The 72,089-nt window shown below is 46.3% G+C and overlaps 2 protein-coding genes across 4 annotated transcripts in view; one reads left to right on the forward strand and one right to left on the reverse strand.

Moving 5' to 3' along the window:
* The first annotated feature begins 621 nt into the window (after window positions 1-621).
* tmem86a (transmembrane protein 86A) lies at window positions 622-38,860 on the forward strand. The gene is made up of 3 exons (XM_038807662.1): window positions 622-775; window positions 20,450-20,714; window positions 34,892-38,860. Exons 1-3 carry the CDS (start codon window positions 755-757, stop codon window positions 35,323-35,325), a joined length of 720 nt encoding a protein of 239 aa, XP_038663590.1. The 5' UTR covers window positions 622-754; the 3' UTR covers window positions 35,326-38,860.
* A 19,732-nt stretch (window positions 38,861-58,592) lies between these two features.
* The window catches only part of si:dkey-9k7.3 (circularly permutated Ras protein 1), a 79,875-nt gene continuing 66,378 nt past the window's right edge, over window positions 58,593-72,089 (reverse strand). Inside the window, exons 16-20 of one of the 3 annotated variants that reach the window (XM_038807663.1) lie at window positions 66,580-66,691; window positions 62,581-62,721; window positions 61,997-62,090; window positions 61,457-61,512; window positions 58,593-58,826 (exon numbers count right to left, since the gene is read on the reverse strand). In XM_038807663.1, coding sequence (XP_038663591.1) covers window positions 58,787-58,826; window positions 61,457-61,512; window positions 61,997-62,090; window positions 62,581-62,721; window positions 66,580-66,691 — 443 coding nt within the window. In that variant the 3' untranslated portion in view covers window positions 58,593-58,786. Of the gene's footprint in view, window positions 58,827-61,456; window positions 61,513-61,983; window positions 62,091-62,580; window positions 62,722-66,579; window positions 66,692-72,089 lie in introns of those variants that run through there. The other 2 variants (XM_038807664.1, XR_005461899.1) reach the window with 2 other exon arrangements.

The following is a 72,089-nucleotide window of genomic DNA, read 5'->3' on the forward strand; positions in this document are numbered from 1 at the left end:
TGGTCATGTGTCACAGTTCACTCAGAGATTGCTGTGGCAACATGCACTCTTTACACGCATTTGCAGTCTGGAACTAATGGATATTGATGTTAGAGGCTCCAAGTTCTTTATGTCACATATGACTGAAATGAATCTCTGCCTCCTGCCAACGTGTGCGTTGGAAGGATTTGCAGATTGATAAGCCGTCAATTTGACCACGCCAAGAACGCATCTTCCTTGACCATCAAGTCCTGGGGTTGAAGTGGGACTTGAAACCAGAGCTTCTGGCTCAGAGAGCAGGGGCTGCCCCACAAAAGATCCCCTAAATATATGTGGCAGACGGTTGCAAATGAGAATGTTTTGGTGAGAACAGTTAAGGGGAGGAGAGGGGGCGATGGATACTGCTTGCTTCTAGAGTGTTTCTGAAAATAGCTGGTTTCTGAGGTTAGTGTTGGGGGGGGGGGTCGCAGGGCCTCGCCCCGCCCCTGCGGGGTTATGAGCAGTCAAACCTCCGCCACGTGACTTCTTCAGTTTCCCGCCCCCAGCCGCTAGTGACGTCAGGCGTTCTGAGCGGGCGGGGCGAGGGGGGGGGGGAACAGGAGGGGAGGGAAGGGAAGGGGAGGGCAGGAGAGGGGGAATCAAAACAAAAACAGACACCAACCGGCTCCGGGAGCGGGGTCGGGGGGGGGAAGCAGAACCGGAGCGGGATCCGGATCTACATCCAGGGAGGAGGAATTAAAAGCAACAGAGGAAGAGAAGCCGAGCTGGCAGGAGGATGGTGTCGCCCGTTACCGTGGTGAGTGCATATGGATGTTGCTCTTGTTTTTATTTACCTGCAGGCCGAGTGTGGAGGGTTTGTTTTTAACCCCCCCCCCTCCCCCCCCCAATCAAACCCCCACAACTTTCTATTGAAGCTTCAGTCTGTCAGGATCCCCCTCTCCAAACAAACACACAGCCTTGTGTGGCTCCCCCCTTTTTTTGCAGATGCTGTCAGGGCTTCTCACTGGTCTTGGCTCCAATATCTATCTGTATAAATATATGCTAATATAATATTATTTAGCTGCAGATTCTCCTTGTTAGGTGTTCCTGGAGCTGTTGTGGACTCAGCGTCAGATTCAATGACAAGTTTCTTGTAGACTGCCTCTGCTGTGGAGATAGGTGATGGATGCCCCCCCCCCCCCCCCCCCCGCACCTCTTTTACTGGCCCCTGTATTTTTCTCTGGTATTTTGTGGATCATTTTATTCAGATAAAAGGTTGTCAAATTGATGTGCCATCAATCAACACAAGACAAGTAGTGAAGGAAACTGAGGCTTTAATAAGCTAAACAGAGCCTCCTGGCCTCGGATCCTGAACTGGGGCAGCGAGGGAGACCAGCCACTTTTATACCGAGGGGAGGCGGAGCCATCAGGCAGTTGTTTACCGCAATACATGTAATACAGTAACACAGTTTGCCACAGTACATATAATATACTAACAGTGGTTTACCACATTCACCCCCTGTTTTAAAAAAAAGAGTCCAGCGGGCGTGAAGTGGACTTAAAAGTCGAGTCTGTCGGGGGCTTTGACCTTCCGCCGTGATCGCCTCAGTCCCGGCTGTGGTGTGGGCACTGGTGTCGAGACCTGTACGTTCGGGAGCATGTTGTCCTCTTCTTCACCCAGTAGTTGAGTCGGGGGGGGGGGGGGGTGGTGATGTCGCTGGTGGGCCTGCGGGTACCAAATCTTGAATTAGCTGAGTAGTGGTGGAGGGAGACGGAGTAGGGTCGGGGGTGGTGGTGATGGTCGCTGGGGAACCTGCGGGTGCCAAATCCCGGAGGGAGACTGTGTCCTGCTGCCCATCATGATGTGCCATGTAGGCATATTGTGGGTTTGCATGGAGGAGCAGGATCTTCTCGACAAGGGGATCCGATTTATGACTTCTCGCATGCTTCCGGAGGAGGACGGGCCCTGGGACTGTCAGCCAGGACGGGAGCGAGACTCCTGAGGTGGACTTCCTAGGGTAGGCGAACATACGTTCATGAAGGGTCTCATTGGTGGCAGTGCACTGGAGCTACCGGATGGAGTGGAGTGCATCAGGAAGGAAGTTCTCCCAGTGGGACACTGGGAGACTTCTAGACCATAGGGCCAGAAGGATGGCCTTCTAGACCGTCGCATTCTCCCTCTCTACCTGTCCGTTTCCCCGGGGGTTGTAGCTGGTCGTCCTGCTTGAGGCAATGCCCTTGCTAAGCAGGAACTGACGAAACTCGTTGCTCATGAAGGAGGAACCCCGATCGCAATGGATGTAGGTGGGAAACTGAACAAGGTGAAGAGACTGTGCAGGGCCTTGATGACGGTGGCAGAGGTCATGTCAGGGCATGGGATGGCAAAGGGGAATCGTAAGTACTCATCAACAAAGTTGAGGAAGTACACGTTACAGTCAGTGGGGGGGGATGGCCTCTTTGAAGTCAATGCTGAGACACTCAAAAGGGGCAGGAGGCTTTACCAGGTGCACTCTGTTGGGCTGATAGAAGTGCGGTTTGCACTTTGCACAGACCTGTCAGTCCCTGGTCATGGCCAAGACCTTCTCTATGGAGTAAGGCAGGTTGTGAGCCTTGATAAAATGAAAGAAACGGGTGACAGAGGTCATTGTGGAGGGCTCGAAGTTTGTCTATTTGTGCACTGGCACATGTACCGCGGGATAGGGCATCTGGGGGCTCATTGAGCTTCCCCGGTCGGTACAAGATCTCATAGTTGTAGGTGGAGAGTTCGATCCTCCACCTCAGAATCTTGTCGTTCTTGATTTTGCCCCGCTGTGTATTATTAAACATGAAGGCAACTGACCGTTGGTCAATGAGGAGAGTGAATCGCCTGCCGGCCAGGTAATGCCTCCAATGTCGCACAGCTTTTACAATGGCTTGGCCTTCAGGAGTGTCGAATTTCGGTAGCATGGAGGGTACGGAAGAAAAAAGCCACGGGCCTGCCCGCCTGGTTGAGGGTAGCGGCCAGGGCAAAGTCTGACGCATCGCTCTCCACCTGGAACGAATGGACTCGTCCACAGCGTGCATTGCGGCTTTGGCAATATCTGCCTTGATGCGGTTAAAGGCCAGGTGGGCCTCAGCCGTCAGGGGAAATATGGTATATTTAATAAGCCTTGCCTGCATAATTGGGGACCCACTGTGCATAATAAGAGAAGAATCCCAGGCATCTCTTCAGGGGCTTGGGGCAGTGGGGGAGGGGAAGTTCCAGGAGGGGGCGCATGTGGTCGGGGTCGGGCCCGAGGATTCAGTGTTCCACAATGTAGCCAAGGATGGCTAGGCGGGTTGTACGGAAAACACATTTCTCCTTATTGTATGTGAGGTTAAGGAGCTTGGCGCCATGGAGGAATTTTTGGAGGTTGGTGTCATGGCCGCAGGTGGTGACATTATCTAGGTATGGGAATGTGGCCTGCAGCCCGTACTGGTCAAGCATTCGGTCCATTTCTCGCTGGAAGACCGAGACTCTATTGGTGATGCTGAAGGGGACCCTGAGGAAGTGGTAGAGGCGGCCATCTGCCTCGAAGGCAGTGTATTGGTGGTCCTCTGGGCGGATAGGGAGCTGGTGGTACACATACTTCAAGTCGACTGTGGAGAAAACTCGATACTGCGCAATCTGATTGACCATATCAGATATGCGGGGGAGGGGATACGCATCGAGCTGCGTGTACTGGTTGATTGTCCGACTGTAGTCGATGACCATCCGGTGCTTCTCCCCAGTCTTGACAACCACTACTTGGGCGCTCCAGGGGCTGGTACTAGCCTCAGTGCTCCCCTCTCGCAGGAGTCGCTGGACCGCCGACCTGATAAAAGCCCTGTCCCGGGCACCGTATCGTCTGCTCCTAGTGGCTACGGGCTTACAGTCCGGGATGAGGTTAGCGAAGAGCGAGGGTGGGGTGACCTTAAGGGTCGCGAGGCTACAGACGGTGAGGGGGGTGGGGTGGCAGAGGTTCACCGAACTTTAAGATAAGGCTTTGGAGGTGGCACTGGAAGTCGAGGCCCAGTAATAGGGCAGCACAGAGATAGAGCTTAAAGTTAGTGAACTCTACGCCTTGTACCGAAAGGGTCGCGACAGTACCCCCGGTTTGCTATGAAATGCGATCCGGAAGCCAGGGAGATTTTCTGGGTCGTGGATAAAATTGGGAGGGAGCATCGCCTTACCATATCTGGGTGGATAAAGCTGTCTGTGCTCCCGGAGTCCAAGAGGCAGGCCGCCTCGTGCCTGTTGATCTGGACGGTCATCGTGGATTTCGTGAGTCGATGGGTCGAGACTGGTCGAGTGTGATGGAGGCGAGCTCGGAATGTGGTGGGTGGGCCGGTCAGAGGTAGCGGTGGTCAGCGTACGACTGGGTAAGCAGGGGTCCCGGGAGGCAGCGGAGCGGTTCCAAGATGGCGGCTCCCATGGGTCGCGGGTGGCATCGGAGGTGGTGTCAGAGATGGCGGCCGCGGATGGAGTACAAGATGGTGGCGAAGATGGCAGCCCCCATGGGTCGCACATGGCGGGTGGCGCGGCAGATGGGGGAGGTCCCGACAGGCAGCGCTGCTAGGCCTAGGAGCTTCAGGGACCGGTTGGGCCTGGCAGACTTTGGCGAAGTGGCCCTTCCTCCCACACCAGTTGCAAATCGCATTCCGTGCAGGGCAGCGTTGTCTGGAGTGCTTACCCTGGCCGCAAAAGTATCATTTGGGGTTTCCGGCATTGGCAAGCTGCTGCGCGGCACAGGCTTACGTTGCACTCTAATCGGGTGATGGCGACGTGCACTAGGGTGTCGCGTGGTCGGAGGTGTAGGCCTCCATGTTCTTGAAAGCCACTTCCAGTGAGTTTGAGAGCTGCACTGAGTGTACCCCATTCTAGCAAGCACTGGCGAATGTATTTGGATTTAATACCCGCGACAAAGGTGTCCCTGATCAGCAGCTCCATGTGTTGGACAGCCGATACCGCCTGGCAAGCACAGTTCCGGCCGAGTAACCGCAAGGCATGCAGGAATTCGGCTTGTGATTCTTCGGGGCGTTGTCGCCTCGTGGCAAGGAGGTACCTGGCATACACCTCATTTACTGTATTTACGTATTGTCCCTTCAGCAGCATTATCACCTCCGTAAACGTGGGGGCATCTCTGATAAGAAGGAAAACCTGCGGGCTCACCCATGCGTTGAGTATTTGCTGCTTTTGGAGGTCGGTGACGTCTTCGGTGGAGGATCCGAGGTAAGCTTCGAAGCAGCTTAGGCAGTGCTCGGATGTTGCAGTGGCGTCGGCTGTTTGTGGGTCCAGCTCCAAGCGATCAGGCTTGATTGATGAATTCATCTTAAAAGTTTAGCTTATTAAATTTATGTGCCATCAATCAACACAAGACGAGTAGTGAATGAAACTGAGGCTTTAATAAACTAAACAGAAAGCCTCCTCGCCTCTGATCCCGAACTGGAACAGGGCCGGAGGTCGGCCACCTTTATACCGAGCCCGAGGGGAGGCAAAGCCATCAGGCAGTGGTTTACCGCAATACATTTAATATAGTAACAGTTTACCACAATACATATACTATACTAACAGTGGTTTACCACACAGGTGACTAAGTGAAGGACAGACATGCGTCTGTATTGATGCTGCGGGAGTTACTGTAGAAGAATTACTAAGGAAACCAGGAGAGATAGAGAAAAAGAGGAAGGAAAAGATAGAGTGAGTTAAGTCAGTGCATTTGTAGAATGCTGGTATTTTTGCCTTCTGTTCAGAAATAATCATGTACTCCTGAACTGCCTTCCTGCTTCTCTGCACTGTAGACGGCCATCATGTTTTGTCGATGATTGTATGCTCATCAAGGTGTGGGATGTTAGCGCTGGAGAAGGGACACATTCAACTTTAGGGATCCGTGTCAGGTCAATCACCGTGAAGTTAGTTATAGGAAGAGGGTCTTGAATATTGTGGTGCCTCAAGGTCAATTTATGTGGCCAACAACTAAAATCTGTAACATGAGAAAGTATTTTTGCATGAGAAAGCAACGTTGCCCAGACTTGAGAAAAAAAATCACTCATAAAAGTGCTACATAAAACAGTACATTGATGTTTTTTGTTGAACAAATCAGTTATTTTAATCTGTTCCAGTGCTGTTTGCTGTTTAGTCTCAAAATGTCCCATGCACTTGTAAGATCTAACCCTTGATGAACACCAAGCGCTCTCACCTGATTTTTCACCTACCCTAGTGAGGCAGCTGGGTGTGAACCAAAGCATAATACTACAGATACTGGAAATCTAAAATGAAAACAGAAAATGCTGGAAACATTCAGGAATTCAAGCAGCAACTATATAGAGAGAAAAACAGAGTTAACATTAAAACAACCTCTGTTTCTCTCCACAGAAACTACATAATACATAACCTGCTGAGCTGAACATTTTCTGTTTTACTTCAGCTGTGCTAATTTGTAGTTGGGTAATGCAATATCATTTTTATTTAATATTAGCATTTACAACAGTGTATGGCCTGTACAGTCTTTTAAAGTATAATTGTCAGAAGAAATCTTTAAATATGTTTTCATTTTAAATTAAATTTAAAATGACAGCATTGTAAGGTGCCAGTCACCCCAGTTTTTGTTGCTGACAGACAGTAACCAGCAATATTACATTCAGCAACTTGTACTCGGGTTATTAACACATTAATAAACTAGGAGCTGCATTGCTGCAATTTCAAATTGGGGGGTATTATTAATAACAATCTTTATTAATATTGCAAGTAGGCTTACACAATACTGCTGTAAAATGGGTTCACCATATCACTTGGTACAATTTATAGATAGTTAAGCGTTTAAAATATAAAGCTCAGCAGATCATCAAGGCCCCCAAACCGTGTCACCTATTCTTTGGTAACCTACTTGCTGAAGACTTATTTGTCCAAAATGGCATTGGAGTGGCCATTAGTAGTGTCACCAATAACCAAGGTAACTGACATTCAGGTCGGATTGTTCCACAATCACTTTGCTTCTCATCTCGTCATAACCTTCTTGACCCAGTCGTTAACATGAGCTGAATGCTAGAGAAATTGATTTTCAGTCAAGCGACATGGGCATCACTGACAAGACAAGCATTGATTGCTCATCCCTAACTGTCCTTGAGAAGGTGGTGGTGAGCAACCTTCTTGAATTGTGGCAGTCTTTGTGGTAAAGTTAAATCCACAGTGTTGCAGATATGAAATCTAGAATTTTGGTCTCAGCGATGATGAAGGAATGGTGGTAGGTTTCCAAGTCATCAGGATGGTCTGTGACTGAGACGGCAATTTAGTGGTGCCAACTTGGAGAATTCCCAAACACCTACAACCCTTATCCTTTTAGGTTGTTAGAGGCTGCAGTTTGGGAGCAGCTGTTGAAGAAGCCATAATTAATTTCTATAGATGAACACATCCAGCTATGGCATGGCAGTAGTAGAGGGGACAGTAGACAGTACCAATCAAGTAGAATGTTTTTTTCCTTGGTGGTGTCAGGATTTTTGATCACTTAAAGCATTGGAAGGTAGTTTCACCTAGAATGCAACCCTGCCAAACTCAGGCAGCAATATCCTGGGGTTGAAGTGATTGACCTCCAACAAGCGCAACCATATTCCTTTGTGCCAGGGCATGTCTCCTGAAACTGGAGTGTTTTCCTCCCTTTTTGGTTTCATTTTCGAACATAGAACAGTACAGCACAGTACAGGCCCTTCGGCCCGTGATAGTGTGCCGACCATTTATCCGAATGTAAGATCAACCTAACCTACACCCCTTCAATTTACTGCTGTCCATGTGCTTGTCGAAGAGTCGCTTAAATGTCCCTAACGACTCTGACTCCACCACCTCTGCTGGCAGTGCATTCCACACACCCACCACTCTCTGTGGAAAGAACCTACCTCTGACATCTCCCCTATACCTTCCTCCAATCACCTTAAAATTATGTCCCCTCGTGGCAGCCATTTCCACCCTGGGGAAATGTCTCTGGCTATCCACTATATCCATGCCTCTCATCACCTTGTACACCTCTATCAAGTCACCTCTCTGCCTTCTTTGCTCTAGTGAGAAAAGCCCTCGCTCCCTCAACCTTTCTTCATAAGACATGCCCTCCAGTCCAGGCAGCATCCTGGTAAATCTCCTCTGTACCCTCTCCAAAGCATCCACATCCTTACTAAAATGAGGCGACCAGAATTGGACACAATATTACAAGTGTGGTCTAACTAGGGTTTTATAAAGCTGCAGCAAAACCTCGCGGCTCTTAAACTCAATCCCCCTGTTAATGAAAGCCAACACACCATATGCCTTCTTAACAACCCTTTCAACCTGGGTGGCAATTTTGAGGGATCTCTGTACGTGGACCCCAAGATCTCTCTGTTCCTCCACACTTCCAAGACTCCTGCCTTTAACCCTGTATTCAGCATTCAAATTCGACCTTCCAAAATGAATCACTTCATATTTATCAAGGTTGAACTCCATCTGCCACTTCTTAGCCCAGCTCTGCATCCTGTCAATGCCCTGTTGTAACCTGCAACAACCCTCAACACTATTTACAACTCCCCCAACCTTCGTGTCATTGGCAAACTTACTAATCCACCCTTCCACTTCCTCATTCAAGTCATTTATAAAAACCACAAAGAGCAAGGTCCCAGAACAGATCCTTGCGGGACAACACTGGTCACCGACCTCCAGGCGGAATACTTTCCAGCCATTACCACTCGCTGTCTTCTTTCGGCCAGCCAATTCCGTATTCAGACAGCCAAATTTCCCTGTATCCCATGCCCCCTAACTTTCTGAATGAGCCTACCATGAGGAACCTTATCAAATGCCGAACTGAAATCCATATACACCACATCCACTGCCCGACCTTCATCAATGTGTCTCATCACATCCTCAAAGAATTCAATGAGGCTTGTGAGGCATGGCCTGCCCCTCATAAAGCCATGCTGACTATCTTTAATCAAACTATGCCTTTAAATAATCATAAATCCTATCTCTCAGAATCCTTTCAAATATTTTGCTCACCCTAGACGTAAGACTCATGGGTCTGTAATTCCCAGGTGTTTTCCCTATTCCCTTTCTTGAACAGGGGACCACCATTCACCTCTCTCCAATCATCCGGTACTACTCCAGTGGAGAGTGGGGACGCAAAGATCATCGCCAACAGCGCAGCAATCTCCTCCCTCGCTTCCCGTAGAACCTTGGGTATTTCCCGTCAGGCCCAGGGGACTTGTCTATCTTGATGCTTTTCAAAATTTCCAGCACATCCTCCTTGATATCAACCTGTTCGAGTCTATTAACCTGGTTCACTCTGTTCTCATGAGCAACAGGGTCCCCCTCTCTTTAGTGAATACTGAAGCAAAATATTCATTTAGGGCCTCCCCTACTTCCTCAGACTCGAGACACAAGTTCCCTCCACTATCCCTGATCGGCCCTACTCTCACTCTGATCATCCTCTTATTTCTCACATCCGTGTAGAACGCCTTGGGGTTTTCCGTAATCCTTCCCGCCAGGGATTTTTCATGCCCCCTTCTAGCTCTCCTCAGTCCATTTTTGAGTTCCTTCCTGGTGACCTTTTGGGCCGTTGTAGGAGAAACTAGAACCTCTAGAGCCGTGCCAGATCGTTGCTTCCTCAACCTTACAAAAGCTTCCTTCTTCCTCTTGACTGGAAGCTCCACTTCTCTTGTCATCCAAGGCTCCTTCACCTTACCATTCCTTCCTTGTCTCAGTGAGACAAAACTATCCAGCACTCGCAGCAAGTGCTCCTTAAACAACCCCCACATTACTGTTGTGCATTTCCCCAAGAACAATTGTTCCCATTTTATGCTCCTCAGCTCCTGTGTAATGGTAGTATAATATCCCCTCCCCCAATTAAATACCTTCCCATTTTTGCTAGGGTTTCTTGCTGCCACATTGGTTTTATTACTTTCTTGATATCAAGCGCAGTCACTTACACTTCACGAGAAATTGGCTGGTAAGCTGGTAATTGACCAGGTTGGATTGATCCTGCTTTTGTAGAATTGTCTGTCGAGGAAAGTTTGGTAAGCTGGTGAGTACATGCTGTGGACAGTACATGCAGTGATTGAGGGGTAAATACTGAGCCACCAATGTTCTGGATTAAGTTTTTGAGCATTGTTGTGGCTGTACCCCTCCACATTATTGATGAGGATTTCATCTTGGCAGTGCCTTACAAATGCATTGATCTCCACTACCTAGAAGGACAAAGCCAGCCGGAGAATGGGAATGCTACCACTTTCACGATCCTGTCCAAGTTACACATCATCCTTACTTGAGGACATATCTGTCATTGACACTGCCAAATTCCTGAACCTCCCAGCCTGACAGCAATATTGAATACCACACAGATCGCTTCAATGCAAGAAGAATGCCCATCACCACCTTCTCGAGGGCAATTCAAGATGGGCAATACTTGCTGACCTTTCTAGTTGAGACACATTCTGACAATTAACAAAGAACCTCCCAGTTCTGCAATATCTGCCCGTTTGTCTTTAATTCCCAATTTTTAGGGCTGATTTCCATGTTGTGGGGAGCTCCAATATTGTATAGTTTGGTTAGAGAAGAACTGCTACTGTTGCTGCTTGTGAAAACTGTGCTCTCTTGTCAACTATGTATGTTCTCATGCTTACACGCAGTGTCTGCGTTACAATTATAACTTGAGAAATATCACCTTTTGAAATTGCAGGGTAGGATTTTTCTACCTAATATTCTTTCCTCTGCTCCTAGTGGTGCTGGCCAGCCCTGGAGTACAAGGCCAGCATCAACTCTTTGTATTTAAGCCAGTGCCCATTCTTCCTGTGAGTGTCTGGGTGCAAACCAGAGAACCTTGGCTAATATCTGCCCTCACTTGGTACTGAGGCTAATGGAGCATTTTGGGCAAGTTAATTCACTGCAGACCGGGAGTTGAACTTGATGTATTTCTAGCCTGTCTGAGGCGGTGTCATATTCGTGCAGTTTAAACTGAGTGGCAATATTTCAGTTCGTTTTTCAGTTCTTAAGCAAGATTGGTTTTGTCATCTACCAAACAGCGTTAGCCTAATAACTGGAATGAAGAATTATTCAGATTCTTTTGTAGTCATTGTACTCGCTGTAGAGTGAGTCATTCTTGAGTTGCTGTTGTATTCCCCTCAGCAATAGATCCAAACCAGCATTCAGCTGGTTGGTAGCATGCCAGTCCTTTTGGATATAAAAGGGGAAGCCTACCCAGTTCTTATAGTTTGAGTTCTGGTAGCTTTGTGCTGCTAGAACACCTTCTTGATTAGTATCCTTTGACTTTAGATATAATAACAACAAACCAGGAACCTCCGCTCCCATGAGAGGAAATCTGTCAGCTCCCATGAGACTGCTTACAGTCAAAACAATAAACATTTGAGTATATCCATTAATGCTGTTACTGCCTGTATTAATTGATTAGACGCAGGCTATTATGGTACATTCACTGAGAGGAGGCTGTTAACTCAATGGCATGACCTATATAGTACCAATGCTAATACACCAGGGATCGGGGCAGTAAGGATCACATGGTACTGTGTTTCAAAATGCAGCAACACTGGTTGATGTGAAGTTACACTGTTCATCTTTGTTGGGGGGGGGGGGCACTTGAGTTACTGGCTGCATCTTTGCTGATTTTTGTACTTACTCAGTTATTACACTTCAAAAGTTTATTGTCTGAAACTATTTGAGATATTTCAAGGTAAGTGATATATGATTGTGATTTTAAAAAAAAAAGTAATGTAGGAAGTAAGACACCGTAAGGCTAACTTTTTCTCAATATGTTTTTCTGTTGTTGGGGATTAAGCCTTTTGTGGTGAATTTTGTGTTTATCAAAATGAGAGATGCCTATGTTAGAGAATGGAAAACCTTCCACTCGAGCACAGCGTGAGCATCGAGCTCTCGCAGCCACAGTTAAATGCAGAGCAAAGCTCCATCCACTTTGTACAACAGTATGTCTTGGCCCCATTCTCAGGAGAATCATTCCTATTATTGTTCCATTTCAATTCTTCACACCAGTCACCTCCTAGCAGCTCCAAGTGAAACCAGACATTAGAAGATGCTGAAGAGGGCTATGGATGGGGATCTCTTTATAAAACCCTGTCCCTCTTTTCAACTGATGTGCCCTCCACAGCAGTGTGGTGAATCGTAGCATTTAAAACTCTCTCCCAACACCCTGTAACATTTAAGTCAACAACATGCACATCCCATGGATCAGAGGTATTGTCAAGAGAAAAGAGATCTGAGAACTTTAACTCCATTTTGGAAGGATTGTTGCTAAATTATCAGATTGCTTGTCTGATAGTACTGGATGAACAGAAATTCATTCTAATTAATCATTGGGAAGACAGAGGCCATTGTCTTTGGACCTTGCTCTAAACTCCATTCCCTAAACTACATTCCCTATCTACTGGCTCCATCCTTTTCCTCAGCAATGGTGTGAGTTTAAAAAAATTATTTCACGGGACATGGGTGTCGCTGACTCGACCAACATATTATTGGCTGAATCTTGATGTCACATTTAGTTCTGCGATGAGCTTTTGACCACAAATCCACTGTCATTAAGACTTGTTCTTTCATGGGATGTGGGCATCATTGGCGAGGCCAGCATTTATTGCCCATCCGTAAGTGCCCTTGAGATTGTGGTGTGTTGCCTTCTTGAATTGCTGCAATGTGTTTGATGTTGGTACTCCCACTGCTATTAGGAAGGGAGTTCCAGGATTTTGACCCAGCAACAGTGAAGGAAAGATGAGATGGTTCCAAGACAGAATGGTGCCTGGCTTGATGGGGTTCTTGCAGGCGGTGGTTTCCCATGCAGATGCTGCCCTTGTCCTGCTAGATGGTAGAGGTTGTGGCTTTGGAAGGTGCTGTGGACTGAGCCTTGACTAGTTGATGTAGTGCATCTTGTAGTTGACTCACACTGCTGCTACTGAGTGTTGATGGTGGAGGGAGTGAATGTTTATTTTGGTAGATTGGTTGCCAATCAAGTGAGCTGCTTTGACCTGGATGGTTTTGAGCGTCTTGAGTGTTGTTGGAGCTGCGCTCGTGGAAGCAAGTGGAGAGTATTACATCAGACTCCTGGGCTTGAGTCTTGTAGATGGTGGACAGACCTTGGAGTTAGAAGGTGAGTTACTCTGCAGAATTGCCAGCATCTGACCTGCTCTTGTGTAGCCACTGTATTTATATGGCTAGTTCAGTTCAGCTTCTGGTTACTGGTAACTTCCAGGAATTTGATAATGGGAGATTTAGCGATTGTATTGGCATTGAATGTCAAGGGACGATGCTTAGATTATCTCTTGTTGGAAACAGCACTTGCATGGGTGAGTGTTACTTGTCAGCCCGAGCCTCAATATTGTCAAGGTATTGCTGCATCTGCGCATGGACTACTGCAGTTTGCCGATTTTGCCTCCACAACATTGCCTGATTCTACACCTGCTTTAGCTCAGCTGCTTATAAATCGCGCAATTGTTACCACCGAGACATGACTGTTTGAGTACACCTCTGAGCAGCCTCCCACTTTACATCCTCTGTAAACTTGAAGTCATCCCAGGGGCTGGTTTAGCACACTGGGTTAAATAGCTGGCTTTTAAAGCAGACCAAGGCAGGCCAGCAGCACGGTTCTATTCCCGTACCAGCCTCCCCGAACAGGCGCCGGAATGTGGCGAACAAAGAACAAAGAAAAATTACAGCACAGGAACAGTTCTTTCGGCCCTGCAAGCCTGCGCCGATCCAGATCCTCTATCTAAAACTGTCGCCTATTTTCTAAGGATCTGTCCATTCATGTATCTGTCTTGATACATCTTAAATGATGCTATCGTGCCTACCTCTACCACCTCCGGCGGCACTACGTTCCAGGCACCCACCACCCTCTGCGTAAAGAACTTTCCACGCATATCTCCCTTAAACTTTTCCCCTCTCACCTTGAACTCGTGATGCATAGTAATTGAGTCCCCCACTCCGGGGGGGAAAAAGCATCTTGCTATCCATCCTGTCTATACCTCTCGTGATTTTGTAGCCTTCAATGAGGTCCCCCCTCCACCTCCGTATTTCTAATGAAAATAATCCTAATCTACTCAACCTCTCTTCTTAGCTAGCGCCCTCCATACCAGGCAACATCCTGGTGAACCTCCTCTGCACCTTCTCCAAAACATCCACACCCTTTTGGTAATGTGGCTGTCATAATATACATCTATGTATATCATGGAGTGCAGACAGGCAGTGATTGACACACAGGATGACCAGTAAGCACACAGAACAGAGCAGCCAATCACCAGACAGGACACGACCACTATAAAGCCAGAGGGCACCAGTTTTCCCGCTCTCTCGGGAACCAGCCTCTGAGACAGTCAGAGTTCGTGAGCTAGCCAGTGCAAACACCATGCAGTAGCTAGTAAGTCTGGTCAGGCTAGTATCAGGTCTCCAGTCAAGTCAGCATAGTGTCAACCCACAGTTGAACATGTATAATAGTTTAGATGTTAAATAAAATCGTGTTGCATCTCATCAAGTGTTGGAAGTCTGTCTCTCGCTACACTGCATGAAGTGCAGTCCACATCGACCCAGACTGCCCAACACATCAGTGGCGACCAGAACTTAATGCAGTATTCCAAATGTGGCCGAACCAAAGTCTTATACAACTGTAACATGACCTGCCAACTCTTGTACTCAATACCCCTTCTGATGAAGGAAAGCATGTTGTATGCCTTCTTGACCACTCTTATCGACCTGCTCAGCCACCTTCAGGGTACAATGGACCTGAACACCCAGATCTCGCTGTACATCAATTTTCCTTGGGCTTTTAGGGCGACTAGGGGCTTTTCACAGTATCTTCATTGAAACCTACTTGTGACAATAAGCGATTTTCATTTTCATTTACATTTGAGTCAATACTTTGCTTGTGCCCTTACTTGTACTTTGTCCATTCACCTCACTGGCCTACATTAGCCCGTATTCAAGCAAAGCTTTGATTTAAAAAAAAAAAAAAAAAAATTCTCATCCTTGTTTTCAAGTCCCTCCTTGCCCTTGATCCTCCCTGTCTCTGTAATATGCTCCAGTCCCAGAACTCACCCGGGTACCTGAGCTCATCTCTTGTCTCTTGAGCGCCCCTGATTTTAATTGCTTCACCATTGGTGGTTGTGCCTTAAGCTCCGTAGGTCCTAAGCTGTGGAATTTCCACCCTGAACGCTGTCTCTCTAACTCTCTTTTCTCTTTTTAGATCCTCCTTAAAGACTACGACTTTGTCCAAGCTTTTGGCCATCATGCCCTCGTATCGCCTTATGTAGCTTGGTGCCACATTTTGTTTTATAACACTCCTGTGAAGTGCCTTGGGATGTTTCACTACTTTAAATTCAATTTTGTTATTGTAAGGAAGAAACAGCAGTCCCACTTATGCGCCAAAGTATATCATGGAGTTCACCTGATCTCCAACTGTTTATAGATTTTGGTTATGAGGAGCACAAGGGCCTACCTTTTAGGTGTTATTCAACACAGGCCTTAAGCACTTTTAATAAAAAAAACAAAGTTTATTCTATGAATTCAGTTAACATTTCTATAAACACACAGTAAGCATTTTTTTATCAACGACAAACGTAAATACCCCACACAGCTACAGTACCCTATATATAAGCCTTAATAAATTTCCCTTTAAGTTGTCCCAATTTAGTAACAAGATCCCATAAACCAGAAACCCCTTTTCAAAGGTGTGGCCCAGAACACAGCACTAAAGACCTGGTATAGACACTTCTCGTTTCCTGTCCAAAACAGCAGATTTGAATTCCTTCCAGAAAACAGTTCTCACTTTTAAGTTATCACATAATCTGGAGACAGCTTTTAAACTGAAGGTAAAGAGAGACACTTCAAGATCCTTGTCTATCTGAATACAACAGCCAAATGTGAAAACAAAAGCAGAAAAACTCAGATCCACACAACAGCTCCCAGCTCAAAACAAAAGTAATACCCAAAACCACAGCCCAGCTCCACCCACACAATGACATCACTGAAGCCATTTGATACGACAAAACATTTCTTAAAGGGACACTCCCATGATACCACCTAATGCCAAATCTCCAACCTCTGCTTGGAACATTGTAGTCTAAGCTCCCATTGAGCAGTTTCCCTCGGGGAATGCAGGATAATGAATGTGATAGTGGACTGAATGGTGCATTAGATTATACTACACTGATTTTTAATTTATTGGACGAAGATTCAAAATCAGCTTCGACTGACCTGGATGTGTGTCTTCTTTCCGGCTATAGGGGCTATGGCAGATGCATATAGGCAGTCCTCAAGTCCATTCATTATGGACACTAAACATTGACATAAGTTGGCATTAAGATACTGATTTTATTGAAAGAAGCTATAGCAATCGCTGTTATTGAAGATGGAATGCTGTCTGAATTTGGGGGTAGATCTGCTATAGGGACAAAGGAGATTGAGCTATATTTAGCGTTTAATCTGTTGTACTTGACCTGGGAGTGCTTGATGATGATGCAGTAAAAAGGGAGCATCTGGTACATGCTTGATATGATTATGTTTAAAAGGGGAAAGCTGGGGCACTGTAACTTTTCAGGAATGTAGTTGGTGACAGACATTCTCATTTCATCCATCAGTAATGTTCCTTTGTATAAATAGCACAGCCTGTATGGAAATAATGAAATCGTAAACACTCAAATATTGTCACCGGTTTGCAGTACACATGGTCTGCATGCTACATTAGCAATCCCGGTAACTTTTGACAGGCAATAGCCAAGTCATGCAGCAAATCCTGAGAGCAAATCTGACAAAAATATACAAATTTAATTCTAAGATTGAAATGCAAAAATAGATTTCACACAATTTGGTTCAGCTAAATTGTTGCTAAAATCATCCCCTGCAGAATCCCTTCAGAACAAGGCTTTGTAACTCTTCTTCCCCTCATCTTTCTGATAATTCTGCTATTAAAGTAATTTTGCATTGCAGTTTCTCCAGATTGCACACTTGACAGCCAAAGCAGAACATGTGTGACAAGGATTCAACTTGGAAAAAGGGAGCCTGGTGCATGGAGTCCCTACCCCTAGACTGGAATGTTTATAGGTTGAATAGAAGTGCCATTAGATTTTGATGACACAATATTTTCCCAATTAAAATTGGAGGGAGGATAAGCGATAAAATAAAATGAATCAGTTGTACCTGTGAGAACTTCAGCTTAATCATGATGAGTAGATGGAAAATTACAACTAAAGAAAGGAGTTTTATCCCTTTTTCACTTGGTTTAGTGCAATGATAGGCAACCAAGGCTGGTGAGTGGGCTGCATCAGTTACCTTCCTTCACCTCGGTGGGCCACAAGATTGAAATTGGGCATGTTTGCTGACCATGACCTCTATTCTCTATGACCCCATGAATAAGATTAAATACATTTCAGTACACGCCGAATATTTCATAACGGGTTATAGAAAATGCGAAATCGTTTATATATTAATAGAAATGTCATCAACTTCAAATGGTTAAAAACAAAATAAATATTTCCACTTGGGACACGGCTTTCACAGTCAATGTTGTATGCAATCCCCATGCATCATACTTCACGCTCCCTTGCTTTATGTGCTTATTACTTCAATCATATTGGTAGGGGAAAAAAACGCTTTGACGGAAATCAGCGCGGAATGTGACAACAGAGGAGTTAAATGATGGCTGCTAATAGAAATTGGCGCTTGTATTATCTTTCTCCTCTCATGTGGCTGCACGTGGACAATGGTCAACAGAATGTCTTGTGGGCCACACTCAGAACCCAGATGGGCTGCAAGTGCCCCCCAGGCCGCAGGTTGCCCACCACTGATTTGGAGAGTGAATAGTCCAGTGGGACAAATGCAGACCACTTGGGGCTGATATTAGGGGTAAGTGAGGGAGCAACAGGAAATGGAGGCCATTGAAATTTGCATTAGTGGTCAACAGTTCGGTTTAGCTTCTGAGAAATTAAAACTGAATGGGACTTGCAGGTTCAGGTGTCGCTATGAAATATGAATGAGTCCAAATGCAGAGAGTAAGAGAGAGAGACACTATGGATTGCATTATTCCAAGTTTTTATTTGCAATCCTTGGGCATGAAAGTTATGGGAGTAATTAAACTAAACAATATGACAAAATGCTATACACTGCAATGTAACTGTGGGAAAGGCAACTTAAGCTGACAGTCAACTTCCCTTTTTGGTTACTCCAGTGAAGCTGTGTATTAACCGTTCTGGCTGCAAGAGGGTTAACTGATTTTTGTTTTTTGGTGCTGGTGCTTTGTTAGTGCGTGAAACCATGTGACAGTCCCTCAACCCACTTTTGAAACTTTAGATTCCACAAACAGCAGGCAGCCCTGAGCTTCCTGTGAAAGTAATCTTAGTACATACAGAGCTTGAACAGTCAGCAATTTCCCTTTGAGGTGAAGGACAATATGATATCCCTGGAAAAAAAACAGCTGAAGGGAGCAGGACAATTTACTAAAGCAGCAAATAGTTCCTCTACCCAATTGGAGCCCCAGATCTGTATAGGCACTACGGCGTTATTAGTTAAATGATGGCTGTTAATAGAAAATGTGGAAAGCTTGTGTTATCTTTCTCCTCTCCGGTTCTTGAGGTGCTATCTATCCTTGCCTGGGGTACAGTTGCACAAGTGTTGAGACCATCCAGCACCAGCTTCATTATGTGTGGGCTGGCAGAACCTTCATCTATAGTGGGGATCAACAGTGGGTTGAGTCCACCCTCAACATGACTGTCCAGTGGGACCATTGAAAAGTGGTCAACAACTTTAACCGTGGCTTTTCTTATCTCTTCATCTAATGGGGAGGCAGTTGTAGGACCCCGATAGCTGCCCAGTTTGAGATCAGCACAATTTAGGATTGATTCTGAGATCTGGAAATCTTAGATTGCTTCTGGTCTGCGCTGACCCACTGCAAGACTGCAATCACCTCCAAGCCCCCTCAACCCTCCTATCATACTGCATGCATTACTCCCTTTGGATCGCCTGAAATCCATATAATGCCAGTTGCTGATTCTGCTGTGTTCAGACCGGAGTTTCACTTGAGAGATTTTTTTAAAAATCCTTTTACCATATGGCAATAAAAGTGGTAATCATCCAGACCCTTTGAAATGTCAATAGCAGAAATTGCAAGCAGTTGAAACATCCTAACCTCCTGTAAAGTGGGTGGCACGGTAGCACAGTGGTTAGCACTATTGCTTCACATCGCCAGGGTCCCAGATTCGATTGCCGACATGGGTCACTGTCTGTGCGGAGTCTGCCCATTCTCCTCGCGTCTCCGTGGGTTTCCTCCCGGTGCTCCAGTTTCTTCCCACAAATCCTGAAAGACGTGCTGTTCAGTAATTTGGACATTCTGAATTCTCCCTCAATGTATCCGAACAGGAGCTGGAATGTGGCGACGAGGGGCTTTTCACAGTAACTTCATTGCAGTGTTAATGTAAGCCTACTTGTGACAATAAAGATTGTTATTGTTATAAGAAACATTGTGTGATTGGCAGCAGAGCGGAGCTGCCAGTCAGGAAACGCTTAGTTTCACAAAGTTGAGAAGTTTCAAGTGCTTACAGCTTCACTCTTGATATTTTCCCAACTCCCGCTACCTGCTTCGGTGATGTAAGTCCAAAGGGTCTGGATGATTTGTTTTTTACATAGTGGAAAGTAATAAATGAATGAGCTTTTAAAAATGTTTTTCCTTACATCCTTTTGTCACTATGTGATTAATTGGTTCTATACATTCTATTATGGTCATGGAATTGCCATAATATATGGCATGGGGTGGACGGAGGGGCACAGCCTGGCATGAGCCATGAAGCTGATTGGAGGGACATAGCTTGATATCGGGGGCATAAAATGGCATAGATGGGTCATGGGGAGTGTGTGAAAGGTTTAGGATTAAGGGGAGTTGGGCAGGTGGGGCTTACGTTTTTCATAACTGGGACACAGCACCGTGGCAGGCCTTTTAAACCGCCTACCTTGGCACCTAGCATCGGCAATTGTTTCCTCCAATCTCTGCTGGGTCAGCTGGCCCGACTGCAGTCTGCACCTGCCCCTACGTGATGAGAATCCCACCTTTTGTGGGCAGTTTCTCCTGAGGTGAGTGTGTGAAATGGGAGTTTTCCCCAACTTCCGCTACCTGCTTTGGTGACGTAAATGCAGGCCCCTGTTTGGGTTTTAAAAACCTGTAACAGTCCAGAAAGATGAGGATTGATGGGAGTAAGCTGTTCCACAGTCTGAGGACCTGGAAAGAATCAGTTACAGAAGGAGACAGAGTGATGATTCTTGATTTCAGCTCACTGAAGACGAAGAATACATTGCAGCTCAGCAGCAGGAAATTCATTGGAGTAATGACCATAGTAATATCCATAAGCTAAAGACTGGATAGATTGCAGAAAATATTTTTATAATAATAAAAAGCTGTCATGCACTATGAAGTAACTATAAAGAGTGTCTGATTTCAGTGTACTGACTGACTGTTTTACTTTCTTTTTTTACTATCTTATATAGGTTAAAAAGGAAGGGCCTAAGTTGGTGCCTTTCTTTAAGGCCACCTGTGTATATTTTGTCCTCTGGCTGCCAACCTCCAGCCCATCGTGGTTCAGTGCATTAATCAAATGCCTGCCTATCTTCTGTCTCTGGGTATTCTTGTTGGCACATGGAATCAACTTCCTAGGAACACGCTCCAGCGCAAGGAAGATCTTGGCAGGCCTGATATTTTCTGCTCTGGGGGATGCTTTTCTTATATGGCAGGAACAAGGATATTTTGTTCATGGTGAGTAGATCTGAGAAGTGATGTACTAAATAGTGTCCCACTTGTTGCATGTCTGGTGAATTAAAAAAACAAGTTCTCCTCTGCTTTTTCTTTCCTATAATATGAGCAACTGTGTCAATGATAGTGTCTGTACTGATGATGTGAGGGCCTGGTGCTGGTGCGCTGACGGTGGGAGTTCCTGGTACTGGTGCACTGACGGTGTGAGGTCCCGGTGCTGGGGTGCTAATGGTGCAGGTCATAAGAACATAGGCCCTTTTAGCCCTTCGAGCCTGCTCCACTATTCAGCAAGATCATGGCCAGTATTGCGATCGAATCCGACTTTCCTGCATGCCCCTCATAATACTTGACTCCCTTGTTGATCAAAATTCTGTCAAACTCAGCCTTGAATATATTCAATGATCCAGCCTCCGCTGCTCTTCGGGAAATAGCATTCCAAAGATTAATTGACCATCTGAAAGAAGACATTTCTTCTCATCTCTGTCTTTAAAGGATGATCACTTATTTTTAAACTCTGCCCCTTAGTTCTAGATTCATGCACAAGAGGGCACCTACCTGTCAAGCTCCATCAGGATCTTATATGTCCGGTGCGGTCGATGGGCTGAATGGCCTCCTTCTGCACTGTAAATTCTATGTTTCAATAAGGATTGCCTCTCGTTCTTCTAAACTTCCGTAGGTACAGGATCAAAGTGTCAACCTTTCTTCATAAAACAATCCCTTCATCCCAGGAATAGGCCTTCTGAAACTTCTCTGAAATCATTCCAATGCAAGTATATCCCCTCCTTAAGAAAGGAGGCCAAAACTGCACACAATACGCTCTGCACCTCCTGCACAATTGTAGCAAGACTTCTCTTTTACACGCCATCACCCTTGCAATTATTGCCAACATTCCAGTTGCCTTTGTAATTACTTGCATTCTAACCTTCATATATAGGTACACCCACATCCCATTCTGCAGTCTCTCTCCATTTAAATGAAATTCTGCTCATTTAGTCTTCCTACTAAGTGGACAACCTCACATTTTCCCACATTATATTCCATTTGTCAATATTTTGTCTACTCTCTTAACCTATCTAGTTCCCTTTGTAGAGTCTTTAGGTCCTCTTGACATCTTACTTTCCTATTCCCTTTCACGTCATCAGCAAATTTAGCTACTATAAATTTGGTCCCTTCGTCAAAGTAATTGATACAGATTGTATATAGTTGAGGTCAAGTCATTAATCTCTGAAGCACTCCGCTAGTTGCCGTTTGTTAAGTTGAAAATGACGAATTTATCCCTACTCTCTGATTCCTGTTATTTTTTTTGTTTTAAATTTAGAGTACCCAATTTAGAGTACCCAATTAATTTTTTCCAATTAAGGGGCAATTTAGTGTGGCCAATCCACCTAGCCTGCACATCTTTGGGCTGTGGGGCCGAAACCCACGCAAACACAGGAAGAATGTGCAAACTCCACACGGACAGTGAACCAGAGCTGGGATCGAACCTGGGACCTCGGCGCCGTGAGGCTGCAGTGCTACTCGCTGAGCCACCGTGCTGCCCTTGCTTCCTGTTTGTTAACCAACCCTTCATCCATGGTAATATGTTATCCCTTACACCATGAACTCTTATTTTTGAGTTTTGATGTGGCATCTTATTGAATGCCTTTTGGAAATCCAGGTACACTACAACTACAGGTTCTATATTGCTTGTTACTTCCTCAAAAAACTCTTAAGAAATTGGTAAAATTTAGTTTTCCTTTCACAAAATCACGTTGACTCTGTCTGGCTGACTCTGTCTGATGGGTTGACTCTGTCTGATTGTATTATGATTTTCTAAATGTCCTGCCAATACTCCCTGGATGGATTCTAGCATTTTCCTTATGACAGGTGTAGGCTAACTGGGCTATGGGTTACTGCTTTCTGTCTACCACGTTACTTGAACAGAGGTGTAGCATTAATGATTTTACAATTAGCTCGGACTTTCCCAGAATCTAAAGAATTTTTTATATCACAACCAATGCAATTTAATATCTCCATCAGACACTTAACCCAGGGATGCAAGTTAGCAGGTCCAGGGGATTTGTTACCTTTGGTTCTAATAGTTTACCCAATACCTTGATTGTGATTGTCTTCTGGAGTGAAGATAGGCACAAAATGTTCAACTCTGCCACCATTTCCTTATTTCCCATTATCAATTCCCAGTCTCACTCTTTAAATTTCCCTTTTAAATATTTGCAGTAATTTATTATGTTTTTGTAGTTTTAGCGAGGTTTCTAATTTCTCTCTTTGTAATTCTTAAAGTAATTCTTTGCTAATTTCTAAAATATGTCCAGTGTTCTGACCTTTCAGTAGTATTGTATGCTTAATCTTTCAATTTAATATTATCGTTAACTTCCTTGGTTAGTAACAGTGCATGCTTCATAAAGAGCAAGATTCAATGAAAACGTTTTGAAGCATGGTAGCGAGTGGGATCTGCCACAAGCTTGCTGCGCTTGCCCCGGTGAGGCCACCACCACAATCCAATGTTAATTGGTCCACTTAAGGTGGCCCCACGGGCTTCATGCCGCAAATCATGGCTTGCCAGCCGATTCACTGTCACTGCGCTGGCCAGCCCCCCTCTAACAAGGTAGAGCAGCACTTAAACCCCACTCAGCTCACAGCCGTAGCGCCGAGACAATCGGCCCCACAATTCAGTGATGCAGACCTGGGGAGGCTCCAAGAAGCAGTTGAGGCCAGAAGGTATGTGCTGTTCCCTCGAGGGTCCTGGAGAGTCAGCCACAGGCTTGGGAGAAAGTGGCAGCGACTGGCAACTCGGGCAGCAGGACCAGGATGTCTGGCACCCAGTGCAGCAAGGAGGTCGTTGACCTACACCAAACAACGCTGGAGAGTTTGCACTGGAAACCCCCACGAGAATGAATCTGGCACCGCCCCCCCCCCCCCCCCCCCCCCCCCCCCACCCCCCACCGCCGCGGTGAACCACACGTGTGGCTAACGTTGCCTATGTGTGCCCACAGGAGGCGTTGTCCCACAACTGTCGGGAGAGGGCCTCGACAGGCGGCAGGCTCAGCTGATTGTGTTCACTCCCCTCACCTCACTCCCATACTCCCATTCACTAGCCAACTAAAATTTTCTGGCGAGGTGGCCATGCCAGACCCCACTCCCCCACATACTGAGTACAAAAATCAACATACATCCTGCTCTTCTAAACAACCAAACAAGAGGGAAACAACCCAACGCATTACCCCAATGTCCACAAACCATCCCCTCCCAACAAGAACTTACAAAAACAAAGTCCAAACTCAATTCAGTCCCAATCCTTCAACCTTCATGTACGCTTCTGCCGTCTCAAAATAATAGTCCTTGGAGTTATGTATAATTCTCAACTTCACTGGGTAGACCACCCTGAACTGCCATTACTCTTATAAAGCGCTGCCTCCACCCTGTTAAAGACTGCCCAACATCTTGCCAGCTCCACTATGGCATCCTTATATATGCGAATACCACTGCCTTCCCACCTCGCCTCTCGTTTCTGCTTGGCCCACCTCAACACCTTCTCCTTCAACTGATACCTGTGGAAACAGACTATCACAGCTCTCGGTGACTCATTTGCCTTTGGCTTCAGCCGGAGCGACCCCCCCCCCCCCCCAGGCGAGTTGATAGCTGTGCTGGGACAATGCCTCCTTCACCCCCTTTCATCACCTCTCCTTGCTCCTGCACTGCCATTGACGTCTTTCCAAGAGCTTCCTTTATTGGGGCCAATGTATCATCCACCAACTGTTTTGAGTGTTCCCATCATATCCTTTCCATGCCGCTCAAAATGCTTGGCAAACTGCCGCTTAAACTCCACCGCTATCACCTTGGCCAGTGTGTCCACCGTAATCGGTGCAGCCCAGCCCAATGAGTTTGCTCCTGCCATCTTTCCTCCCACAGAACTCCACACTGAACACAAGCTGCCAGGTGGACTAGCGCTCAGTTCTTTTTGTCCCATATTCTTCTGTTGGGTTTTTGACATCCTCTGATTACCACCACTCTTCTGAAGATCAATCATACAAAATTTCCCCCCAAATCTTTGTGGAAAGGACCAAAAAATGAAGGCTCTATCAGGAGCCACTTGACGTGCGACCTCCACCTACATGTCGCCACCTGAAGTCCCCATCCTACTTTTTTTACCTATTTTCCTAGTTCACTTTGGCCAACTCTGTCTTCATTACCTTGTAATTGCCTTGATTTAAGATAAAGACACGAGCCTTGGATCAGCACTTCTCACCCTCAAATTGAAAGTGAAATTCTATCATGATAATATTACTGTTGCCTCAAGGCTCCTTTACTATGAGGTCATTAATTAATCCTATCTCAGTGCACATAAAATAACCTGCTCCCTAGTTAACACTAGAATATACTGCTCTGAAAGAAATAGTCTTCAATACACTATATGAACTCGTCCTCCAGGTTACCTTTGGCAATCTGATTCGTCCAATTTTTAGGAAGTAACATTCCTACAAGCTCGCATGGTTTCTTCCTGTATGCTCTGTCCTACAGCGTAGCTACTCTTAAGGGGCCGACAACTCCTCCCGCAAGTGACTTACCTTTTGTACGCATTCAGATACAAAGGGCGCTATTCTCTGGAAATAATTCAGTGAGCGGGAACTGCCGCAGCCACCGAGAACGGTATTCAGAATTAATTGGGCCACTAATCGAGGCCCCATGGACATCACGCTGGAAATGAAGGCTCGCCACTGATTTGCCGGGACCATGCTAACAAGGTCGAGCAGCATTTTCACAGCCAATCCCACTTAGCTCCCAGCCGTAGCGCGAAAAGACAGACCCAAGATTTGGAGACGTGGACTTGGGTGGGCTCCAAGATGTGGTGGAGGCTAGGAGGGATGTCCTGTTTCCCGAGGGTCGCGGAGGGTGAGCCGTAGGGCAGCCAATGCCACATGGGATCAGTGTCCCGAGAAGGTCAAGGACCTACACTGGTCAGTTGACAGCAATGCCCCTTCCCCGCGAGACCTTCCCCCCCCCCCCCCCCCCCCCAGACATTCCTTCAACACCCCCGCCCTCCCTCAACCACATGTGCGGCTAAAGATGCCTTCTCTGTGTCTCCGCAGGAGAAGCTCTTCTACAGTCGTTGGGAGAGGGCCCAGACTGGCGAAGGGGTGCTGGACATAAGAATCCTCCCCACCTTCGAGGAACAGGCCCTGGATCTGACGGGGGTGGGTGACGACAGAGCAGTCACCAATGTGGAGATTGGCACACGCCAAAGAGATGAGGATCCACTGGGCCCCACCCAGAGGGCCTGTCACATGTAGGTTATTGCCACACAGACTGACCCATCCCTCCCACTGACCACGTGTTCATTCTTCTGCAGGTCCTCGAGCCTATGGCACCGGTCCATCCGGGGTGGCCCCCTCCCCTGCGTTCCATGAGAACAGCTCGGAGGAAATTCCGAGGATGCCACGATTGATTTGTCACAGCTGTCATCCCCACCCTCTAGTGAGCACTTCACGGTTGCTGATGTACTTCAGGTGGGGATAGCATAGCAGTCGGAGGTCTGCCGGATCGCAGGACCCAGCTGGGTCCCAGCCAGATGCTGAGCCTATGGACCATGCTATCCCGGAGTTGGTGGAGACATTAGGGAGCGGCCGAGAGATTCGAAGGAAGATGTCAGTGATCCTCCAGCAGGCCCACAGCTGATTTGAGGAGTCCCAGAGGTTACAGCTGCAGGAGATGTCACCAGAAATGCGTGGCACCAAGACCAACACTGCTAGGGTGGCGACCTCAGTGGAGAGCTTGGTGCACGATGTCGGCAGCATGAGTGAAGGTATCCAAGGCATGGCGCAGTCAGTGACGGCCATGGCTGAGGCTTCAGCTGAATGACCACCTTGCTGTGGGATGCCACCGAGCATCAGGCTGACCTTGATGATGTGCTGTGTGACATTTCCCTCAGACGGGAATGGCCTGAGGCGCTGCGGACCATGGCCCAATCGCTGAGGAGCAAGGTGAGGGCATTGACGCCTTGGTGAAGACATCAGGGAGCCGCCGGAAGATGCAGGACATCCAGGCTGGAACCAAGTGCCCCTCTGCCTCAAGGTGAACCCCAGGGTCCTATGGGCACTGACCGGCAGGAGGGGGCAAAGGGTGCCAACCCAGACCCGTCCGATAGAGTGGGGATAGTGGCCACCAGCTCTCCTGAGTTCCACCCCTCTGAGGCCACATCTCAAAGTCAGCACATGGGACAGGGTGGCACGGCTGTGCATGTGCCATTGAAAAGTGCGCCCGGGACCTCCGGTCCAAGAGCCCCCAGTGGTTGCCCGCCAGGGGCAGCGAAGGCCATGATATGGGGTAAGCAGCTGGCTGCCTCCACCTCCAATGTGCACCCTGTTGACACACACAGACGTAGCGATAATGCACGGAAGGCTAAGAACATTGCGGATCACTGAGGGCACCGGGAAGGGGTGGGGAGAGGGCTAGTGGGGGTTAGGTAGTGGGTGAGGGGGGAGTGAGGAGGTAATGGGGAGAGTGGGGCATTGCTGGACTCCTGTGACACATTAAAATCGCTTCACCACAACCAATATGACGCCTCTGTCACTTTCTCCCGCAATGTGCGGTGACCTCCGAACCCTTGACCCATCTCTCCAGGCATCCTCCCTTCCCGGGCACACAGCGTGCAGGTGATGGGTGTGAGTGAGCACTCAGCAGACAGGCAGGGGTCAGACTATGGCATAGATTGAGGAGCACCAGCACCCAGCTCTCTGCAGGTTATCTTCACCCCGTACCCTCAACAGTGATCCAGCATCCTGGAGTGATGTCACACATGCCCTGGGAAGGCAGAAAAGGGGGTGGCGATTACGGGCCAGGCCCTGTCCTAAGTGAAGTGGGCGAGCATGAGGGCCTCATTGACCCTCTGGCTTGCCGGGCCCTCGCCGCTGCCACCTGTCCTGCAGCATATAGCTGGTCCTCTGGTTCATCCCCTGCCTCATCCTCCAGCCCCTACTGGTCCGATGCCTCTTCATTATCCTCTTCGGAGGTGGGCACATATTCCTCATCCCCAACCTCCAGCACATCCCCCACTGCTGTGCCAGGTTGTGGAGGACGCAGTAGACCACCACAATTCACCCCCAACCCCTGTGCCAGGTTGTGGAGGATGCAGCAGCCCACCACAATGCACTCCCACCCTCCCAAAATGCACTGTTTAATGGTAGCCTGGCTGGCCACATGGACCTCATTCTATCGTGTCTCCGCTGTGGTCTCTGGCCACTATACTAACGTCATTAGCCAGATCCTCAGCGGGTAACCCCAAGAGCCAGCTGCCCATCCTAGCATGGTCTTCGAAGAGGCCAAGGATGTCTGACTGCCCCAGGTTATCGCTTTCATGCACACCCCCAGGAAAGTGTGAACACACGTGCATGATCCTAATGTGGTGGTCGCACACGAGCTGTATATCCTGTTAACATAGAGCACTGCCAGATGGCCCGGTGAGAGCAAGGCGACATGCGTCCAATCTATAACCCTTGGAACTGGTGCAACCCAGCAATGGCAGAGAAACCTGCTACCTGGGCAACCTATTGGGCTTGGTCCATGTCAAAGTTTATATAGTTCTCCGCCTGGGCAAACAGGACATCCGTGACCTGTCTGATGCGCCTGTGGGATGCCACACAGGTCCCCACTCGAGGCCTGGAGGTTCAGAGCTGCAGTAACCTAGATGGCCACTAAATCCCTTGTAACTTTAAACATTTCTTAAGGTTACATATACCGTATACCTTCTAAGATTACATATACCGTATACTTTATAAGATATATCATTTTACGTTTTTAAACAGGCAAACATCAACATGAATATAGTCCATTTTAGTCTTTTTGTATGTGTCCTTTTCCTCCATGTGATGTCAAGTCCGCAAGAACATGACCCAGGTGCTGCACCATCTTTTTGAAGGAGCTTCATATGAAATGCGCTGCCCTTTATTTGTTCAAAGGACCAGTGACAACTGTACACCCTGGCAGTCATGGGCCTGCCACCCAGGCCTAATGGGCAGCTGGGTCCTCTGGATGTGGGGCGGGTCCTTGCACATGGGCCGCCGCCTCGAGCATCGGCAGACACTGTTGCTGTTGGCGTCTCTGGCATCTGGCCGCCCGATCCACCAGCAGCACCATTAGAACCTGTCCAAAATACTATCCATAGCGTTCAATAATATCTGTAGGGAATTGGGAGAGGGTGTTAAACTGACAAACAGCATGCCCAGAATGTCCAGCTCACGCACTCCCGGCCACAGCAGCCCCCCTGAACACACCCCAGACACTCGTACATAACTTCACCTGGACTGGGCACTGGTCCCCTCCCCTTGGCACTCACGCACCCTCAGGCTGTGGACATGTCCCCAGAGCTGTGTCCCATCCCCTGGGTGTTTGGATGTTGGCTGCTGCGTATGGGGTGTTGCCTCCAGCAGTGTTCAGGCACAGTGTCAAGGCCTGATTGGGATGCTAGGCAATGACTCCCACACGCTACATGGCCCGCTCACCCATGAGATTTTCCTTGGGTTGTGTGAAGTGCTCACTAAATAATGATTGCCAATTCCCTATTAGCAATAGCTTTCAACCACATGGCCAGAGCCTCGGCAGTTGGTGAGGTTTATGGGTGGTCAGTGGGGCAGACAGGCAGGGGTTAGGGTTGCCCCTGGAATGGGTACACATTATCCAGGAGTTGGCATGGTGGAGCCCCACACGGTTGCCCCCCCACCCCTCCAGCGGCCCACCCTCCCCCCTCTCATGGAGGCCAACCTCAGCCAAGCACTGGGGCCTGTGAGCAAAGATGGTCACTCACCTCCTCGGCTATCTGCAGAACCCTTCCGCCAGGTTCACCATTTAAAAGAGGAGTACTAATCGGCGCCAGCATGACCACTTGCTGAGGAGACTGCTGAATCTTGGGAGGTCTTTGGATATCGGTTCGCTACCGTTAACTATGGAAATAGGGCTTAAGTTGTACTAATTGGTTTCTTGCCACGCTATGGTGGATCCCGATTTTGTCTGTGGGAGTCGGCCGGTTGCTTCGCAAACTGTTTGCTGCCTGGCCTGGTTCTCATTTTCGGACTCTCCTGCTATTCACCGGCTTTGGTGCACAACGAGGCTAGAGAATCGTGCCTAGAACCTTTAATTCTGTTTTTCTTTACCTTTCTTGAAAAGTCTGGACTTATTTGCTGGTGCACTATGCACAACCTTTCTGCCACATTCTAGTTATCATTATCTATCTGATTGTTTCTACCTAGCACTATTGCCATGCCCTTTTCTATTTCATTTACCACATCTCCCAAGTGATTATTATGATCCCAGACCAGTGGCGAGGATACTGGACTAAAACCCCGATATTTTAGTTTATTTTACCACTGTGCAGAAAGAATGATTCGCTCAAGGAGTGTTGCATGAAAAATAGGGCTTTGGTATTTTTAGAACAATATTTTATTATGAATACCATATAAAACTTTTTAAGTTCACACCCGAAAAGAACAGCTTAACAAAACTATTTAATTTCCAATCAAACAACAAGAAAAGAAACACATAGCTATTAATTGATCTTAAAAATAGCAGGCCATACAATTATACTAGCTTTATAAAACAGATCTAGATCTGGTTGGAACCCCTTCAGACTCTCGCTGAATATCTTCAAATAGTGGCTTCCACTAGGTTGTTTCGGCCTCTTTCTTGTCTTCCGACAATACTGCTTTGCTTTAAAATATTTTTACTCTTTTAAAGAAAAATTATCCTACTGGGAAGGAATTGTAGACTCAGAGTCAGGCATTTCCAAATTCAGCTCCTCTCTCTCTCTCTCTCTCTCTCTCTCTCTCAAAGCTTCTCCAAACTGACTACCTCTCTGCTTTTCTGGCCACCATCCAACAATGACCTCATCTCTCCAAACTGAAAAACAAATTATCTCTGTGGGCTGCAAAAGCACATTAACTCCCCAGGCACCTTCCCAGTCGATCCCCATTCACCTGGTCAATTTCATCTGTTTCCTGGAAGCAAAAGAATTTTTAAAAACATGACTATTGCTGTCAAACACACTATATACATCCAGGGTTTTAACTTTTAACTTGTCCCAATGGTTTAGAAGCCAACATTCCCCAAACTCTCCAATTGTCATACCTCCCCCTTTTAAAAAAAATAAAATAAAAATAAATGAACCAGCAATGTTAACAGATGGCTTCATTATCTAAAACTCTTGTAACTTTAAACATTTCTTAAGGTTACATATACTGTATACTTTCTAAGATTACATATACCGTATACTTTCTAAGATTACGTATACTTTATAAGATATATCATTTTACATTTTTAAACAGGCAAACAGCAACATGAATATAGTCCATTTTAGTCTTTTGTTATAGTCCCCATAAAACATCAGCAATCACATGTTCTCTTCCTGCCACATGGAGAATTCGGAAATTAAACTGTTGTAATAATAAACTTAATCTGAATAGTTTTGTGTTTTAAATTTGTCCAATAATTTTAATGGATTATGATCCGTATGTACAATTGTGTCAAATAAATTGTTACTAACATAGGTGTTAAAATATTTAACACCGATACCAAAGTCAAGGTCTCTTTTGGGTTGAGTTTTCTTGAAAAATATCCGATTGGTCTTTCGATTCCTTCATTGCCTTCCCGTTCCAGTGCAGCACCTACACCCATATCATTTGCATCAATTGCCACCTTAAATGGCTTGGCATAATTAAGGGTCATCAACACTGTTGTGATGTTAACACAGTCTTCAGATTATCGAATGCCTCCTGACATTCTGCAGTCCACCAAAATGTTATATTTTTTTTAGAAGTTCAGTCAGTGGAGCAACCACGCTGCTGAAATTTGGCACGAATTTCTGGTAGAAACCACTCATGCCCAGAAATCTCAGAACATCTCTCCTGGTCAATGGTATTGGAAATTCTCCAAAAACGTTTGTTTTGACATTCCATGGAACCATCTGACCATGTCCAATGTTATGGCCTAAGAAGGTGACTTGAGCTTTTGTAAGTTCACTCTTAGCAAAATTATCATTAATCCAGTTTCCTTTAATGGTCGGAACAGTTGTTTTATGTTCCAAATGCTCCTTCCATGTTTCATTGAATACTGTTAATGTACACTGCACAATTGTTTAGATCCGAGATGACCTTGTTGGTTAATCTTATGTAATGTTGCTGGCGCATTCTTCATTCCAAATGGAATGACCTTAAGTTGATACAGCCCATTTGGCGTCACAAAAGCTGAAACCTCCTTCTTCGCCCTGTCTGACAAAGGTACATGCCAATATCCTTTAAGTAAGTCAAGTTTGATAATACAATATTCTTGTCCCACCTTTTCAACAGTCTTCCAAACTAGGAATAGGGTACTAATCTGACTTTGTTTGTATAGTCCACACACAATCGTTGTGTTCCATCTGGTTTTGGAACCATGAGAATCGGTGAGCTCCAATTGGTGCAACTCATTTCGATGCTATCCTCCTTAAGCATGTTGTCGATCTCCTTTTGTACCTGTGCTAACTTTGGTGTATTGAGCCTATATGGATGTTGTTTAATGGGAATAGCATTTCCTATATCTACATCATGCATAATTATTTTCATACTTAGAACTGTATCTAGGAATAAAGTATTATGTGACTGTAATAACTCTTTTAGATCGTTTAACTCTTAAGTCACAAAGTAACTCAATAATTAATCCAAATATTTCCTCATTATTCCATTTAATTTGAGGAATGTCAAATTCAGAATCGTCTGGATTTATCTCTTCTCCCTGAGTTACGACTAACTCTTTCCTTCTCTATCAAAATACCTTTTGAGCATATTGATATGACACACTCGAGTTTTCCTTCTGTCTGGTGTTCTTATCAAATAATTCACCTCATTCAATTTTCTTTCAATTTGATAAGGCCATCAAATCTTGATTTTAATGGTTCACCCACCATTGGCAACAATACTAGTACTTTCTCCCCACTAACAAGACTACAGATTTTTAATTTCTTATCCACCTCATTTTTTCATCACATGTTGCAACAATTCTAAATGTTTCTTAGCCAACACAACCCTAGTTAATCTCTCCCTAAAGTTTGACAGAGCTCAACAACGTAGTCTCCGACCACTGACTCACCAATTTCTCATTGATCAATTTAAGTGGTTTTCTCACCTTATGACCAAAAATCAACTTGAATGGACTGAATTTAGATGATTCATTAGGTGCATCCCTATTTGCAAATAGTACAAATTGAATTCCTTTATCCCAATCCTTGTATAATCTTGCCTACAGGTCCCCACCATGGTCTTTAGAGTTTAATGCCGATGATATGCCATTGAGTAAAATTGCTTTATTCCTAAGATATCTATGACTTCCTTGAATAACTTTGTCATGAAAGTGGATCCTTGATCTGATTGAATTTCTTTTGGTACAGGTTCGATCCTGGCTCTGGGTCACTGTCCGTGTGGAGTTTGCACATTCTCCCCGTGTTTGCGTGGATTTCACCCCCACAATCCAAAAGATGGGCAGGGTAGGTAAATTGGCCAGGCTAAATTGCCCCTTAATTGGAAAAAATGAATTGGATACTCTAAATTTATTTAAAAAAGCATTTATTTTGGTAGTCCATATCTAGTAAAAACAAATGTATTATTCTTATTATTTCAATAAAAGGGGCTGGTTTAGCACAGGGCTAAAGAGCTGGCTTTTAAAGCAGACCAAGGTAGACCAGCAGCACGGTTCAATTCCCGTACCAGCCTCCCCAAACAGGTGCCGGAATGTGGCGACTAGGGGCTTTTCACAGTAATTTCATTTGAAGCCTACTTGTGACAATAAGCGATTTTTCGTTTCATTTCATTTCAATGTTATACTTAAAAATTCCTGCAGTTTTGATGAGAGAAAATGCTTACCAACTAATCAGTCACTTACCTTCCTCCTTGTAAAACCTGTACCAATGGGATGAGGCCCCACAGTGTCTGTATTGACCGGATAAGGCCTCTGAGTATCTTGTATCTTTGTTGTCATTCCTTTCCTGTCAGCTGCCCTGTGACAATTTTATTTCCTTTATTCTGAGTGTATTTTAATAAAAGAAATGCCAGAGATGTTTTGATGGCCAATGTAACAGATGCTATATACAAATGATCTAAATATATGAGCACTGATATCAATTGTTTGGGTTTAGTTGGTGGCAAAATGCTCTGAACTGATCTAATATTTTACTTTTTCCAATTTGGGGCTTTGTTATATTAATGTATTATGTCCAAAATGTTAACTCCTTATTTTTTTAAGGAACAGAAGGAATATTAAAGAACAGAGGTATATTGTTCTCACTACACTTTGTCATAATATACACCAGTATATCATGGTGCGGACACACACAGGGACCAATCAACATGTACAAACACCACAGCCAATCACCAGTTAGAATACACACACTATAAAGGCAGAGGGCACCACGGTTCCCACTCATTCTGGGTGCTGCCTCTCCGTGTAACAAGAACTCATCCAGCCCAGCACAGACTCACACCACGTGCTGAGAGAATCAACTGGTTCGGACAAGGCTTAGGTCTCTAGTTTAAGTTAGCATCATTTGGACCGACAGTCATCGTGTGTTAGTTAGTTAGAACTGGTTAATAAAATTGAGTTGAACCTTCATCAGTGTTGGAAGTGTCTGTTCATCTCTCAAGTCTACACTAGCCAACACTTCACACATTTCCCATGAAGCCACCAACTTCTATATGTCATGCTTCCACACTTATTGATAATCTTCTATTATCTCCTCAAATGCCTGTTCAATTCTTGTTGTGACTATGGGCAGTGAGTATTGCTTGAATATTCAATGTCAGTATATCATGGCAATCCCACCCATCCTACCATGGCTATGGATGCACACTTTCCGAACGGGGATTATTGGGGTGAGGACCATAAATTATTTTTCTTTTTCCTCTCTCTAGCCATAAGTGTTGAAACAAGTTGTATTCCAACCCGTGATCAGCTAACTCGTGGTTATTTGGACGCCAAACCAGGAACTTTTATGAACTGAATTAACCTGTCCCACTCCAGAAAGTATTTTTATCAGTGGAGCCATTTTGAAGAGCTTTATAAAATCAGTTGTCTTTATTTTAAACTTCCAATGTTGGGAGTATTTAATCTCTGTATTTTAAACCAGAAAACTGTACTGTTTACAATGCTTTCTCTTACTAACTCCTCAGGCCTGCTCATGTTCGCCATCTCGCACATTCTCTACACCTCGGCCTTTGGAATGAAGCCCCTAAATCCTGAACCTGGCTGTGGAGTGGTGGTGATTTGTGGAATCTGTTACTGCTTGCTCTATCCATACCTTTCTGGCCCTTTCACCTACCTGGTGGCAGTTTATATCGCTTTGATTGGATTCATGGGCTGGCGAGCCATTGCGGGGGTGCAACTCTTCAACGACCTCTGGACGTGGACCAAACTATGTGCCTGTCTCGGAGCTGTGCTCTTCATGGTGTCTGACCTCACCATTGCTGTCAATAAGTTTTGCTTCCCTGTGCCTTACTCCCGGGCCATCATCATGGCCACTTACTATGCTGCCCAGATGCTTATTGCCCTGTCAGTCGTGGAATGCAAGGACAATACAAATCGGAATAACAGCAAGATAAACTGAGGACAAACCACCTCCCACAATAACCTAACAAAGTATTCCTGAGTTCTAATGAGCACAGAAACTTGGAAAACTGGTTTGTTCTGATTTAGAGCCACGTGATTTATTTTCATTGGTTTGCTTCTGTGTTAGCTTATTGTTACCTCCAAGAAGTAGTCTGCAGTCAGAAAGGTGTAAATACTGTGGTTGAAACCAGGACAGCCAGCACTCGAGCTGAACCCTGGCTGATTGTTCTCATCATGCTGCAGTTTTATGCTGTAGATGCCCTGCCCATCAGTAATGAGATAGAAATGGTCCAAATTAATTTCAATAATTATCCCCAGAGTCCGAGAGAGAGAGAGCTGGCCTCATATTTTTAATGACTGAATTCTGTGATAAGCTAATCTCATTCTCCCTTAATAATGGTTCTAAATGCCCTTTGCTTATGTGGAAGCTTTTAAACCAATATCACTTGGTTGTTACATGGTTTGAAAAAGAAAATATAATGACATTTAAAGGGAATTGGAAAATATTTGAACGGGAAGAATGTAAAAGAAAGGATGAATAAGCATATGGAAAATGACAAACAGGAAAAGACCAGTTGGTCCATACAAATGTTATGCCTTGTGCATCATAATAAATATATTCCCTACCCCACCCAGAAACCATATAATCTTATGGGAGTGATGTGAAACCAGATTTAAAACCCAGGCAAACTAAGGGAGGTGGGAATAGGAAATCTTTCTTTCTGATCCCCTGAGGTAATCCAAACTAGTCCAGGTGACCATTCTGGCCCTGATCCACATTATGCAGTATCTACCTCTTATACAAAGTGATCTCTGTTTCAGGGAAAGGTTAGGGAAACGGGATTACAGTAGACCAGGCCAGTTGAAGAGCCGGAACAGGTTTAATGGCCAAATGATCATCTGCTGTGTTGCAATTTCTCGGGTTTTTTTATATGATATATGTATTGTGTGGATGCTGAGAGGGGACCTAAATTTAAATCTTACGGTGAACTTTTCCCTGATGAAATATGTTGTATTTCAGTCGTTTAATTATAAGCAGTATCCTATTTTAAGTGTCATACACCATGTGCTGTGGGGAAAATCTAACCTTTATGTTATGTAACGTGGGAGAGAAGTTCACCACAGCTGTTCTTGGATCCAGTGCATTATGATGCTAATCCACACTGATACCATGCCTGTTTGTGGAGCATCATTTCATGAATAAGCACTCGTGATGGGGAGCGTTGCCAAACATGGACAGAAAAGTGTGGAAAGCACACCTTTGAATTTCAGATGGGTGAGGCTTCTCGCTGGTATTGTGTACTGAGAAAATCACTTCCGCACCTCTAGTTTTGCCAGACAACTTTCCACAGAATTTAGGCTCGTAATGAAAGTGTACCAAAATATAATCACCAAATATTTTACTTTTAAATTGCCAATTTTGTCACGTTTTAATTTTCCCCTCTGATTTTCTCTTCTCCCCTTTTTGAACGATTTGGCTCGAGCTGAGATATGGTTCAGAGGCTGCTGGCAGTCCGGTAGCTTACCCGGTAGCCATGGGTAAGCTGATGTGTTGAGTGTTGGCTGATGCATTGAGCAATGAAAGCTTATTTGATGGTGCTGGCATCACAGCTTGTCCTCAACACATGCTCTCTTTCCAGCAGGGGTTACTGAATAGCAATCAGAAACAGAAGTCCTCGACAGTTTTTAATTGTTCCTTCACAATCCGCATCCAGGAACTCTGAAACTCCAACTCTTGTATCCGAACAGATCAAATCTGAATCCTTCATGGATTGTACAGCTCAACTACTCACTGGTCTTAACCAGCTGAGCTGCCTGCTGGTCGCAGTTGATCTGAAATTTCATCTGGATTTAACTTTCTGGCTGAGTTTAAATTCTGTGGATTTTTCTAGCTTGGCATGAAGCATTGTATCTGAATGTGACTCTTCCATCAGCACTACTGTATTTACTCTATCTCTTGCGCCAGGACATGTGCGACTTGCATACCTGGATGAGGAGTGACTTTACCAGTGTTTATAAAATGATTAATTAGAAATGGAGAAATGTCCAGTAGGAGCTCTGTGTTTAATGTACCCATCTTTTTAATGCTATTTCTCTCTAGCTTCCATTAACTGGAGGGCTGAAGAACCTCTGAAATTTCAGGAAATGGCTTTTTAATTGTGAAATGGAGAATGGTGGAGATACACTGAACAGAAAATATTGCCCCTGTACTTATCCTTTTTTAATAGGTGTGCATCAGAGCCCAACGTTCCATTTCACTATTTTATTCTCTACTCCTTTCTCACAGTCTGTTAGACAAAGTACTTTGTTCTTTTATGTGTGAGCTGAGAGAAGTCACTGCACAAAGTAGGAATAATAGGCATTACTGTTACAGCATTATCTATTGGTTTCACTGTATTAGGAGTGTAAGTGTTACCCACCCGAGGACTTTAATATATAGGCAAGACAGCTATCCGTTTATTGGCGAGAGCTCAGCAGAGAGATGTATGTAGGCAGAGGAGAATTGTCATTCAAGCTGCATGTGTAACCATTTCTTGCACCAAAAGTATATAGACAGCTGTGTTTAACTGTCTCCTGTATCTACGCAATTCTGTTTAGCTATCTGCTATATCTACACTGAATAGATTACAGTCTAATTGTTACCTGTACCTACAGTATAAAAAGAGTATAACTCTCCTGTACTACATTATGCAGACTGCTGTTTGTAACTGTTTCCTGTACCCTACAGTATTTAGACTGCTGTGCAACTGTCTATTATACCTTTGGTATGTTAACTGCTGTGTATTAGTCACTCCTGTATCCTACAGTATTTAGACTGCTATGCAACTGTCAACTATGTCTACAGTATGTAAACGGCTGTGTTTAACTGGCTACTACCTACGGTATTTTGACTGCTGTGTGTAACTAGCTCCTGTACCTTTTGTATGTAGACTGGCTGCTGAAGCTGATTGTAATGCCCTTCACGGTGCTGCAGCTGAGATCAGTTAACTCAGCACAGACCATAAATCAAGCATGGGAATTTTCTTGTTTTGTATTGCTCAGCTACTCACTGCATTAATTATCTGATGCATTAGCTAATTTGTAGATTTTATACATAGCTCTCCGAGAGCATAGGCCTTTAGAATGGTTAAGATTGAACAATTAAACTGGTTGAGATGGAGTTATAAACCACAAGATCATTCTTACACTCCTCCACCAATTTTGATGAGAGGCACACCAGTTAAAAAATGCCATTTAAATTACACCTGTGTTATGACTTTCCAAGAAAGTGTATTGCTGGGTGTGTGATGTTGGGTCCATTGGAGCTATGAAAATCAAGAGTCGTGCAATTCTGTTCTTCCAAATCTGTGCGAGGGACTATTTTGAGCAGTGTACCATTTCAGATTTGTCAAATGATGACGCTTATTGCACAAGACTTTTGACGCACAATATTGAGGTGTATCGGTTAATGTGCGGATAATCCCACAATCCTGAGTCGAATGTCTCAAATTAGTTCAGTGTATTTGATTAAAGACTGACTGCTGTAATCACAATAAGCAATGCTGTCATATTTAAAGAGGGCCTGTGGAGGCGGATGGTGCAGTAGGTTAGAAACTGACCTTTCGCCCCGGAATCTGGATTGAAATTCAGCTGGATGGAGTTTTGTGCAATATGTTGTCGACTGGCTGGAAGAGTTCCTTACAAGGAAGGTGTCAATCCAGTTTTTATCAGTCAAAGATACACAGCACAGTACTGCCCCCAATGTGTTGGCAGCTGATATTAAACTTCCTGGAGAACCAGAGGGTGAGAAATTGAAAAATGCCACACTGATGCAATATGGGATGCTGTCATGAAATTGGAATTGAAACACATCCTTGGGGCTGTGTGCATTAACTGAGTACTTGGTGCTGACGGTAAGGTCACAATGTGGAAAGTATCCTAGCAATAATATCCTAAATTATGAATATTGAATGATGAACATAAATGCTTTTAATTTGCAAGATAACATAAGATTATTTTTCCAGAAACAGACAATTGAAGCATGTACATTTGGGCTGTTGAAGTACAATGAATAGTGAGATTATTAATAACATATGCTTTGTATGCAGAGTAGGACAATTGAGAGCTCCGTCCACAATAATATACAAACGTAGATGAGGACCCAGTGCTTGAAATCACCAAGGTTGAAAAGAGCATCAAATAAAACAAGTAAATGAATGTTAAGATTCTAACAACTTGAAGATTTCAGGGAGATGGAAAGGTGAGGGAAGAGAGTTAGAGACAGTCACTTCCCTCGGCTCTCTGTGTTTTGAGAAGGTTGGGTGTGTTAAGTTCTGTTTTGATCAATTGAAGCATACCACAAGAATACCACAAGGAGCAGCACGGTAGCATGGTGGTTAGCATAAATGCTTCACAGCTCCAGGGTCCCAGGTTCGGTTCCCGGCTGGGTCACTGTCTGTGCGGAGTCTGCACGTCCTCCCCGCGTGTGCGTGGGTTTCCTCCGGGTGCTCCGGTTTCCTCCCACAGTCCAAAGATGTGCGGGTTGGGTGGATTGGCCATGCTAAATTGCCCGTGGTGTCCTTAAAAGTAAGGTTAAGGGGGGGGGGGGGGTTGTTGGGTTACGGGTGTAGGGTGGATACGTGGGGTTGAGTAGGGTGATCATTACTCGGCACAACATCGAGGGCCGAAGGGCCTGTTCTGTGCTGTACTGTTCTATATCTAATGTTGACTATACTGCCAATCTGTCTACTGGGCATGTGACAGGAGTTTGTGTTACCTGTCAGTGATACTATGCTATTTCTGTTTCAAGTCAATGAAACAGCCAGTGAGTAAACCTGTTAGCTAAGATGTCTTGGCGTGCCCTGGTGTACACAATTCACTGAGCACAAAATATTATGTGCATATGCCAGTACAGTAACCACTATCCAGAGTACTCTGGATAAAAGGGGAGAATTCATTGCTGTCTGGCATGTGTGTGTGCATAGTTGATTCAAAGTAAAAGGAAATGATCAACTCCTGTGTGATTCTTTACAGCTGTATGTGTCTCAGTTTCAGCTCTGGCAAATGTCATACTTAATGAACTTGCATGATAGCAGAGGCGATACATTTTTAGAATTGGTTGTGTAGTATTTGTACAGCTGGCTGGTCAGAGAAGTCCAGCACTCACCTTCGCTGCATTCATTACTCATGCAACCAGTCTCGCATAATAGTTAATTTCTGTATTGTGAGAGCAACTTAGCAGAGTAGAACTTACCTCTGTGTCTGAAGTTAGCTAGTTCAAACCGTCACCAAGAACTCGACCCTCTTGGTCTCGACTGACATTTCAAATGCAGTGCTGACCTCCAGCTGGGATGTGAAATTGAGACCCTGCCTACCTGTTCAGGCCCTACAATCCCATTAAGAGCAGTGATTGCCTGGTGACTTGATGACTTGACCCAACATAACTCTCTCAACTAACACCACCAAGAAAACAGATTAACAGCTCATTCATCATCTTGCTGCTTATGAGGTTCTGTTATGAGAAAAGATCATTGTAGTTCAAAGTAATTCATTATACCTAACATGCACTTTTGAGACAATGGTAAAGTGCTTTATAAATGCACATATTTCCTTCTCGTGGGTTAATGCTTCATTTCATAGACTGGGGACAGAGTCCTTCTTATCAGCTCCTTGAGACTTCCAATGTTCCTTCTCATCAACTCCTTTAGACTTCCAATTTACCTTTTCAGTATTTAAAATTCTTAAGAAGTTAGTGGGAACCAAATTTCACATTGGTGCTTTTTAATTCCATTTATGTTTGACATTCCTTTCCTTGGATATTAAGATTTTTTGCTGAGGGAGGGTTCGGTGGACACCGGCCTCCCTTCGTATATACTCATTCTTTGTGTGGACCTAGATAAATGGCAGCAGCTCCGACACAAGGAACTTCAGACTCGAGGCTTGTTTGTCCTCACTTTCCAACAGCTTCACAAAGTATTGCAGTAGTAGACCCTGGATATAGATCTGGTGATGTAGATATAAACTTTGTTTTACCTGCCCTTCTCAAGCAAAGGTACTGAGGCCAATTATACCTTCTCTGAGTATTGTCAGCATATGTGTACCGAAGAGTTAAACTGGTAGAATAGGTTTCAGCTACTCTACTGAAATATTTGGCATTATGACCTATTATCGTACTGCTTTACACGGTAAAGAGTATGAAAGTCGAGCATATTTGTGTCAATTTCTGTTGCAGTCTAAATTTAAAAAATACTTTTGATTTTTAAAAAATTATTGTTAAAATAGCAGACAATAATTTGTCGGGAATATGTTAAGTGCCTGAATTATGATATTTCTCAGAAGTATTTCTCGTGTTTTAATCCCTGTTCTTCTGTACACAGGAACATTGTAATCCAGAAACAGTGTGTATGTATGTGTGTGTGTGTGTGTGTGTAATATATATATATATATAATGCAGTATTAGGACTGAGTAAGGAGACATATATGTTATCTATGAAAAAGCAATATTTTGCTAAAGACGAGATGCATGTGTTTTCCTTTTCTGTGCCTGGGGAATCTGCATTTGCCTGGCTCTGGATAAGGGAAAGATCTGCTTATACTGGGTCTCTGCACCATTGATGAAGAGTTTAACACTTTAAAAGTGTTTTTAAGAATTGGCATATAGAACACATGCAAGGCAGCCACCCTCCCTTGTGAGAGATTGTATGATTATGCTGATGGGTTTAATGGGAGTTGTGAGGTATGCTGGCAAGGTCAAGGATCAGCAATTTTGTAAACAGCGTATTTACTAATCCAAGACTTCCATGACTTGCAAGGTGACTGAATTCTTTCTAGTGCACTTTTTTTTGAAGACCTTCAAATTTAAAGAGCTTTATCTATATGATAAATCTGAAAACTTTTAAAGTAATACAGCAAAATTTAAAAGATTGAAACTGCTCTGCAGACCACTTACATTGGTTATGGTTGAGTTTGTGGATTTTTGCTTTTAATTTTAGGAATTTCTTAAAGTTGAGGAAAATTGGTTACTATTCCATAACCAAGATGAAATTTTTAGATGAATGGCTGTTGGTTAAAAGTGTTTTGTTTTGATATGATGAGTGGAATCCTAATTAAATGTGAATTTAATTGCAGAAACAGTGCAATTGGTTTCTGTTGAGTCTTCGCAAATACTAAATGACTGGACTTTCTTCCCATTGATAATGAATAGGAGAATCTAACCCTAGTGTCCATTTAAGAGAATGGAAGGCACCAACTCTCATACACAATCCAGAGATCTGTTGCATTTTACGAAAGAATTATTTTAAGCCTGGTTGCCACTCATCCCATTTTAGACTGGACATAACTTTTTGTATGATTGTGGCAAAAGGTAATAACCCTATTTAGTTATTTCTTCTCAAAATGTGTTGCAATTTTGTTATTGTTGAATCTGCACACAGTGTATCACTGCAAATGTCTACCATGCAATAACCATTGCTGTATTATTGCTTTATTTCTATTATAAACAAGTTTATAATAGACCATTTCATAATTAGTTCACCTGTATTGCCTATGCTATAATTCCATCGGTCAACTCGCATATACAGTGTTACTGAGCTCTGAGTATAGATATCCTGTTAGTGTTATCCTGTTAGTGTTACCATGGTGCATGCATTGAATAATCTGAATCTTATTCCAATGGTAGCTACCGTTTGGTTTGTATATTTTGTGTACCCTGGTTTGTTTTGTCAGTGCTTTTATTTAAAAGTGTTTATTTTCATTGTAAAAGATAATGCAGTGAAATTGTTCTTTGCCTGTAGTGCAAATTGGGTGGCAGTAAATTGACAGCCTGTTTTACATCTTGTTTGATTCTCTATTCCTTTGATGCCAGTGGGGCTGTCTAAAGTATGTTAATAAATTGTACAAACCAAATTGGTGTTTTACACTTATTATTTATATGTGCCCCCTCTCCTAAATTGCTGAATCTTCAGTGGGATGCTGTCCTGTTGATGATCAGGCCTGGGTGCTCATTCTTCATGTGTGAATGTTGACAGGCTATTAAGCTGTTGAATCCCACCTTGTCCTCACCCACAGGCTTGCATTCTCCAGCAGAGAATCATGGAATGGTTACAGCACACCAGAAGGCCGTTTGGCTAACAGCTCCATGCCAGCTCTCAACAAGAGCAATTTAGCTACACCCCTCGCGTGTTCTTTCCCTGCTTTATTCATTTTGATATTCATCTAATTCTCTTTTGTAAGCCCTGATTGAATCTACCTCCAGTAGACTGAGGCAGTGCATTCCAGAACATCGCCACACTACCTACTAAAGCTTTTCTTCATGTCACCTTTGTCTTTATTGCCAATCTCCTTAAATTGATGTCACTTGGTTCTCTACCTCAACCTTTCCGTCTCAGTAGGAATAATTTCTCCCTTTCTATCTCTACTGATTTTGGAGACCTCTGTGAAATCTCCTTGTAATCTTCTCTATGGAGAACAGCCTAGATTCTCCAATTTATACTTATAATTGAAGTTCCCCAACCCTGGATCCATTCTTGTAAATCTTTTCTGCACCCTCTCGAACGCCTTCAAATCATAGAATTACTACAGTACAGAAAGGGGCCTTTTGCCCATCGAGTCTGCACTGACACTCTGAAAGAGCACCCTATACACATTATACGCACACCCCAACCCTATCCCCATAACCCAGTAACCGCACCTAACCTTTGAACACTAAGGACAATTTAACATGGCCAATCCACCTAGCCTGCACATCTTTGCACTGTGGGAGGAAACTGGAGCACCCGGAGGAAACCCACGCAGTCACGGAGAGAATATGCTAACTCCACACAGACGGTCGCCCAAGGTCAGAATTGAACCCGGGTCCTTTGCGCTGAGGCAGCAATGCTATCCACTCTGCCACCATGCTGCACGCAACCTTACTAAATATTTTCTGTACCCTCTCAAATGCCTTCAAATCCTTACTAAGTGCCCAGAGTTAAACACTGTATTGAAGCTGGCATCGAACTAGAGCCTTATAAAGATTTATCAATAACTTCCATACTTTGGATGCACTCTGCTTTTTTTTTCACCATACTGGAGCAATGCATTTGTGGCACACACACCCGAACCAGGCCTTCATCAGAAACATGGAGCATATCTGTTCTCTGATTCCAGGTGTGATTTAATGGCCGCGCTGGGCTTAAACGAGAACGCAACAATGCCGTTAAATCACAGGAGAGGCCAAAATCTAGGACCGGGTCGGGCGCCAATCTGTTTCTGATCTAACTGGCCTGCCCCCGTTGGCGAGATACGGATCCCGCCACAGCATAGCGAGAAACTAATAATCACTACTTAAGCCCAATCTCCACTCAATTATTGGGAGCGACCCCCTATCTAACAGCCTCCCGTGATTGAACGGCCTCCCCAGCAAATGGTCATGTGGGCGCTGATTAGTACTCCTTTTTAAAATCGGGAAGCTTGTGGAATGGCTGCCACGGGACCAGAGGAGGTGAGTAGCCACCTTTGTTATTGGGCAATGAGCTCAGGGGCACTGGAATTGCTGCCCGGGTGCTCAGGGAGAGGGGGAGTGCGGGGGGCCAGCCTCGTATGGGGTGGGCCGCCATCGGGGGGGAGGGGGGGCGGGTCGTGCATGTCCTGGGCTGAAGATGGGTATCTCAGTGCCTGTTGGTCCGCCATGCCAACCACTGAATCATCGTGTCGTTCCGAAGACAGCCGCAGCCCCTACCCACCTGCCCCACCGACCAGTCATTACTCCCACTGACTGTGGGGGGCTCTAGCCTTGTGGCCGAAGGCTATACCTAATTGGGGATTAGCAATCATAGTTAAATGAGTACTTCACACCTCCCAAGTGGATCCCCGTGGGTAGGCATGCTATGTAGCATGTGGAAGTTATTGCCTAGCATCCCAATAAGACCCTGCTGCCTGGACACTGTGCCTGAACACTGCAGGAGGCAACACCTAGGATGCAGCAGCTAACATCCAAACACCCAGGGGCTGGGCCCCAGCACCGGGGACATTTCCGCAACCAGAGGGTCAGTGTGTGCACTGGGGAGGGGGCCGGCGCCCGGTCCAGGTTAAGTGCGGGTGTCTGGGATACAGGGTTTAGGTTCCCGTGAGAAGAGGCCCCCACTGCGGCTGGGAGTGTGTGGGTGGGGGTGCGGGGGTGGAGTGGAACGGGAACTCCCGGGATGGGAGACACTGCTGGTTGTCCGTCTCACACCCTCTCCCAATTCTTACAGATATGGAATGGACGATATCTTGGACCCCGCAAAAGCTGCCCTAGTGGTGCTGCTAGCAGGCTAGGCGGCAGCAACGTTGACAGAGATCCAAAGCAGTGGCCCTTGTGCAGAGCCCCCCCCCCATACCCTGAGGACCCAGCCACCCATCAGGCCAGGGAGGGACCCAGAGGGCCTGTACGCCTTGGGCGTCGCTGGTCTTTCGAACAAACGGTGAACAGCGTATGCCTCAGGAGGCTCCGCCTCAACATGTGGACAGTGCGCCACATGTGCCATGTCCTCACGGACTTGGCACCACGTGGAAGAGGAGGATACTCGTTCTCAGTGGTTGTCAAGGTCACCACAGCCCTGAATGTCTGTGCCTCAGGATCATTCCAGGGCTCAACTGGAGACTTTTGACACATCTCAAGTCTAGAGTCCACAAGTGCATCCATGAGGTTATGGATGACCTGTTTGCCTGGGCAGCAATCTATATAACTTTTGACATGGACCAAGCCCAACAAGATGCCCGGGCAGGATTCCCCGCCATCGAAAGTTCCAGGAGGCATCATATTGGTCAAAATCAACAAATTTTATTAATTAACCTACGTGCCCCCCTTCCCCCAATGCCCTCTCAGTGATCCTCGACCTGTTTAGCCTTCCATGCTCTACGGCTGCATTTAGGTGTGTCCCCAAGATGCAGATCAGAGACGTCCCATGGCCTTTAATGCCCCTGGCGGGCATCGTCTGGGGGTTCCAGGGCCAGAGGGCCCTAGCGCACTTGCCGGCGGCACATACACAGCTGTGCCGCCGTGTTCTGGGTACTGACTCCAAGAAGCACCGTTTACAGTGGGGTGGGTCTCGGGGAAGCAGGCGGCCGCCGTCGCCACTCAGTAGGGTGGCCCCAGGTTTGTACCCAGTGCCCTCTCCTCCCAGTTCTGGGTGCTGACTCCATGACGTGCCGTTTATAGTGGGTTGGGTCTCGGAAAGCAGGCGGCTGCCGTCACCACTCTGTAGGGTGGCCCCAGGTTTGTACCCAGCATGCCCTCCTCTCAGTTGGTGCCTTGGGGTTCACCTCAGGACGGAGGGGCAGTTGGATTGAGCCTCGGCTGCTGCTGCATCATGTGACTCTGCCAGCCCTGGTGGCTCCCCAATGTCTGCAGCATGGTATTGACACCCTCAGTGATGCTCCTCAGCGACTGGGACGTGCTCTGGAGTGCTCTGGCAATGCTCACCTGTGACTGGGCCAGTGACCGGGGCAGCACCTTGGTTATGCCCATCTGAGACTGGGACAGGTTCCACAGTGCCCTGTGCCCTGGCCATGTCCAATGGGACTGAGAGCTGTTCAGGAGGGCTTCAGCAATGCCCATCTGAGACTGGGCCATGTTCCACAGTGCCCTGTGCCCTGGCCATGTCCAATGGGACTGGGACCTGTTCAGGAGGGCTTCAGCAATGCCCATCTGAGACTGGGACATGCCCCGCAACACCTCATCAAGGACCTAGTATTGGGTCACGTCCTACAGAGACTGGGACATGCTGTCGAAGCGCTCAGCCATGGCTGACTGAGCCATGCCTTGGACACATCCACTCATGCTGCTGACATTGTGCACCAGGCTCCCCACTGCGGTCGCCACCTTAGCATTGTTGGCCTCTGTGCCACGCTTGCTGGTGCCATCGCCTGCGCCCGGAACATCTAGGACTCATTTAATCAGCTATGGACCTGCTGAGGGTCGCTGACATCCCCCTCTGAATCTCACAGCCGCACCCTAGTTTTAAGGGGCATCTTGACAAATACATGAATAGGATGGGAATAGAGGGATCTGGTCCCTGGAAGGCTAGGGGCTTTTAGTTCAGACTGGCAGCATGGCCGGTGCGGGCTTGGAGGGCTAAAGGGCCTGTTCCTGTGGTGTCATTTTCTTTGTTCTTTGTAGTGCCTGCATCAGCACCGGGTCAACCTGGTCCAGAGGCTCATCATGTGACTGGGACCCAGCTGGGTCCTGGGATCCAGCAGACCTTCAACTGCTGCCTCCACCTGATGTGCATCAGCAGCTGAGTGGTGCTCACCAGAACGTGCCCCAGAGGCCAATCTATTACCGGTGCCCACCGAGGTGTCTCTGCGCTGGTGAAGGATGGGGATGACAGCTGATACTACATCCTCTTTAAAATTTAACCCTCTAGTTTATTTTGATTCTCCTCCATCTTCCTATCAAAATGTATTACTTCACACTTTTCTTTCAGCTGCCACGTATCTGCCCATTCCACCAGCGGCCTGTGTGTTCTTGAAGTCTAAACTGTCTTTCTCAAAGTTCACAGGGGGGGGGGGGGGGGGGGAAGGAGATTTTCCAGCCCTTCCCACCAGTGGGATCTTTCAGTCCAGTCAATGGAGACCCCTTGCCAGGGGTTCTCCAGCAGCAGAGGGTATGACAACAAGTAGCCCTGTTGACTGCAGCAGGACTAGAAGATCCCACTGCTGGTCAATGGTGGGCCTCCTCTGCAATACATGCTGTGTGTGTGTGTGTGTGTGGTTGGGGTTGGGGGAGGGGGTGGGTGGAAAAGAGATGGAAAATCCCACTTGTTCCAATTTTATCTTGTATACCCAAGTTTAAGTCATTAAAACTTTTTGAAGACAAGCTTCAGTCTGAGTACTGACCACTGGGAAATCCCGATAAAATACAACCCATTCACCATGAATCTGTTTCCTGTCACTCAGCTAAATAGTTTCATAATCTATACTTCCACTATTCATTTTATTGGCTTCAACTTTGCTAGCAAGCCGGTTATGTAGCACTGTATCAAATGTCTTTTGGAAGTCCATGTACTCCCCATTGTACCGCTGCAACAGTCCACAGCAGACACCATCTCCATGGCCCTGCACTCTACCCTGGAACACCTAGATAACAAAGACACCTATGTCAGACTCCTATTTATCGACTACAACTCAGCCTTCAACACTATCATTCCGACGAAACTCATCTCCAAACTTCATGGCCTTGGCCTCGACTCCTCCCTCTGCGACTTGATCCTGAACTTTCGAACCCACAGGCCACAATCAGTAAAGATAGGCAACAACACCTCCTCCACCATCATCCTCAACACCGGTGCCCCACAAGGCTGTGTCCTTATACACCTATGACTGTGTGGCCAAATTCGCCTCCAACTCAATTTTCAAATTTGCTGATGACACCACCGTAGAGGGTCGGATTTCAAACAATGAAGAGAGTACAGGAAATAGATAGAAAATCTGGTGAACTGGTGCAACGACAATAATCTCTCCCTCAATGTTAACAAAACAAAGGAGATTGTCATCGACTTCAGAAAGCGTAGTGGAGTACATGCCCCTGTCTATATCAATGGGAACGAAGTAGAAAGGGTCGAGAGCTTCAAGTTTTTAGGTGTACAGATCACCAACAGCCTGTCCTGGTCCCCCCATGCCGACACTATAGTTAAGAAATCCCACCAACGACTCTACTTTCTCAGAAGACTAAGGATTTGGCATGTCAGCGACAACCCTCACCAACTTCTACAGATGCACCATAGAAAGCCTTATTTCTGGTTGTATCACAGCTTGGTATGGATCCTGCTCTGCCCAAGACTGCAGGAAACTACAAAACGTTGTGAATGTAGCCTAGTCCATCACGCAAACCATTGACTCTATCTACAATTCCCGCTGCCTCAGAGAGGCAGCCAGCATAATTAAGACCCCACGCACCCTTGACATACTCTCTTCCACCTTCTTCTGTTAGGAAAAAGATACCAAAGTTTGAGGTCACGTACCAACCGACTCAAGAACCGCTTCTTCCCTACTGCCATCAGACTTTTGAATGGACCTATCTCGTATTAAGTTGATCTTTTCTCTACACCTTGCTATAACTGTAACATTATATTCTGCAGTCTCTCCTTCCTTCCCTATGTACGGTATGTATTGTTTGTACAGCATGCAAGAAACAATACTTTTCATTGTATAGTAATACATGTGACAATAGTAAATCAAATCAAAAAATCAAATCAAATCAATGTTACCTCAATCAAAAAACTCAATCAAACTGGTTGAATACCATCTGCTTTTAACAAATCTGTAATGTTCTTTAATTAATCCACTCTTGTCCATTGACTATTTATTTTGTTCCAGATTATTATTTCTAAAAGCTTTCCCACCATTGAGATTAAACTGGCCTGTAGTTGGTGGGTGAAGGAAACTGGCTACTTCTGATAGGTAAAAGGGTAATTGATTAAGCCATTTTAATGTCAATACTAAAGCCCAGTTTAAAATCCATGTTAAAATTGATTTCATCATATAACTTCAAGCATAACGTAGATTGCAAATACACACAGCTTGCAGAATTTGCAGTGGCAAAGCACAGAATCTGAAACATTCATAACACTAGTTGGAGCTTATGCAACATTTTACTGACATCATAAACTGACCATTTTTTAAATAGCAAAGGTATGCATACATAGCCAAGGTGGCCATGACTACAAGAACACACCATTGTTCAGAATTTAGATAAAAGCAGTCAGCAATAAACCAGTGGAAACCAGAATTGATTGAAAGGATATATCACATTCCAATACACACAAACATCTACAAATGCAACATACTCGAATATATGTTGCACATTGATGATTGACAACTAACCATCCAACCAAATGCATTTGAGACCCATCCAAGCCAATCAGCACATTGCAGGGGTCGGGACAGATGGAGTCAGACTGATAACGTTCCTTAATAATAGAGGTTCGGGAAGCCATTTTCAATCCAGGATCACTCCATACCTTTGATCTAACTACTCGCTATCTTTATTTCGTATTTTCATTTTTCCACTCTAACTCTTGAAGTTCGTGCAAGCTGTTTTGCTTTGAGCAAAGAACTGTTACTGTATTTTTGAAAGTTAAATCTATTGTAAACCATTCATTAAGCCAATTATTTCTCTTAAAGTCTGTTGCTGGCAAGGGCTTTTTGAGAACACTTGATTTGTAGCCACAAGAAGATCTTTGTCTCTCAATTATAATCAATAGACACAATAAAAGATTTGTATTTCGCATCCGAGAAGTGTAAGTTAAATTCGGCTGAGTTTTGAAGTGTATACGAGACTACACTTAAACTGCACAGTAGTTTCTTACGGTGCGTCTATCCTTACACTTTTGTTCAAAGAAGAGTACCACATTTGCAACTATGCAGTCCTCTGACACCACCCCCTATACCTAAGGAGGGCCCAGAACCTCTGCAATTTCCACTCTTTCTTCTCTCCACATCCTCGGATGTATCCCATCCATGGTGACTTATTGACCTTAAAAGTGCAGTCAAGTTTTCTAACATCTCCACTTCCTTTGTAGTGTGGCCATCTAAAATAGCCTCCCGCAAAGATCGCTGGGAAACATGGTCAAAGTCAGGGACAGACAGGCTGCAGCTTGCAGATACACAAAAGCTGCAGCTCAGACGTTTTTAACAGCCTAGGAAAAAGATCATCTCCAGGCATCCCAGGAACAATAGAACTATCCTGTGTGGTAGTCACCACTAATGTATTGTACTGTATATATGGGTTTTACAGTAAGGCCGTAGATCCCTGCCTGCTGGCTCCGCCCAGTAGGCGGAGTATAAATATGTGTGCTCTCCGTACAGCAGGCATTTCGTCAGCTGCTGTGGGAGGCCACACATCTCTGTACTAAAGCCTTGATTACATTCTACTCTTGTCTCGTCGTAATTGATAGTGCATCAATTTATTACACACAGATTTTGCAGAGATGGACCTCCGCATCAAGCCGGATCGCCTGCAGCTGCATCCTCAAGCAGACAACGCCAAAAAAGACTTTGAACATTGGTTAGCGTGTTTTGAAGCATACATCGGGTCTGTGCCAGACGCAATCCCAGAAGCGCAGAAGCTCCAGATTCTGTACACGCGTCTGAGCACCAACGTGTTTCCCCTCGTCCAGGACGTACCGACCTACGCAGAAGCCATGGCACTACTGAAGGTGGATTACGCTCAGCGGACCAACAAAATCTACGCCAGGCATCTCCTATCCACGCGGCACCAAATTCCCGGTGAGTCTGTGGAAGATTTCTGGAGTTCCCTGCTCGCCCTAGTGAGAGACTATGACTGCCAGGCCATTTTGGCCACTGAACATTCGAACCTGCTGATGAGAGATGCGTTCGTTATGGGTGTAGGGTCTGACTACATCCGCCAGCGCCTCTTAGAAGGGGCTACGTTTGACCTTGTGGCGACCAAAAAACTAGCGCTCTCATTTACGGTCGCCTCACGCAACGTACAGGCCTATGCCCCCGATCGCATGGCACACCCCCACTGTGCATCGTGGACCCTGCCGATGGCCACCCCATCAGTGACCACCCCCAGCCAACCCCACACCTGCGCCGCCCGGCAGCCAACCAACCCCGGGGCGACCCAAATACTACTTCTGTGGACAGTCAAAACACCCCCGGCAGCGCAGCCAGGCGTGGAGCGCGCTCTTCAAGGCCTGTGGCAAGAAGGGACATTTTGCTGCAGTGTGCCAGGCCAGCTCAATCACCGCTATTGTCCCGGTATCCCCCACGTGAGGCCAGTGGGTGCCGCCACCTTCCCCTCCTTGGACCACGTGCAGCCCATGGGCGTCGGCATCTTGCTCTACTCACAACACGTGCGGCCCGAGGGAGCCGCCATCCTACCCGCCTCAGGACCCCTGCCTGTCGAGCACCACATCCGGCCGCTCATCGCCTGCAACCGCCGACGACCAGCCGCGTCTCACCTCGGTCACGATTGACCAGTCTCGCCGCACAACCTCGCGACCACTTTGACAAAGGTGAAGGTCGATGGGCACGAGATATCCTGCCTTCTGGACTCCGGGAGCACTGAGAGCTTCACCCACCCCACTACAGTAAGGCATGGCTCCCTTGCGGTACACCCCGCTAACCCGAGAATTTCCCTGGCCTCCGGATCCCACTCCGTGGCGATCCGGGGGTACTGCATTGCCACCCTCACCGTCTAGGGCGTAGAGTTCAGTAGCTTCCACCTCTACGTCCTCCCCAACCTCTGCACTGCCTTGCTACTCAGCCTGGACTTCCAGAGCAACCTCCAGAGCCTAACCTTGAAATTTGGCGGGCCGTTTCCACCCCTTACTGTTTGTGGCCTCACAACCCTTAAGGTCGACCCGCCTTCCCTTTTTGCAAACCTAACCCCGGATTGCAAACCCATCGCCACCAGGAGCAGACGGTACAGAGCCCAGGGCAAGACCTTCATCAGGTCTGAGGTCCAGTGACTGCTGCGGGAAGGTATTATCGAGGCCAGCAACAGCCCCTGGAGAGCCCAAGTGGTAGTGGTGAAAACCGGGGAGAAAAAAAGGATGGTCGTTGACTACAGTCAGTACGTCAACCGGTACACGCAGCTCAACGTGTACCCCCTCCCACGCCATCCCCCTCCCATATGATATGGTCAATCAGATTGCATAATACAGGGTCTTCTCGACAGTGGACCTGAAATCTGCCTACCACCAGCTCCCCATCCGCAAGGACCACCCATACACTGCGTTCGAAGCAGACGGCTGCCTTTACCATTTCCTTAGGGTTCCCTTCGGCGTCACCAATGGGGTCTCGGTCTTCCAACGGGAGATGGACCGAATGGTTGACCGGTACGGACTGCGGGCCACTTTCCCGTACCTGGACAATGTCACCATCTGCGGCCATGACCAGCAGGACGACGACGCTAACCTTTCCAAATTTCTCCACACCGCCACTCTCCTCAACCTCACTTACAACAAGGAGAAGTGTGTGTTCAGCATGAACCGATTAGCCATCCTTGGCTACGTGGTTCAGAACGGAGTTCAAGGGCCCAACCCCGATCGCATGCGCCCCCTCATGGAATTCCCCTCCCCCACTGCCCCAAGGCCCTCAAACAATGCCTGGGGTTCTTTTTGTGGGTCCCAAACTATGTGGACAAGGCCTGCCCACTCATTCAATCCACCGCTTTCCCACTGACGGCCGAGGCTCATCAGGTCTTCGACCGTATCAAGGCCGACATCACCAAGGCCGCAAAGCACGCGGTCGACGAGACACTCCCCTTCCAAGTCGAGAGCGATGCATCAGACATCGCTCTGGCCGTCACCCTCAACCAGGCCGGCTGGCCCTTGGCATTATTTTCCCACACCCTCCATGCCTCCGAAATTCGGCACTCCTCCGTCGAGAAGGAGGCCCAAGCGATCGTTGAAGCTGTGCGACATTGGAGGCATTACCTGGCCAGCAGGAGATTCACTCTCCTCACTGACCAATGGTCGGTTGCCTTCATGTTCAACAACACACAGCGGGGCAAGATCAAAAACGATAAAATCTTGAGGTGGAGGATTGAGCTCTCCACCTACAATTAAGAGATTTTGTATCGCCCTGGTAAGCTCAACGAGCCCCCCGATGCGCTATCTCGAAGTACATGTGCCAGCGCACAAGTGGACCGACTCCGGACCCTGCATGACAATCTCTGTCACCCAGGAGTCACCTGTTTTTACCACTTCATTAAGGCCCTCAATCTGCCCTACTCCATCGAGGAAGTCAGGGCTATCACCAGAGACTGCCAGGTCTGCGCGGAGTGTAAACTGCACTTCTACCGGCCAGACCGTGCACGCCTGGTGAAGGCCACCCGCCCCTTTGAACGTCTCAGCGTGGACTTCAAAGGGCCCCTCCCCTCCACCGACCGCAACACGTACTTCCTCAGTGTGGTCAATGAATATTCCCGATTCCCCTTTGCCGTCCCATGCCCCGATATGACGTCTGCCACCGTCATCAAAGCCCTCAACACCATCTTCGCTCTGTTCGGTTTCCCCGCCTACGTCCACAGCGACCGGGGATCCTCATTTATGAGCAATGAGCTGCGCCAGTTCCTGCTCAACAGGGGCATTGCCTCGAACAGGACGACGAGCTACAACCCCACGGGCAACGGGCAGGTGGAGCGGGAGAATGGGACGGTCTGCAGGGCCATCCAGCTGGCCCTACGGTCCAGAAATCCCCCGGCCTCCCTGGCAGGAGGTCCTTTCTGACGCATTTCACTCCATTCGGCCGCTCCTGTGCACCGCGACTAACGAAACCCCCCATGAACTTTTCTTTGCCTTCACCAGGAAGTCCACCTCCGGGGTTTCGCTCCCAACGTGGCTGGCAGGTCCAGGACCCGTTCTCCTCCGTAAACACGTGCGACTCCACAAGGCGGACCTGTTGGTTGAGAGGGTACAGCTACTCCATGCCAACCCGCAGTACGCCTACGTGGCGTACCCAGACGGCTCCCAAGACACAGTCTCCTTCAGGGACCTGGCATGAGCTGGTTCCCCACACACCCTCCCCCTCTGACCCGGTGCCACCCTCCCTTCCTCTGGCGCAGCCCCCGCTCCAGGACAATCCGTCCACACCTTGCTCCCACCCGGGGATGAAGAGGATTTCGACACGCTCCCGAAGTCACCGAAGACCAAGCCGACGCTGAAGTCGCCACCGGCACTACGGTGCTCTCGACGCCAGATCAAGGCACAGGACCGCCTAAATTTGTAACATTCTCTGTGATTTTTAAAAGCAATTTGTATGTATATAGTTCTCCACCACCCCCGCTGGACTCATTTTTAACAGGGGGTGAATGTGGTAGTCACCACTGATGTATTATATTGTATATATGGGTTTTACGGGAAGGCCCCTGTATGAGAGGTACGGGGGTAGATCCCTGCCTGCTGGCTCCACCCAGTAGATGGCGTATAAATATTTGTGCTCTCCATACAGCAGCCATTTTGTCAGCTGCTGTAGGAGGCCACACATCTCTGTGTAATAAAGCCTCAATTACATTCCATTCTCGTCTCGTCGTAATTGATAGTGCATCATCCTGTCAATCACATTGTTTATCAGACACAGCGTCACCTGTCCCCAACACTTCCAGGCGTGGCCACTGAGTGCCCAGCCGAAAATCGATGTGGCAGCCCCTGATTAGACTTGATCGATCAGGGTGATGGAGCCCTGATCAATTGATTGACAACGACCCAGAGATCGCCCACAAAAGGGCATGAAATCCAAACAGGTTAAAAGGCGCTGCACAACCTTCGAAGCTCTCTCTCAACTGCAGCCTCTCGACTACAGCTTTCAACAGCCAACAACAACGGTGAATTCATCACCAGCCAAGAAGAGGACCAGTCACGCCATCCACAGAGGGACCAGAGCCGAGGACACAGATGACCAGCAACAGAACTCCAGCACTACCAGACTACCAGATCACAGATAAGGCCGTATCTAGTCTGTACTTGCCAGTCACCTGGAAGTTAAGTTAAGGTCGTTTTAAGTGTATTAACTTATAGTCCATTGTGCATGAACGTGTGATTGATTAAGTAGTTAACTTTGTCTATATTAATAAACAATTGTATTGAACAACCTGTGTGACCATTTGTCCACCGTATACGGGTTAAACACAGGCTGCGTTTTTTTAGATAAAGGCGCAACAGTAACCCATCCATATTTCAACTACCTTCTCGTTCACTATGTGCAGATGATCTTTCTCAGTAAAAGCAGATGCAAAGTACTCACAGAATAGCAATTGTGACTGCATGTATTCCCTCTCCCAAATTCAGGAGCATCACAGCAATAACGAAATAATTCCTGTCAGCTCAGCTGACTGAAGGTAGACTGGTGATTGGCCCTGTGGCCTTCTCATCCAAAGGGCTCAATTATACATTGATTGTACAAATTGTGCGAAATAAAAGCTTTGTTTGTCATTCATGTGTCACTTTGGGGTAACCCCAGGTAAATAAAACATGGAGATGGAGAGGAGAGTGAGTCATAATAGATATCTGACCCTTTTAAAATTACATTAATTGTTTGGAGCAGGAAGAACACTATTGGGTCAAACAAACCTACCTTCTCATGTATACATCAATCCCTCTAATTGAGGTGAGGTATAAATGAATTCCATTGTTCTTTCCCAGTAACCCAATCCACACCTGTATTATTAACCTTTGGGTGAAAAAAGTTCCATCCTGCCTTTGTTCCTTACTCCAAGCTGTACTAACTAATATTTGAATCCACCATTCACTACAGTGGGCAATCTTTTTCAGATCAACTTTGAAAATTCAGATCATAATCTGGGAAATTTGTTTGGACCAACTTGAAGTTGACTTCCATTAAAGAAAATATACCAAAGTTTCAAGGTAACACCCCAATGTCAGCTCAGGCCTCCAGTGTGCCACTCTCAAAGTGCCAGGGGAGCATCGAGTGGGTCAAGATGTAACCTGCAATTTTATCTACCACAGGCTTTTAAGACGTGCATCGAACTTCCTTCCTCCATCGAGCTACTTTCCAATTTGGAGATTTGGGATGCCAGAGCTCCAGGAGAATCAGGGGGCAGAGGTGAGTGCAGTGGCTGTCACTAACGAGAAGGTTCTGAAAGGTCTGAAGGTGGATCAATCACCTGGACCAGATGAACTACATCCCAGGGTTCTACAAGAGATAGCTGAGGAAATTGTGGAGGCATTAGTGGTGATCTTTCAGGAATCACTGGGGGCAGGAAGAGTCCCAGAGGACTGGAAAGTAGCTAATGTAGCACTGCTGTTTAAGAGGGGAGGGGGGCAGAAAACGGGAAATTATAGGCCAGTTAGCCTGACCTCTGTCATTGGTAAGATTTTAGAATCCATTATTAAAGATGAGATTGCGGAGTACTTGGAAGTGCATGATAAAATAGGACTGAGTCAGTTTGGCTTTGTCAAAAGGAGGTCATGTCTGACAAATCTGTTAGAGGTCTTTCAGGAAGTAACAAGAAAGTTAGACAAAGGAGAACTAGTGGACGTGATTTATTTAGATTTCCAGAAGGCCTTTGACAAGGTGCCACATAGGAGACTGTTCAATAAGTTAAGAGCCAATGGTGTTAAGGGTAAGATCCTGGCATGGATAGAGGATTGGATGACTGGCAGAGAGTGGGGATAAAGGGGTCTTTTCAGGATGGCAGCCGGTGACTAGTGGTGTGTCTGAGGGGTGTGCTGGGACCACACCTTTTCACAATATACACTAATGATCTGCAAGAAGGAACTGAAGGCACTGTTGCTAAGTTTGCAGTGATTCAAAGACCTGTAGAGGAACAGGTAGTATTGAGGAAGCAGGGGGGGCTGCAGAAGGATTTTGACAGGCTAGGAGAGTGAGCAATGAAATGACAGATGAAATACAATGTGGAAAAGTGAAGTTATGGACTTTAGAAGGAGCAATAGAGGCATAGACTATTTTCTAAATGGGGAAATGCTTAGGAAATCAGAAGCACAAAGGGACTTGGGAGTCCTTGTTCACGATTCTCTTAAAGGTTAACTTGCAGGTTCAGTTGGCAGTTAGGAAGGCAAATGCAATGTTAGCATTCATGTTGAGAGGGCTAGAATACAAGACCAGGGATGTACTTCTAAGGCTGCATAAGGCTCTGGTCAGACCTCATTTGGAGTATTGTGAGCAGCTTTGGGCCTCGTATCTAAGGAAGGATGTGTTAGCCTTGGAAAGGGACCAGAGAAGGTTCACGAGAATGATCCCTGGAAAGAAGAGGTTGTCATACGAGGAACGGTTGAGGACTCTGGGTCTGTACTCGAAGAGTTTAGAAGGGTGAGAGGGATCTTATTGAAACTTACAGGATACTGCGAGGCCTGGACAGAGTGGATATGGAGAGGATGTTTCCACTTGTAGGAAAAACTAGAAGCAGAGGACACATTCTCAGACTAAAGGGACGATCCTTTAAAACAGAGATGAGGAGGAATTTCTTCAGCCAGAGGGTGGTGAACCTGTGGAACTCTTTGCCTCAGTAGGCTGTGGAGGCCAATCACTGAGTGTCTTTAAGACAGAGGTAGATAGGTTATCGATTTAATAAGGGGATCAGGGGTTATGGGGCGAAGGCAGGAGAATGGGAATGAGAAAAGTATCAGTCATGATTGAATGGCAGAGCAGACTCTATGGGAAAAGTGGCCTAATTCTGCTCCTATGTCTTATGGTCTTATTTCCCAAAAAGTGGTGATCTTAGAAAAGCAGCCTGGTTCAGCTGAGTCCACGAGCATAAGAGGGAGCGGGAGTGGTGGATAACTCCAGTGACACTCAGAATATGATCACATGAACAGGTTTTTTTTTCAAAACATAATTTATTTTCGCAATGGCAATATTTTGTAAAAGACAAATAGAGAAAACATTGCACAGTTTACAATACAAACATTTAGGTAATCTCCTACTCCAATTGGCATGTATTCAAAGCATTGGCACCAGCGTAGGTTTTGGTTTGGGTACTGGCTTCTTCAGCATTTTGCTCTTTGCGTTTTTCAGACGATAAACCACATTTGCAACCTCATCGGATAACACCTGTTGGGAATTTAAAATGTAATTTTGTTAATTTGTTGTGGATATTCCCAATATGGAAGGGGGTTTTGCTACCATAATGGTATCTGAATTTCATCTCAACCTTGAGACCACAGGAACCTACTGCTGTTGTAATGGAGACCATCTAACAGCACTACAACCTTCTCATCTGTCTACTACCCACACAGCCACCGAGACATTGAGGATAATTATAGAAATAAACCTGTTGAATTCCTAGTGCTAAATGAAGACCAATCTTAAATTCATAAAGTAGCTTATTTCATAAAAAGTGGTGATCTTAGAAAAGCAGCCTGGTTCAGCTGAGTCCACGAGCATAAGAGTGAGGGGGATTGGTGGATAACTCCAGTTAAATTGAAATTGACTGAAGGCCAAATGGAGAGTCCTGTGTCCAGTGCTGCTTTGGGACTGACTGCTTTTTTAAATAAAAAGGAACACAATCCTCAGGGGAAAGTGTTTCCCATAGGTTTAATGACATGCACCTGATGAGGCGGGCGTGATTTAACAGAAACATTTCAAAGTGTCACTTGGGCATGATTGGTGGAATGTTTCTCGACGGTTACGTTGGCGAGATTGCTGCTCGTATTTAATGGCACATAGTGCCAGAAATGAGCAGACACGAGCTTCTCACCATTACAGCCTGTCTCGCTGCCTGATTGTCAGACTCGCGCCTCAGCATCACGCTGCTAACACGGCTTCCCCCGAGCTGCTTTTAAATGCTCCTCCACCGCTCACTCCCAGTCAACATACAAGCATGACAGCGGTTAGACATGCTCCTCGCTTTAGGGATTCCGTCCTGGCCAGACTTCTCGACACCGTCGATAGGCGACGGGACATATGTTCCCCCAAGAGGCTCGAAGGACCAGCAGCAGGGTCACCAATACTGCCTGGGAGGCAGTGGTAGAGGTTGCCATTTGGGCAGCATGACGAGGAGGACCACCATACAATGTTGGAAGAAGACCAATGACCTCCACCAAGCTCCACCTCTCTCATGACATCAGTTCTACCTGCCACCCCCCCCCCCCCCCCCCCCCCCCCCACCCCGACCCCACATATCACTGGCCGACACCTCTCACCCTCCCCATATCCGATCTTCGTTCTTGCTACTCAGGACCCATTGGCACACACCAGCACAGCCCCTTCAAGTCCTGGTGCGGTGCCCACACACCACCTGCTATAGACCCTCTCTGACCCATCAAGCGTGTAACTCACAATGCTCTCCCTTTGGCCCCGCAGGAGAAAATAGCCCATAATTAGCAGGAAAGGGCCAAGATGGAGGGAGTGGAATACCAATGATTCGGGTCCCCGCATCATGAGGGATGGGTCCTGGAAATCGTGGGTTGTCCAAAGAGAGAGCAGCCATTGATCACGAGATGGTTTGCGCCGCAGAAGTGAGGATTCCCTGCCCCTTCACCCAGATGATCCTTCACTCTCATTAACCAAATGCCCATTGTCTCACAGGATCTCCATCTGATGTTGCCAGCCATCCGCAGTCATTCCCCTCCCTACCACTCGAGAAAACCTCGGAGGAGCTCTCCAAGGAGACCACCATCAAGGCGTCACCTTCCACCAGTGCAGAGACAGACACCTTGATGGGCGACAATAGTGGACAGGCTTCTGGGGCACAATCTGGTGAGCACAGTTGCTGATGCACATCAAGTGGAGGGAGGGACATCCAAGGGAGTCATTAGTTGGAGGTCTGCTGGATGCCAACTGAGTCCTAGTCAGATGCTGAGCCTCTAGACAAAGTTATCCCACAGCTGATGCAGATGATAGGACACAGCTGTAAGATTCAGGAGGGGATGTCAGATCCATGATAGTTAAATCTTGGCCATTGCATTTTGTGTTACTGTCTGAAAACAAATGGACGCAGGTTTGTCCGAATACAGTTCCATGAAGGTGGTTCCCCTTTAAACTACAGATTATTCACGCAATAACACAATGTTATCTCAGAACCATAGAATGCCGACAGTGCGGAAGGAGGCTATTCGGCCCATTGGGTCTGCACCAACCCTCTGAATGAGCACCCTTCCTACGTCCAGTCCCCCACCCTATCCCCATAACCCACCTAATCTACACATCCCTGGACACTAAGGGGCAATTTATCATGGCCAATCCACCTAACCTGCACATCTTTGGACTGTGGGAGGAAACTGGAACACCCGGAAGAAACCTACGTGGACACGGGAAGAATGTGCAAATTCCACACAGTCAGTCACCCAAGGCTGGAATTGAACCCGGGTCCCAGGAGCTGTGAGGCAGCAGTGTACCACTGTGCTGCCCTATGATTTTATCTTTTTTAATTTCTTAAGCTTTTACCTGCCATGCTTTGAAGCCACCAATTCTTCTTGGGGTAGTTTCACAGGCCTATCCTTCTCGTACTACTTCTAAGGAACCAGGCTTATTTGTGTGAACCTGGTCAATGTGAGCTATCAGGCTATTCTACTGTGGAAACCATTGCGGCTGATTTTGTCGATCTATCGACCCTGTTCGCCCCACCCGCTCTGCACCTAAGCAGGGAACTGATTCAATTGTAGTGCTTCAAATACCACCCTCCTGCAACCAGCAGTTTCAAGCTAATGGCTGACAACAAACTTACTGAAGTGAGCACATACCTTGAAAACAGAGTCACTGTTTTCTGTTTCATTTTTTGTTTTGCTGTACTTCCCACCTGAAAGAAGATTAGAAAAAATTAAGATCCAACTCTGTTAAGCACAAGGCAAAATGTCAGAAAAATTTCCCTTGACGGGCCAAAGCGTCAGGGCAATGTCCTTTTTGAAAGAAGTATGTTTCTAGGTTACTAATTCCCAGAAGTTCCAGACACCCAAATTGAACTCTGTGATTGGGCAGTGAGTGTCAGCAAAGCCCTTGACTACTGGGGGCCTCACAGCTGAATTTGGAAGTTAGGAAGACGCACAACATTGCAACGCACTAAGCTCAGCGGAGGTTGTACCTGAGACATCCCCACAGCTGAATACATTGGATAAACGCATTGATCGGAAAGGAAAACACTACCTCATCACTTAACGGCTTTGGCTGAAAGATAGCTAATCTAGTGCTGCTCAAAGAGGCTCAAAGAGACACTTCACATGTCCTGAAGTACTAAAGCACCCTGCCAATACACACCGGGAAACATGTAAACTGTCAATATTCACCTCCTCCAAATGTGTCAGGTCTTCACATACAACTGCCACAGAACGCAGCCAGTTCTGATAAATGTCTTCCTCTTCTCGGTTCTGTTTCTTTTCACTGAAAGGACATCGATTCAGTCAGTAACACCACAAATCAAAACTACTTTGTATGTGTTAAGCCATATTTGTAGAATGCAGCAGAAAGAAGGTATTGCGTTTGATATGGGGCTCCCACTCTGTTTACATAGCTTCTCCGACCAGTATGCAGAAAAACTGGAAGAATACAAAGCAGCCGACCACATTCATTTACATTTACTGGCACTGGTGCTGGGCCTCAAGGGAATGATCACCTCTTGAGATCCTTACTTACCTTGGAGTGCTCCTGCTGAATGAAGGTTGGGCTGATACCACTATAAGATAAACTGAGCAGTAAAGTATCCCAGTCTTGGGTATAAGAATCACAGACTAACTCTTCTACCACCCCAGCCCCCCACTCCGTAAGCAGGCTAACTCCCCCACTCCATATAGAGACTAACTTGAAACATACTGGAAAGAGCGTTTTTTTCTATATATGATCATTAAATTAATATGGAAGAAAGTTCTATTACACAATCTTTTGGATGAGCTCCTTTTGTGCCTCCACTTCCCTGCATGCTTCCTTCACTCGACCCTCCATTGTCAATCGGCCACTGAGTTGTGCAGCATGTATTCCCAGCACGGTTATGTTCACACTGTCCTCAACCAAGGAGCTGCAAAACAAGAGCGAATAACTAAAGAAAACATGCCCTCTCACCGTCACCAGAACCAGTGACTCTCACCCTAAGAATATAGATCTGTTAATACATGACAATGACAGAATGGTTAATGTAGGCTGAATTGGTTTAATCTGTATTCTCGGAAAACCTATCTATTCCTCTCCATGACGTTGTTAACATTGAAGAAGGATGAATCGCAGACGTGGAGACCTGGTTCGCGAAGAATAGGTACAGATAGATTGTTAAATAACTAAGCTTGTTGGCATTAGTGACATAGCATTCAGCTAACAGAGTTACTGGTGAAAACACACAGACTTTAAAAGACAGGCTTTTTATCACAACAGTGACCAGTATCGAAAAAGTAAATTACTGCAGGGAATAATCGAAACCGGTTCCATTTACAGAAGAGACTACAAGAGGCAACCATGATGTGGAGATGCCGGCGTTGGACTGGGGTGAGCACAGTAAGAAGTCTTACAACACCAGGTTAAAGTCCAACAGGTTTGTTTCAAACACAAGCTTTCGGAGCACGGCTCCTTCTTCAGGTGAATGCTGAAGAAGGAGCCGTGCTCCGAAAGCTCGTGTTTGAAACAAACCTGTTGGACTTTAACCTGGTGTTGTAAGACTTCTTACTGTACAAGAGGCAAGACATTGAAGGCGTGCGCAACAAAAAATATAATTGAGGAATAGCGAAGATAGGAAGCACAGGATACAAGCCCCCATCATTATCCCCTAACTTGCTCAGTGATCTGCGGTTGTAAAGCACACAGTAAAGTTGAATTTAGCAAGATATATCAGAACGATGTGAAGAAGATTTTTTAAACAAATGTGATACTATTAATGCGAGATTCTAACAATAGGTTCAGGTAAGGATCACTCCTGATCCTTGCAAAGTTCCAAACACATCAGGTTTAAATGTAGGACTGTGGGTGCCGCTCTTTAAAAAATTGACTTGAAGCACTTCAAATCACGTATTAAGAAGAAGGAACAATTGATTCAAACACCACTCACCCAATATTCAGGCTCAATCATGTCCCTATTATGAGACACACTCACTTCCCAATAAACATACCCACTCCCCTCCCCATGAACAGACTCACTCCCCTCTCCATAAACAGATTCACTCCCCTCCTTATAAACAGACTCACTCCCCTCCCTATAAACAGACTCACTCCCTCCCCATAAACAGACTCACTCCCCTCCCTATAAACAGACTCATTCCGCTCTCCATAAACAGACTCACTCCCCTCCCCATAAACAGACGCACTCCCCTCCCTATAAACAGACTCACACCCCTCCCCATAAACAGACTCATTCCCCTCTCCATAAACAGGCTCACTCCCTTCCCCATAAACAGACTCACTCCCCTCCCTATAAACAGACTCATTCCCCTCTCCATAAACAGGCTCACTCCCTTCCCTATAAACAGACTCACTCCCTCCCCATAAACAGACTCACTCCCCTCCCCATAAACAGACTCACACCCCTCCCCATAAACAGACTCATTCCCCTCTCCATAAACAGGCTCACTCCCTTCCCCATAAACAGACTCACTCCCCTCCCTATAAACAGACTCATTCCCCTCTCCATAAACAGGCTCACTCCCTTCCCTATAAACAGACTCACTCCCTCCCCATAAACAGACTCACTCCCCTCCCCATAAACAGACTCACTCCCCTCCCCATAAACAGACTCACTCCCTTCCCTATAAACAGACTCACTCCCCTCCCTATAAACAGACTCACCCCCTCCCCATAAACAGACTCACTCCCCTCCCTATAAACAGACTCACTCCCCTCCCCATAAACGGACTCACTCCCCTCCCCATAAACAGACTCACTCCCTTCCCCATAAACAGACTCACTCCCCTCCCTATAAACAGACTCACTCCCCTCCCTATAAACAGACTAATTCCATTCTCCATAAACAGACTCACTCCCCTCCCCATAAACAGACTCACTCCCCTCCCCATAAACAGACTCACACTCCTCCCCATAAACAGACTCATTCCCCTCTCCATAAACAGACTCACTCCCTTCCCCATAAACAGACTCACTCCCCTCCCTATAAACAGACTCACTCCCCTCCCTATAAACAGACTCACTCCCCTCCCCATAAACAGACTCCCCTCCCCATAAACAGACTCACTCCCCTCCCCATAAACAGACTCCCCTCCCCATAAACAGACTCACTCCCCTCCCCATAAACAGACACACTCCCCTCCCTATAAACAGACTCACTCCCTCCCCATAAACAGACTCACTCCCCTCCCCATAAACAGACTCACTCCCCTCCCCATAAACAGACTCACTCCCCTCCCCATAAACAGACTTACTCCCCTCTCTATTATCAGACTCACTCCCCTCCCTATAAACGGATTCACTCCCTGTGATGAACGGTGTTAATAACTGCTGTAAACGGTACCTGACCTTTAATACCTTGCCCGTTTAAGATGCTTGGAACCCTGGGGGACTCCGTCTCTGGCTACGCCCCCAGGAAACGGTATATAGGATAAGGCTCCATGTGGTGAGCACACTTCTTTCGGATGCTGTTCAGTTCTCTGTAGATTAAAGCCTTTTGATTACCGACCTCGCTCTTGTGTCGTAATTGAGGGGGCCTCACTCCCCTCTCCATAAACAGACTCACACCCCTCCCCATAAACGGACTCACTCCCCTCCCCATAAACAGACTCACTCCCCTCCCCATAAACAGACTCACTACCTTCTCCTTAAACGGATTCACTCCCCTCCCCATAAACAGACCCACTCCCCTCCCCATAAACAGACTCACTCCCCTCTCCATAAACAGACTCACTCCCCTCTCCATAAACAAACTCATTCCCCTCCCCATAAACAGACTCACTCCCCTCCCCATAAACAGACCCACTCCCCTCCCCATAAACAGACCCACTCCACTCCCCATAAACAGACTGACTCCCTCCCCATAAACAGACTCACTCCCCTCCCCATAAACAGACCCACTCCCCTCCCCATAAACAGACTCATTCCCCTCTCCAGAAACAGACTCACTCCCCTCTCCATAAACAGACTCACTCCCCTCTCCATAAACAAACTCATTCCCCTCCCCATAAACAGACTCACTCCCCTCCCCATAAACAGACCCACTCCCCTCCCCATAAACAGACCCACTCCACTCCCCATAAACAGACTGACTCCCTCCCCATAAACAGACTCACTCCCCTCCCCATAAACAGACCCACTCCCCTCCCCATAAACAGATTCACTCCCCTCCCCATAAACAGACCCACTCCCCTCCCCATAAACAGACTCATTCCCCTCTCCATAAACAGACTCACTCCCCTCCCCATAAACAGACTCACTCCCCTCTCCATAAACAAACTCATTCCCCTCCCCATAAACGGACCCACTCCCCTCTCCATAAACAGACTCACTCCCCTCTCCATAAACAGACTCATTCCCCTCCCCATAAACACTCACTCCCCTCCCTATAAACAGACTCACTCCCCTCCCCATAAACAGACTCACTCCCCTCTCCATAAACAGACTCACTCCCTCTCCATAAACAAACTCATTCCCCTCCTGCTATCAGAGGTATTCACAGCCCCTTATCTTGTGACTCGACCTGCCCATTAACAGGACTAAAATATTGTCTCTTTTGTCATCAATTTTCATATCTCACTGTTCAAGGACCAGATTCTGTTTATTAACAGGGGTAAAGTTGTTTGGCAGTTTAATGTGAGTAAACCCACTTGAATTTGGAAGTATATTGGAAGATGCTTTCCATATAAATTCTGATTAATATGAACTGGTGGAGTAGGGAGCTCAGAGTGGGGAGGTGGATGTCAGGTATACAAAGAATTGCCTGGTGTACCTGTTGTTTGTGATGTGTTTCTCCTGGCTGATGACTCGACAAGCCTGTCTGTTTTCCGGTGTGGTAAAGCTGACTTGTAGCTGAAAGGGCAACTTCTCAATCTCCTGGATTTCTAAGGGAATTAAAAGATTTGTGCAGTCTGCGTGACAAATGCCGAGTAACTGGAATGTTGCATTAAACAAATTGAATTCACACACCCCACCCTCCCGAGGACCTGAGGAGTCATTCCATCGGTCAGAACGGTGATCCCACCATCTCCCTGTCTCCACTCTTCGTATAAGTCCAGGGGCATTCCATTCAGATGCCAACTGACGTCCTTGAGTAGGCAATTAATGCCACTTAAAGTCCTCATCCTGCTACTGCTGGTATTCAATCAGCAGTCGGTGGGGATGTCGCCATGCAGGGAAATCGACAAGCAAACACAAATCAACAGGCAAACGCTGTTGGGTTTTCTTGTGGCCTAATTAGAGATGTGGTCCTTTGTTCACAGACGTCCCTGCTTAAGGGACCCGGCATTGGGAATGGGGGCCCGCTGAGAACACTCCCCCGTGTCCTTTCCTCCAACACCCCCCGCCCCGCCCCTTCCTCACCAACAAACCCTCTTGTAACCTTCATCCATCCATCACTTACCTTTCTTCGGTGAACCCACAATGAACCCTGCTAAGGCCCAAGAGTCCTACAAGCAGTAGCTATCACTCTCAGCCGCTAATTGGTCAGCAGCTCTCAAGGGCAGGATTTATGCCCCACTGGGGCAAGTGTGTTAGGGATGTCACTGCAAACTAGGGGCTTAATTCCTTTGGGATTCTGCAGATGGAGTTGGCAGGGATGCTGCCAGTTTTGACGGTGCATGTCAGGATCCCATGGCATTCATTACAGTTCTTCCCATGGGTGGATATTTATAGAGGAAGTGGGAAGGTAGTGTAATAAAATCTTCAGTGTTGGCAGACCTATCTCCCTTAAAGTAGCCCCTGACAGCCATATTTTAGTTCCAGGGAAGCAGGGGCAGGATGAGGTTCGGTTGGAGCCTTCCATGCCCTCTGATATTCCCATGCCCCTTCTAAGCCCCTCCCCATGCATCCTCCGTCCCCACTCACCCTGTATCCATCATGTACACATGCCATGAACCATTGGCAAGTCTGCTAAATATTTGAAATAATCCTGAAACTGATAAAATAAGCAAGCATGCTTCGAAAATCTACTTTACAAATAGGTGCTCAGTTTACAACCTCATGAACGTGTTGATCAACCCCAGATCTTCATACTATCATTGTTGGAAGCTTTTATCCACTTTAGATCTCTTAATCTTGTTTAGATAAAACACATGCAGTGAAAAAAAACTCTTCAAAGTAACATCAGGTTATTTTTTTAAAAACATTCAGTGCAGAAGGAGGCCATTCGGCCCACGAGTCTGCACCGACCCACTTAAGCCCTTACTTCCACCTTATCCCCATAACCCAATAACCCATCCTAACCTTTTTGGACAGTAAGGGTAATTTAGCATGGCCATTCCACCTAACCTGCACATCTTTGGACTGTGGGAGGAAACCGGAGCACCCAGAGGAAACCCACGCAGACCCAGGGAGAACGTGCAGACTCCGCACAGAGAGTGACCCAAGCCGGGAATCGAACCTGGGACCCTGGCGCTGTGAAGCCACAGTGCTAACCACGTGTGCTTACAAGGTAAGAGAGATGTCAATCAAACAAAACTTTGACTTCCATCTGCAGCTGTACAGATGAATTGATGGCCTCATTGTGAAAGCCAATTTCTAATATGAAAGGTTGTACAGTGACCCTGATTGGACAGAGTGAGAGCGTGGGCATCAGGTAAGCACAGGATTCTCAGAACTGTGATATCTTCGACAGTTGAATAGCTTATAACAATCACACGTCATAGATGGCCAGATATGTGAGGTCCAGATGGCTGGTGATATTTCTCGAAATGTAGGCCAGTAGACTTTTGAGTCTTCATGGGGGGACGAGGGTAACATATAATATAAAAATTGAACAAAGCTCTCACCAAGAGTTCAGGCAGAAGCTTATATTTCATTTTCCACTAGTGGAGATGCTGATGAAAGTAAAGCGGCTACATTATATCAAATCTTTCAAGACATAAACACGTCAAGAGCTGAACTTCCCTTAAATGGAAGTGGTGGAAAATTTTCACTGTTACATGTAATGCATCTGCTAAACACAAGGAGGTGGACATTGATGAAACCTGAGATAGTTGAATATATTAAGGACAGAATATGATGGCCTCCCTCCTGATCTGTTTGGTGGCAGGGGCATTTAATCAGGCAGGAGAGTGGTAAGTGGGGACCCACTGCCTTCCTGCTGTGCGCCAATCAAGTATTCAACCAGCGGCAGACATGAGAGTCACCATGCAGGAAGCCCAGGAAGCGGACCATTCTGGGACCCAGGAAGGGCCATTCGTTCAAAGGCATTCAGTGCCAGATTGAGGTAGCTGGCATTGGGAAGAGAAGGGGTATGGTGTGCTGAAAGTCACCCTTTGCTGCCAACACTCGACCCCCTGGCTCCCCCATTTGACCCCCATCCCATGCTCATGCACCTCTGGCATGGGTCCTTCAGCGACCCTGAGCCTCTCCCTTGCTGCATTGTTGGCAGCTGCTGCCACTTCCCAGTGGAACTGCCTGCAAGGCACAGCTACCAGCTATGTTATTCTCTAAGTCTGAATAAAGATTGTAGACTTCTAGTTAACACAAATACTTTATTCAATGGGTTTGTTCTGTTTCCAGAGCTTAACTAGATATAATACAGTCAAGAGGTATGACCAGTGAAGCTAAGGTAAGCTGCCTGTGCTGAGCTGTCTCTGTCTGCTGCTGCTCACTAGCCCTGTGCTTCTGAAAGAGGTGGATCCTCCCTTGGGCTGGTCCCGTCTCTGATGCTGCCCTCTAGTGATGGTGTGGCTGTTACATCTGTCTGTAGTCCCTGGTGAATGTGCAGATGTACGTACAGATGTACAGATCACTACACCCCCCCCCCCCCTTTTATTGGACATGTTTTCTAGACTGGCCTCAAGAAAACTGTACATAACAAGTGGTGAGAATATGCCAATCTGCACACTGTGAAAATGATAAAAGTAATACAGAAACAATTAACTGTGTTGTGAGTCCATCGTGAGAAATGTCCATATTCGTCTTCTGCGTGTGTTGAAGTGTCGATATAAATCTAGCGGTCGGGTGCCTTATGGATTCTGCTGGAGTGTCTTAACGGTGGTAGTAGGGGTGATGGTTTGATGTCATCAAGAGTACTGTCTGGCGTTGTGTGGCGAGGAACGTCCTGTGGACAAATGGACTCGGTCAAGTCCAGTGTGGGAAATACTGGCGTTGTAGGTCGAATCTCTAATAGATCCCAGCAGTTACAGCGAAAAGGTACTCCCGCAGACGATTTGACAATGTAGGACTGCGGTACCTCCTGCCTGATCACCGTGGCTGACTCAGACCATCTGCCTTCTGGGTCCCTGATTCTGATGGTGTTACCTATTGTCGGTGGCTTGAGTAGGATCGCATGTTGATCGTAGTATAGTTTTTGTTTGGGGCATAGTGCCCGCATATCAATCAGGCAGCACGGTAGCATGGTGGTTAGCATAAATGCTTCACAGCTCCAGGGTCCCAGGTTCGATTCCCGGCTGGGTCACTGTCTGTGTGGAGTCTGCACGTCCTCCCCGTGTGTGCGTGGGTTTCCTCCGGGTGCTCCGGTTTCCTCCCACAGTCCAAAGATGTGCGGGTTAGGTGGATAGGCCATGCTAAATTGCCCGTAGTGTCCTAAAAAGTAAGGTTAAGGGGGGGTTGTTGGGTTACGGGTATAGGGTGGATACGTGGGTTTGAGTAGGATGATCATTGCTCGGCACAACATCGAGGGCCGAAGGGCCTGTTCTGTGCTGTACTGTTCTATGTTCTATGTTCTATATCATCGAGAAATGGTGCATTGTCACGGTCTCGGAATTGTTATGCCGGTAGGGGTGTCCGGATGTCTCTGCCGAAGGGCATTTGCGCTGGCGACAGTCCTGAGCTCAGTGGGGTTACTCGGTACGATAACAGAGGTAGGTTGATGTCGGAACGTGACTCGGCTGCTTTGCTGATGAGTCGTTTAATGATGTGGACACCTTTTCCCCCGTTCCATTTGATTGCAGGTAGCGATTCTGTGTCGCACTGCTGTCTGACCTCGACTTTTTCCTGTGTTTGTGGTATTGATTCTGTATGCCATCATTCGTGAAAGCTGTTTTGCTTGTTTGTTCTGGAGCAGATGTGAATTTGTGAGATTCATTGTCATGCCATGGCATGTTTGTAGTCTTGTCATTGTTTTGCAGCGTGCTGTGGCATTGTCCTTCAGGTACAGAGTTGTACCATGTTGTACAGGTCATTGTTTAATTGTTGTTGTTTCTGTCGTTTCTGTCTTTGTTGTTTTCGTTGTCGTTGTTGTTTTTGTTGTTTCTGTCTTGGTTGTTTTCGTTGGCGTTCTTGTTGTTGTCATTCTTGTTGTTCTTTTTGTCACGCTTGTTGATTCTGTTTTTGTTGTTTTCGCTTTTATTCTTGTTCTTTTTCTTGTCGTGCTTGTTGTTTCTGGATGCTTCTTGTTGCTTTTGTCATTCTTGTTGTGCTGCATGTTGTTTTTGTTGTTGCTGTTGTTGTTCTTGTTTCTGCTGTGCTTCTTGCGGTTTTTGTTCTTGTTGCACGCTCAATGAGTGTTCCATGTGGATGGTTTGAGTCATTGTCACAGTTATTGGTGTCAGTGTCCTTTGTGGTATCTGTTAAATTGAGCGTATCTTCTTGAGAATTGTGAGAATGATCTGATGTTGCATTGGTGTTGGTGACATCAGTCATTTATGGTGGATTTGATTCCTCTTCTTTGCTTACTTGGTACTCCTCTTCTAGAGTCATTTCTGGTTCACTTGAATCATCATTGATTTCTTGGTGCTCCTCTTTTGGAGTCATTTCAGGTTCACTTGAATCATCATTGATTTCTTGGTGCTCCTCTTTTGGAGTCATTTCAGGTTCATTTGAATCATCTGTGATCTCTGTGTTCCTTTTCTGGAGTCAAAATCTTCACAATTTCATTTTGTTGTGGGTGGTAGTGCTCCTTTTCTGGAGTCAAAATCTTCAAGATTTCTATTGACGTGGTCTCTCTGCCCTCTTGGTGCTACTCTTCTGGAGTCAAAATCTTCAGGATTTCTATTGTCGTGGTCTCTCTGGACTCTTGGTGCTCCTCGTCTGGAGTCAAAATCTTCAAGATTTCAATTGACACGGTCTCTCTGGACTCATGGGTGGCCGTCCTCTGATTATTGAGTGCTTCTGTGCAGACGAGCTGAGATATGTCAGTCTCGCTGTGATCCTGCACATCCTGTATGGGAATTGTGATTTCTTCGTCACTTGTCTCACATACAGTGGGTAGACATTCAGTGTCTTCCTCAGATGGCTCAAGTAAGCTTGATGGATATTCATGGTCTTGTGCATGCATGGCGTTCGCTATGGAGTATTTGCTTGCTTCCATTT

This window comes from Scyliorhinus canicula, chromosome 9 (genome assembly GCF_902713615.1).
Source record: "Scyliorhinus canicula chromosome 9, sScyCan1.1, whole genome shotgun sequence".
Taxonomy (NCBI): domain Eukaryota; kingdom Metazoa; phylum Chordata; class Chondrichthyes; order Carcharhiniformes; family Scyliorhinidae; genus Scyliorhinus; species Scyliorhinus canicula.

Bases quoted from the DNA above. Each gene is read 5' to 3' on its own strand.
- tmem86a (XM_038807662.1), top strand. From the start codon at position 755: ATGGTGTCGCCCGTTACCGTG. The intron at 776-20,449 runs GTGAGTGCATAT...TATCTTATATAG, and splicing joins TGGTGTCGCCCGTTACCGTG to GTTAAAAAGGAAGGGCCTAA. The intron at 20,715-34,891 runs GTGAGTAGATCT...CTAACTCCTCAG, and splicing joins ACAAGGATATTTTGTTCATG to GCCTGCTCATGTTCGCCATC.